The 64,618-nt window shown below is 47.2% G+C and overlaps 3 protein-coding genes across 3 annotated transcripts; 2 read left to right on the forward strand and 1 right to left on the reverse strand.

The window, feature by feature from the left end:
- The first annotated feature begins 13,994 nt into the window (after positions 1–13,994).
- Positions 13,995–16,392, forward strand: LOC123097222 (uncharacterized). Its single transcript, XM_044518933.1, has 3 exons — positions 13,995–14,075; positions 14,196–14,277; positions 14,910–16,392. Exons 1-3 carry the CDS (start codon positions 13,995–13,997, stop codon positions 16,013–16,015), a joined length of 1,269 nt encoding a protein of 422 aa, XP_044374868.1. The 3' UTR covers positions 16,016–16,392.
- Positions 16,393–52,600: 36,208 nt separating this feature from the next.
- LOC123100757 (uncharacterized) lies at positions 52,601–54,076 on the reverse strand. The gene is made up of 2 exons (XM_044522639.1): positions 53,227–54,076; positions 52,601–53,108 (listed from the first exon to the last, which is right to left on the reverse strand). Exons 1-2 carry the CDS (start codon positions 54,018–54,020, stop codon positions 52,781–52,783), a joined length of 1,122 nt encoding a protein of 373 aa, XP_044378574.1. The 5' UTR covers positions 54,021–54,076; the 3' UTR covers positions 52,601–52,780.
- Positions 54,077–60,111: 6,035 nt separating this feature from the next.
- Positions 60,112–63,443, forward strand: LOC123099211 (uncharacterized). Its single transcript, XM_044521385.1, has one exon. It carries the CDS (start codon positions 60,169–60,171, stop codon positions 63,265–63,267), a length of 3,099 nt encoding a protein of 1,032 aa, XP_044377320.1. The 5' UTR covers positions 60,112–60,168; the 3' UTR covers positions 63,268–63,443.
- Positions 63,444–64,618: the final 1,175 nt, after the last annotated feature.

Genomic DNA, 64,618 nt, shown 5'->3' on the forward strand with positions numbered 1-64,618 from the left:
TCCACCAGAGCATAAAATGAATCATCGCTAATCATAATTCCCATTAACATCAACCAGTATTCTTGGTGTTTATTACTGTTAGTCAACTGGCATTTCAAGTTTCATTACTGCCTGAAATGAAGGTTATCACTCTAAAATAGCATGGTCATATTAGTGACCGTGCAAACTTCAAGATTTAAAACCGATAAGCAGCCCTTCAAATTGGAAAGGGTGCGCGTGCAGCGCACGTAAGTTTAGGAATTTCTTCATCATTTTGATTATCTAAATCAATTTTTTTCATAATAGTTGTCACAATAACATGTTATGTTTAACAAGAATTGGTCTAAACTGAAATTTTATAACAATCCAAAGTCCAATTTCGGCAAACAGCCTCCTCGCTAGCAAGATGTGTCAGCACCATCCAATCGCCATCTCGCAACTGTCATCCTGGTGGTTTGGATTTCTGAATATGTTTGTCTCTTTCCTGCCGCACGCAACACTTTATCTCCATGTCACGCCGAATCTTCTTTTTGGGCTATCATCAGGGGATTTTGTCTACCTAAATATAATTACACACCATGAAGACAAGCTCGAATTGCTGGTGGCTTGGATCGTCTCAACAACACCCAACCAAGAACCAACCGACCAGGCTCGATCCTCTGCAAGGAGGGCATACCAAATCATCTCCTTTTTTATCAACACAGATAGAATGTTCAAAACAATGCCATCGTAATCAACATGGGCAAAACATAGCAAAAAATAAGGACATGCTATTGTTCTACGCGAGACAATAAGCAACTTCAGCATCCAGTGTCCCATCATCTACCATGAAGATTGGGAACTCCGTCGTTCCAAGATATGCTTCAATATTTCAATATTTCAAGATTGGGAACTCATTGCATATAACCTTTTTCTTGCTTGTTAGCATAAACCCAGACATTGTCACCCCACAACAGAAAACATTAAGGTTTCAAAACAAAAGAAAACATTTGAACAAAAGAAAGTTAACGTATAGCAGATCTCAACCCATCTTACATCGCAAACTGTTAACCCCAATATTTCATGATCTGAATGAGGGAATTAAGGTTGGATTTTGTCTCTGACGAATCAGATTTCTGGACATTGTCAACATCAAGATTCCATCGCATGGTTTCATAACAATCAACCTGTACATGGATCTCTGATTAAATTCTAGCCACTACCATGAAGCTCCCGGTCAGCAAGAGTTGTATTTTTTCTGTTTAAGCGGGCACCTAGTTTTTCTAATACATGGATGTAATTCTCCCCATGTGGCTCAAAAGAAGCATGATGCCCCTGGGTTCCTGAACCTTGACCCAATGCCACCCATTTATTTGTGACAATTTATGCCCAAATTTATCTCAAACAAAAGGTATGCCCAGATCTGTAACACAAGCAGCTGAACAATTAAAAAATATAAATATCCTAGCCTTCTTTTTCATACGACTCATGAGATTCTACAGCAACAAAAATGATTTTACATTGTTTTTCACACACGCATGAACCAAAGCTGCTAGGCAGCAATATTCCACCATTTGACAATAACTATAACGATAAAGAATGACTACCAGACCATATCCTTTACTACATAATGGAATACTAATGTGCAAACAAATGCCACCATTGCTCCTGAAGTATTCATATCATCGAGTAAGAATGGTTGCATGTTTATCACCTTTTCCAATCCAATGAAACTGATGTTATAACGCATTACACATGCTATGAAAGAAATTGATGAGAACAATATTACATTTGCTCTTACTGCAAATCAACACCAACAAATCTATAATAGGTTCATGCATAAAGCAAGTGAATTTGAAAAAGAAACCAGAACCTTATTAAGTGATCCTAATTCCATGCGAAGTTGCCTAGGAAAAATAGAAGTGGAGGATCAAGGTGGATTCCAAATAATAGTAATATAATACTCCTTCAAGGTAAAAAAATGAAATCTAGTGGGTACAAGCATTTTGAATAATAAACAAAATTAAGATCTAACTATATACGTGCATCATCTACTAACCCTTCAAAATGATGATTTTCATTTGGACCAAGTACATCTCAAGCTGCAAGCACAATGGGCTTGGAGCCCACCATCTCTCCACGTTCCTGCATGTGAAGAATTAACCAGTGCCCCAAGTCAGAACTACTGCTAACCTTATTCATGTAGACCTTACTAAAAATTCAGAAAATATGCAGAGTATCCATTTTTGTTAACCTAGCTATCTGCAGTCCAAGACAGAGCGTGACCATAATCCACACTACAACACATGAATATAGCTACCTTATGGGGCATATATGCCTAATCCTCATATCTTCTTGTTTGGAAAAGAGTTGACCATTTGCACATAGTATAGAATGGCGAAGATTGAACATGCTCTCGTACAATTGGGGAATGGTGTGGAGCTCCATAAGCGACGGCGGCGATGCCGGCTATAGTTGTTCTGACAGGAACTAATTTGCTTACTCTTCGTTTTCAGTTAACCACATAGTACTACACTGCCATATACAAAATCAGGAGAGGAAGGTACCTTCTGTACGCCCACTGCACGGGAGAGTTTTGTGGCGGACTGTATACCTGGACACGATAATCTTGTTTCGAAGGAGCGCCCAACTGCGGCATGGAGGTCAGAGAGGGGTGAGAGCCGGACCGGCGTGATTCACACAGTGCAAACCTGATAAACAAAACGCAAAAGTCCAGCACCTGGTTTACTGCAAGGAGCTCGCTGGTGTCCAGATTCAACCCGAGGTAGACTTGCCCATTATCTCGCCCTTCCGCCATCGGATCGGCGGGATGTCCCCTGCTCAGCCGCTCCCGTCGACAGGTACGGCCGTCCGCGACTGCAGACGTTGTGGCGGCGAGGGACTCTTGGAGATGCGATCGAGCAGCCTACCCCTTGACTTGCAGAGGCAGGAGCTGATACGGACGCCGATCCCACTGAGGGGCCCGGTGGAGTGCTGGTGCGGACTTGATGATTCGACACATGAAGTCGAATAGATCATGGAACCCGGCACCGCCGCCGGCATCAGCGGGGTCCCGTCGCATGGGTCGTGGTCTAGGCTCGGGGGTCGTGTCGACGGCGGCATGGAGGTAAGAGAGGTGAGAGCTTGCTGGCCGTGCCCTTCCTCCCCTCCCTTCCTTCTGTTCTCCCTGGAACCGCAGTAGGCCATGGAGGAGCTCAGCCGCCGCCATCGTCCCTCCGACTCTCGCCGGAGCCGTCCGTCGTCGACCCGATCCTGCTGCCATCCGCCAGATCCACAGCAGCCCCGCCGGAGCCCACAACTTGGCCATCACCGTTCCCTCGAGATGCCGCCGCCTCCCCGTGTTGACCGCGTCGCTCACCTGCATTCAGGGATCTTTCGATATCGGATTGTGTTTTCCTTTCCTTGGATTAGGAAACGATGTACCGGGGTCGACGCGGGGCGCGTGGAACGTTTGGTACGGCAGAGTTTTCGTCCGCCCAGGTAAATTGCTAAGCGCGTTTTTGGCTCTGGATTAGATTAAATTAAGTGATTCTGATCGTGTGGTTATAATTGAGCTGGGTACACTTAGCGATGTACATGTTTTCTTGTTTAATAAGTAGTAGAGATGGTTTACCTATGAATTTCTTTAAATCCATTATTTGTTTCCTCAAAATCTATTATTTATTTCCTAAAGCAAATTGCATTAATGAGAGAAATTCACTGATTTGGTTAAGGTAGGAAAGAATCTATTATTTGTTTCCTAAAGCAAATTGCATTAATGGAAGAGATCCGTTGATTTGGCTAAGGTAGGAAAGAATCTATCATTTGTTTCCTAAAGCAAATAGCATTTATGAAAGAGATTCGTTGATTTGGCTAAGCTAGGAAAGTTAGATCCATGATCTTTTGTCATTACGAAAGTGTTGAAAATAAACCGTATTAAATCCATTATTTGTTTCCTGAAAATCTATTATTTATTTCCTAAAGCAAATTGCATTAATGAGAGAAATTTATTGATTTGGTTAAGGTAGGAAAGAATCTATTATTTGTTTTCTAAAGCAAATTGCATTAATGGAAGAGATCCGTTGATTTGGTTAAGGTAGGAAAGAATATATTATTTGTTTCCTAAAGCAAATTGCATTAATGGAAGAGATCCGTTGATTTGGCTAAGGTAGGAAAGAATCTATCATTTGTTTCCTAAAGCAAATTGCATTTATGAAAGAGATTCGTTGATTTGGCAAAGCTAGGAAAGTTAGATCCGTGATCTTTTGTCATTAGGAAAGTGTTGAAAATAAACCGTATTAAACCCATTATTTGTTTCCTGAAAATCTATTATTTATTTCCTAAAGCAAATTGCATTAATGGAAGAGATCCGTTGATTTGGCTAAGGTAGGAAAGAATCTATTATTTGTTTCCTAAAGCAAATTGCATTTATGAAAGAGATTCGTTGATTTGGCTAAGCTAGGAAAGAATCTATTATTTGTTTCCTAAAGCAAATTGCATTTATGAAAGAGATTCGTTGATTTGGCTAAGCTAGGAAAGTTAGATCCGTGATCTTTTGTCATTAGGAAAGTGTTGAAAATAAACCGTACCGGACTACCAACTCCTCCATTAGGTTTTTTTTTTGCTGGTTAATCTTGGTAGGTCTTTTTTCGTTGGTTAACCTTCGTAGGTCTATTTTTGGTACGTGGATGGGTGCGGGTTGGGGCCTCAGGAGGAGGTTTTTTCGGTTTCTGGTGGATAAGTCAGAGGTGGGAGGAGGTGCCAAAAAAAACCATGAAAGGTGGGACTAAAAAAAACCTGGAAGCGAGACTACCAACTGCTCCATTAGGAGTAGAGATACAGAACACATAAAAAACACCATCTAATGAAATTGCTCTGTAAAAAAATCATGGTGTTTTTGTAAGGGTCTGTGATACTCCCTCCGTTCCTAAATATAGGTCTTTCTAAAGATTTCAACAAATGACTACATACGGAACAAAATGAGTGAATCTACACTCTAAAATATGTCTATATACATCCGTATGTGATAGTCCATTTGAAATCTCTACAAAGACTTATATTTTGGAACGGAGGGAGTACTTAATATAGTCTTTGGCCTTTTCCCCAAAAGCAGGAAGGAAAGAAAAACAACTGCAGCATGTTTCAGGTTACCTATCTAGATTTCAGGCTAAATATAAAGGCATCGCCGCTGGATGAGCTCATTTGTATTTGAAACTTTACGTCAACAAAGTCGACAACCGATCGAACACGTGACGTGCACTAGGTCCAGGTCAAAGTTTCAGCTTGGCATGCATGCATGCATGGCCAGGACGACGGGAAACAAGCAAGCTTTCCAAGGACGCACGTTATGGTTTGACACAACGATCTTTACTTAACTTAACCGGTGGGTCAGTTTGCCACCAATCCCGCAGCAACCCTCGATGATTAGGCACCCATCTCTATCCCGTACGTAGAAAGGCAAAAACTTGGACAGCAAAGATAAGCAGCTTCCTGGGAGCAGTAAACGTCACTGTTGTCTTAATGATACCACGGTACGTACTAATCAGGCTCGTCTTGTACGAGAAATAGTGCAAATTAATGTCCTCTTTTTTTGCACCGTACTTGGATTAGGATCGCCCTAACCAACTTTAGGACCTAGCACAAGTTCCTGTCCCCGAAAGTGATGGGCATCTACTGTCATGAAATGAATTGATTTTCGTGTGACTTTGCCTTTGTGTCGGTGTCCCTTCTCAACTCGACCGGTGGCTGCTTTTCATTGAGCGTACAATCAGTGTTTTCTGCAAAAGATTAGACCGACAATCAGTGTTTTTTGACAAAAAATCATAAACCGGTGTTTTATGCAAACCTATACGTCAATGTGGTGGTTTTCTGCAATTCACTCCACCGTGCATGTATCAATCAGGTTCACCAATTAACATCCTGACGATCGAGCAGTTAACAACGGGAATAATGTCTTTTTGTTAGGAGTACAATCGAGTACACATCGATCCGTCGAGGTTTTCGGCTTTTGGTGGTGGGCCTAAAAAAGGCGTGTTTCGCTCCTGCTTTGCTGCTGCATTTCACTAACGGGAAGACCGCTCCGCAGATCATGCTACGGACGGGCATGCTTTAGAAGAAGAAGACCAGGTTGATTGCATCGATCGCTTGCGTTTCCATGCACTCCATGGACCATGATGCTGGTACTTGCCTCAGGCGGTCTGGGGGCTCTCTTTCGGCCGGTGCTTGTGCTACTTGTTGGACAAGCCTGCATTCGACAGTTTTTTCTTACAAAGAACGTTTTCCTTGAATTGATATATTTTCATCAAATTTGAATTGCTTACCACGAGTGCCACATGGTAAAATTGATAATACTGAAGTGATACAACCATACTGATAATATCTTCAACAGCATGCCTAACTTTTTCGTGGATACCATAAGCTGCCGATATGGATATTTTAAAAGTATCTACGACCGGGCACCCCAAACCTCCTCAAAGTGCCAGGGCAGACGGTCCGGTCAATGACCAGTCAGAAAAAGGCGACCAACCCGGGCACCTCAAACCGCCCTCAAACGCATGGGCTATCCGGCGCCCCTCATATCCAGCCCAAATGTACGGCAATATGGGGCGGCCCGGGCGCGCCCGGGCGCGTCAACTATGTCAGCCCGGCCCACCCCGACCCCACAAATATACCCTCCGATGAAACCTAGACCGCTCAGTCCACTTCACTTCTCCTCCACTCCTCATCCCAATCCGTCGTTTTCTCTCCGCGTCCGATCCATGGCGGGTGAAGGCAGCAGCTCTAGCTCCGGCGGCGACAAGAGCTACGTCAATGTGGTCCCTCTCCATATCGGTCTGCGCCTCTCTGTCTAGATCCAGGTGACAGTAGCTGCGGCATTTCGCGAAGCGATGTCGCCGGGCCGTCCCGCTGTCGCAGTGCGGGCGACCTTGCCAGGCCGTCCAGTCCACTGCGCAACACCGGTGGCAACGTCGCCCCCTTCGCGCCACTGCAGGTACGCAGCTCCCCATCCACCACATTCCTTCTACCTCCGAAGGGTGTGCATGGGCACCATTGGGTGCTTCTGCCCTCGCTGGCGCCGGGCCGGTCAAGGACGCACGATTCGGAGGCGCGGGCCGCACAGCTCGAGCGGCAAAGCGCGAGGGACGCTTTGGCGGCAGGCGATGCGTCGGCAAGGCGTCGGGTAATCGTGTGCGCAGTTTGATACGTGTTCCCTGACAACGGCGGAGTCGGATGCACGGCGGCGCCAGCGGAAGAATGCCAAAGCGCTCTGGCTCGGTACCGAGCTGTCGGATTGAGCGGCGGCGGCAAAGGAGAAGGCGAAGAGGCACACGACGGAGCAAGAGTGCTTCCTCTGACGCTTGTCATGGAGCACATGGAGCTGTCAGACGACAACGACCCTCCGGCGTTAGGGTTTAACGACGACGACAGAATAGGGAATTTTTTAAAAACCATGAAATAAGAAAAAACAACATGTGAAAAAACACAGGCAAACAGAAACTGAAGAAAACAAATAAATAAACAGAGAAAACCGAAAGAGAAAAATAAAGCAAAAAGAAAGGACGGGACCATTACGTCGACTGACTGAGCGGTAGCCAGCGAATGAGCGAACCCTTTAAATGAGCCAGTTCAGAAAAGGACGCGTAAGGAAAAATGCGAGCTGAACATAGTTCGCGCTTTAGGGCCTGTTCGGCAACACTCCAGCTCGTAGGTTTTTCAACTTCACACATGAAGCTCATGCGAACGCTAGCGCTCCATGAAGCTGGAATCGAGAAGCTGGCGAGGTGTCGTAGTGTAAAAAAGGTGGAGCTGAGGAAGCTTGGACTCGAACCCAATTCTTCCTATAGACCTATGCGTCGTGCTAAACACTGTGCCTAGCTAGCTCTAGTGGTAAATTAGCAGCGTGAAACTATGGAAACTAAGGGCAGCGACAAAACTAAAAATATGAGTACACAAAATTACGAAAAACTAAAGTTCCTGAGCTTTTGTGTCAAAAAATGTAGCACGCTGTATATGAACAATATGCTGCGACAATTTCTTAAAAAAAAACTTGTTTTTTTAATAGTAAATCTTTTTTGAAACGCTTCCAATTCATAATTTGTGAACCAAAATTTTAAACCTAGAAATTCTCGCAAAAACATTGGTAAAAAAAGGGTCAAATAGAAAATGGGAACATTATTTGAAATTGTGAACACTATTTTAAACAATGCGGACATTTTATATTTTGTGATTTTTTTGAAAAAAAATGGAACTTTTCGAAGTTCCAATTATTATTTGAAAAAGGAAAAAACAATTTCAAATGACAACATTTTTCGGTATTGGGATTTGTTTTTCAAAATGCAAACCTTTTTCGAGAAAAAAAACCATAACGTTTTTCTAAAATTACGGATTATTGAAAGAGGAAATATATTTTTAAATTCCCGAAATATAATTGGCAAAATTTTCAAAGAAAGAACTTTTTTTGAATTTGCGAAGAAAAATAGAAAACATGAACAGTTTATGAAAATGCAAGTATTTTTGTGAAATTGCAAAAAAAATTGAAAAAAAAATATTTTGAAAAAGGGGAACAAAATTGTAAAGACGATCACTTTTCAAATTTACAAAAAATTCTTTTGCAAGACTTACATTTTTCAAATTGATGAACAAATTTTTTCGACAGAAGATTTTTTTAAATTCGTCCATCATTTACAAATTACAAACAAATTTGGAAAACAAGAATATTTTTTGAATGTGTGAATAAATTTGAAAATAGGAACATTTTTTGTAATTCTTGAAGAATGTCTTCTGAACAAACTTGTAAAGCAAAAGATTTTGAATTTTTGAGCATTTCGTGAAAGCGCGAACAATTTTGTAAATTATAATTTTTTTGGAACAAAATTTTAGAAAAGAATGTAAAAGAATGCGAATGTTTATCTAATTTATTACATTTGTTGAATAAGAATAAGAAACTTGAAAGAATTAGCATTGTAAGAAAATAAAAAAAGGAAGGAAAAGAAAAAATAACAAGAAAAGAAAGAAAAAGAAAAAACGAAATAGGGGAAAGAAGCAGAAATGGAAAGAAAGGAAAAGGAGATAAAATAAAAAAACAAAAACGTAAAAACGAAAATGAAACTGGAAAAAAATAATAATATTGAACCTAAACCCTAAACCTTGAACCCTAAACCCCCCAAAAAAAACGTATTGAACCTCCAGTAAGGTTCCCAAAACTGGGATTGCTGAAAACGCATAACGGGCCGGCCCACGCCAAACAATCGCTCGATCGCCTATGCGTAGCCCCGTCATTTTGCGGCATTTCCTATTTGCGCCACTTGGCGCCAGTTAAAATGCTCTTTGTTAACTGGCGCCCTGTAAATGGGCCGGCCCATCTAGTCGCCGGTTGACGTTTTTTTTTTTGATAATTCTGTGAACTTTTTTAAGAATGATGAACTTTTTTTAATATTGATGAATTTTTTCGAAATTTAATGATCATTTGTCTTGAAAATGGATGAACATTTTCTGATTTATGAACTTTGTTTTCAGTTCCCTGAACTTTTTCTAAAAATACATGAACTTTTTTTCAATTTCTATGAAGTTTTTTCAAATTTAATGAACTTTCGCTAAATTGGATGAACTTTTTTTCAATTTGAATGAACTTTCTTTTTAATTGATGAACCTTTTTTTAGATATGAACGTATTTTTTCAAATGGATGAACTTTTTTTCTTTAAATCTATAAACCTTTCTTCATTTCATATTTTTATTTTCGTTAAGAAAATTTAGAAAAACTTGGGGCTGCACGCTAGTGGGCCGGCCCATGCTAGAAGCGCTGCAGGCGCCGGATCGTTAACGGGCGCCTGCAGCGCTGTATAGGAGCTCCCTCATTTTGCTGCAACTTGCGGCAAATAGGGTTTTGCCTGGCGGGCAGTGAGGGGCAGGGTGTTTTCTTTCATGGGCGGGTTGCTAGGGGCGTGTTTTGTTACATTGCCGATTCAGCCTGGCCCGGCGAGCCTGGCTCTATTGAGCCGGTTTGAGGGGATGCAGGTCAAAAAACCCAGATGCACATAGTTTGGTTGCCTGCATGCCCCTAGTTGCATGAGAAAAACATTTTTGACCCAGCGTTTGGTTGCCCGCATTGCATTAGGTGCACATATGACATGGTGTTTGGTTGCAACCTGCATAAGGTGTTGTCACCACTTCTATCTAGTGGTGACCTTACCACACACAATCTGAACACAGTGCCAGCTAGTTAAACAAATGACAGTTCATCCTAACTACAATCAAATGACAGATCAAATTATTAAGAGCCATTGGCTAAATAGGGGATAGTTTATCGGTGTTGCTGCTTCATCTTCCTCTTATGCTTCTACTGCTGCTGCTTCTTCTTCTTCCTCTTCTTCTGTGCTTCTGTTGCTGCTGTTTCTTCTTCCCCTTCTTCAAATCCTGCACTGACCTCTGTTAAGCCACATTGCCTCTGCCCACTCCAACCTTTTGTTCTTCCAAGCGTCACTGTCAAATGCCTCCACACCATGGCCAGAGCTAACAACATCGTCAGGCTCGACCTCTTTCTCCTCAGGCACGTGTTCATCAAAGCCCCACTGGAGGATCCAGTTATGCAGAATGCAACAAGCAAGAACTAGCTTAACTTGAGTGGAGTATGGGCGGAATGGCTTCTATTCCAGGATCTTAAACCTATTCTTCAGAGCTCCAGATGCCCTCTCAACAGTTACTCTAAGGCTGGAGTGTCTGAGATTAAACAAATCCTGTGCAGTCCTAGGAAAGTTCCTACCAGAGAACTCGTTGAGATGGTACCTTGTTTTCCTGAAGGGTGGAAGAATACCCGGCCGACATGCATAGCCAGCATCTCCAAGGTAGAACTTGCCGTCGGGGATGTTGATCCCATCAGGTCGACTCATGCTGTCAGTGAGAATGTTTGCATCAGGCGCTGACCCCTCCCAGCCAGCCAGCACATATGTGAACCTCAGATCAAAGTCAACAGCAGCAAGCACATTCTGGCTTGTGTAGTGCTTCCTCCCCTTGTATGCTGCAGACTGTGACCTAGGAACTCTGGCAGTGACATGAGTACCATCTATTGCCCCAATGCAGTCCTGAAAATGGCATCACTAGCCTGTGTTAGTGCTGAACTTGCACAATAAAAGCATATCAAGCCATGAAAGGTGTATATTGTCGATGCTCACCTTGAAGTATGGATACCATCTTAGGCTTCCGCGAATCTTTGGTGGAGTCTGGCCAGATGGTCTCCTGATCATCTCTCCTCTAAGCTCCCCAACAGCAAAAAGCACCTGCTTGAAGTACCTAGAGATGGTCTCCATTGACCTCCTGAACATGTTGTGAATGACCCTGAACCTCTGATTATGGCCAACAACATGGAGGAACATGGCCACTTGCTCTTCGACACTGGTGTTGATGCTATCTTGTAACAGGCCCCTGCTCCTGAAGGTCTCGACAAGCCTGGCAAATGATGCTCTTTGTTAGCTTTAATCTTGATTCCTTTTATTAGCATGTTTGAGTTTTGCATGTAGTCTAGTCTAGTGTGGTGTTCGTCCGATGAAGGATTCAGCTGTGCGCGCCAAGGAGGTGAGATGCCAGGATGCCGTGTGAGGCGGCGAGCACGGCGAGATGCCGATGGTGCTGCGTGAGAAGCGGCAAGACGTATCAGAGGCTGGAGCCGTGATGGACTGCATCAAATTGGGTCGGGTGAACCGGCCGGTCGTTCTGTTTGTTGGACTAGCTGTCCATGCGTGAGTTCGTTTAGTCCTAGCCGAGAGTATCGTTGCTAGTAGTTGATGCATGCATGTAGTGGCCTGGTCACAAGTGGCTGCCGAGTGCCGAGTCATTTGGATCATGGAGTTTAGGCCGTGGGTAGTGCATGCAGTGGTTAGTTAGTGGTGGTAGTGGGCTGCTGTGCGTGAGTGCATGACATAGTCCGTGGTCCTTTGTATATATAACCTTGCGTTGGAGTAATGAAGAATGAAGCCGTGAGGGCCGAGAAAAAGATGTAGCCACGGCTGACCAAGAGGAAGGTGTCTCTTGGCAAAGCTATTGCCTCCTTCTTCCTTGGTCCATGCGTGGGTGTGTGTGTGTTTTCTGAGAATTTCTTCCATGGTGTGTGTTTGAGAGAAAGCACAAGAGAGAAGGTTGAGCTGTGAGAGACAGCCAAGAAGAAGAAGAAGGCGCTGCGAGGAGGCGGCGCCAACACTCTTTTCATTCTAAGCATCCACAGAGCCTCGACGTCATTGCAGTTGTAGATGTAGTTCAGATTTTGGATCCTCTCCTGTTCCCGGGGAAACAATGGACCATAGCGGATCAACGGTCTCCCAGCACGACGAGCAGCTCTCTGGTGCATGAACATGACCCATGCCTAAATCACACTAATCAGTGCTGCTGCCTGGATTATCAGCCTCATCCGTGCATCCATAACCTAGTCGACATCGACGGTTCGTTCAGTGGGAAATCGATCCTACACCTAGCTTAAAGGCCTAACCACTGAGCAAACAAAGGCGGAGGGGGTGCTGCTTACCGGCATCGGAGACGAGGACAACGTAGGGGGAGCCATGGCACAGAGTAGGTCGACCAGACGGTGGCCAACAGCAAGGGGAGCACCAGATCAGCCGCAAACGTCGCCGCCTCTTCCGCCGCCGCCTATAGTGCAGATCTGAAATCGCAGCCGCCGCCGGTGGTGAGGCAGTGGAGAAGAAAGGGGGGTAGTGGCTATGGGTGAGCGAGTGAAAGGGGGGTGAGGCTAATTTGGCGCCGGGAAGGCGCGCCAGATTTCCATCTCCTGCCATCCCCCCTCGCCCGCGCCTTGCTCCCGCCCATCGACCTTGCGCCGCACTCAGCCTGGCTCGCGAGAAACTGCCGATCCGAGGGTTTCCAGCGAGCCAGGCTCTGGGTTGCTTTGAGAAGCGTGCCATGCAGGCCCAACAGGAAAACCAGGCAACCAAACAGGCCTCTCCCTTCCCGCGCGGGCCTGGTTGGGCCCGGTGCGGGCAACCAAACACGCCCTAGGTTGGTGCGGTTTTTTCTACAGTTATGCTTTCATGAACATTTCTCTCTCATTTTTTTGCTGTTTCCTTTCTAATTTTTTTATTTTCACCCAGATCTTCCTTTTTGTTTTCTATTTAACTAATGTTTCTATTTTTAGTTATTAGTATTTTTCTACTTGTATTTTCCTTTTTATTTAATATTAACTTTCCTTTTCTTTTCATGTTTTGCGCTTTTTTATTTTCCATATATTCATATTCTCATATTATATTCATAAAGTAAATTTTAAACAAATGTGATAAATACATGCTGAGTTTTAAATTATATTTATTTATAATTGAGCATTTTTAAATACACCTTGAGCATTTTTTTCACATATACGCCGAAGATTTTTTTCAAATAATGTTGTATACGTTTTAATGCATGTTGAGCATTTGTTAAAGCACAATGAGTATTTTTAAATACACGAAAAATATTATTCAAACATTTTTAATATTTATTTTTTTATAAATACATGTGCTTTTTTTTAATAATATGAGTAATTTTTAAGACAAGTGGAGTTTTTTTTTTCCAAATACAGGTAAGAATACAATATTTTATTTAAATTCATCAACACTCTTTTACTAACATGAATAATTTTAAAATCCATGTTGAACAATTTTTAAACACATGATTAGTAATTTTCTATAATACAAGATGAACAAACTTCTATATACATGTAGATGAGACCGGCCTCAGGCATGGAGCATAATGCAATGGAGTGGAGTTTCAACCAGATTGAGTATACGAAACATGAGGATTTGATCATAGCTCTCCATTACCTTATCGGTGATTTGGCATGCACGGCGAAAGCTGATTCACAAAGACACACATGAAAGCCCATTGTTGACTCAATGCTTCGTGGATCGACTCATCATCGATTTGGATCCCAATTACAGGTGAACCATGCCACGTGGAAGCAAGGCACATGTTCGTCATCCTAGATGGATTGCACAAAGACCTATAAAACTACGAATATCATGTCGACGCAGGGGTATCCAAGAATACTTCTATTGGTTCGATGGCAGTGGTTGGCAAGAGCGCCAATGGCGTCTTGTTAGGAGCATCTACACTATTCTTTGAAGCATTGGCATGTTTTGAGGTGGTGGCCTTAGCGGAAGACCTCCTGTTACATTAAATTGCGACCGCAAGCAACTGTCGGGCTATTGTGAAGAATTTTCAGGCATCATCAGTGATTCTGTATGTACACATTTTGATGCAGATACAAGAGATGGAGACACATGTGGGCATGCAACGACCGTCATTAATGGACAAGTATTCCAGTGAAATCGTGGTTATGCGACGTTGGATATGAAAGAGTAATGCTACAACAACGGACATGTTTTTACGGAAACAACAGACTGGCATTAGGTTGCGCTTTTTCATTGGAGGTCAGAAAGGAAGGAGGGGCCCACCCCTGTGAAAATCAGGAGGGGAGAGGTTATTAGTATGAAGGGGTCCGTAAAACCTCCATTACTATCCGTGCGTTTAGGATTATTGGATAGGAAATGTGTTGAAAAACATTGTTGTTTTGGAATGCTTAGAGATGGCGCCGGGTACTTTCGCCATGTTTGGGCATAATAACAATTAGTATTATTTTGAAGATCGACTGATTTCGGTGAAGTTGGTCTTAATTAATACAATACGCTAGAGCACCCAATATGCCCCCGGCGGTTTGGTAGGAGCGGACCAAAGTGATTACGGGGTCGAGCTTTGTACGAGGGATTCCTTGTGCGTGAGAAGGGAGGCGTGGAGGAGCATGCGTGCGGCGCGAGTACAGAGCAATGAATATATTATTAGCTACAATGCGTAAGCAACGTGTGCCTTTGAATGATTCGTTCCCGAAAGGAGACTCCATCCCCATGATACGATCCCGGGGACGAGCACACAGAGCACTACATATATGACCGATCGTGCAGAGTCAGTGTGCATGCAGTGTACATATTGTGTTCCCAACCGGTAATCGTGGCGATGGAGCCGACAGAGGACATCGAGTTCCTCTGGAAGTGGCGCAAGTACCTCCTGCTGCTCGCCACGCTGGTCGCCAGCGTCACCTACGGCGCCGGCCTCAACCCGCCGGGCGGCGTGTGGTCCCAGGACCAGGGGCCAGGCAGCAACAATGCTCGAGTGCACCGCGCCGGTGCCGTCCACCGCCCGACGCCGCTGGCCCCGGCGCCGGCCGGAGTCTACCCCTTCCGCGTCGGCGACCCGGTGCTGGTGTCCACCTACCCGCGCCGGTACACCGCCTTCTTCTACTGCAACGCGGCCGCCTTCGTTGCGTCCCTGGTCATCATCATGTTCCTGCTGGATCAGCGCATCAGCAACAACCCCGCCGGCCTCACCGTGCTCCGCCTCGCCATGCTGCTCGACCTGCTTGCCCTCATGGCCGCATTCGTCGCCGGGAGCTGCCACAACGTGGTCTCCTTCATCTATGTCTCTGCCGTCTGCGTCGTCGTCCTCCTCTACTTCGCCATCTACCTAGGCGTGGCCTCCATCTCCTCCCATTCCCGTCTACTACTTTTCTTTTGCGGTGAAAGCTCGTGTCTACTACTATTCATGAGGAAAGCGCCGGTTGCGGCCTCGTACGCGGTGAAGGGGCGCATCAAGGAGCGACGCAAGTTCCTCCTGCTGCTGGCCACCTTCGCGACGCCCCTGACGTACGCCGCGGGGTTGGCGCCGCCGGGAGGCTTCTGGAGCGAGACCGTGGCAGGGCACAGCGCCGGCGCCCCGCTGCTGCACGACGGGCGCTACAAGATCCGCTACCACGCCTTCTTCTACGCCAACGCCAACTCCTTCGTGGCGTCGCTCGCCATCATCATGGTGCTCACGAGCAGGACGCTGAGCGACCGCCTCATCCAATCGTACCTGCTGCTTGTGTGCGTCCTGGTGGAGCTGCTGGGCCTCATGGCCGCCTACGCCGCCGGCAGCTGCAGGTTGATCACCACCACCATATACATCGTCTCCCTCGTCGGCGCCGTGCTCCTCTACATTGTGGTGCAGATGGTCGTCGAGCTGCTCTGCAAATTGCGAGTACAACAGTAAGCGTAACTGAGCTTATTATTATATGTACTCCCTCCATTTCATTATAGTGTATATAATTTCTTTTTTGAAAAGTTAAACCTCACAAACTTTGACTAATTTACAGAGAAAAACATTTACATCTAGAATGTTAAACATATATCGTTAGATTCGTCGTAAGATGTAATTTCATGCAAGTTGACTGTTTTTTATATTTGAGTCAGTCGACTGATCTAAAAATTATGTCTGTCGATTTGTTTCATATCTTTCATTACCCAGCTGCTTACTAGCACATGTACTTGTAGCTGCTTACTTCATCACCCAGCCGTAGCTGCTTACTTCATCACTAGTCGATTTTTCTATTTGAATGTGTTCCTACGTACTCCCTCCGTTTCTTTTTACTCCGCATATAAGATTTGGTCAAAGTCAAACTACACAAAGTTTGACCAAATTTATATAAAAAAATATGAACATCTACGATACTAAAACTATATAGTATGAAAATACGTTTCATGGTGCATCTGATAATATTGATTTCATATTGTGAATGTTTATATTTTTTAATATAAAGTTAGTCAAACTCTACAAAGCTTGACTTTGACCAAACCTTATATGCGGACTAGAAAGAAACGGAGGGAGTACTAGTAGAGATGCTTTCATCACCCAGCTGCAGCAAAGTGTGCGTGCTGGACATTGATATTCTTACATAGGGCCGCTACTTCTTTCATGCATACATCAAACGAGAGCTTGGTCATTTTTATGTATACTTGAATCACACACTGAATACAATCCTATGTAGCTGGGCTGCTTCAAGCCAGACAAAACAATCGACCAAAACTAATAAACATTTCATGTGACGGAAGAATAAAAAAATGATTAACATATAAATTCCTTTTAAGTTCGTAATACAAAATTAAGCATAAATAGAGACCCGTTAACATGATAGATCTTGAGTAGAGGTAACATCAAAGCACAATACAAACCCGCTAACCTGACAACCAAAAGAAAAGAAGAAAATACAAAATACACAAAATTTGCTGGGTTTTTCTATTATGCAAGAATAAGCATATACTACCTCCGTTCCTAAATATATGACGTTTTGATAATTCCATTTGAACTGCCAAAACGTTATTTCAGAACGGAGGTAGTAATAGTGTAATTTTCTCAAAAATCAAAATCCCAACATGGAATGAATTTGTGACATTGATATTCCCCTTATAGAAGGAAGAAAATGAAATGATAACCAAATCAAAATAATAAAGTTATATAAGAAATTGTGAATTAGCGATATTGGTATTATTCTTTAAGAAAATAGATAATGAAGAAATGTAAAAAAAAAACTTATACATAACCTTGCACTAAACTTGGACCTTTTATTGTATGCAAGCAACAATCATATAATAGTGCAATTTTCGCACTATTGCATAGTACTAGAGTGCATGCATATACACTCACCCAACATTCCATAAATATCTCCAAATTGAAAAAAAATGAAAACCAACTAATACAGAAAAATAAATAATAAAATAAGAAACATATAAAAAACAAAGGGAGAGAAGGGAGGGCTGACAACACATTAGCAAATTGACTGACCCAAATATTTGGTCAATCAAAAGAACAAGACACAGACCAAACCAACTCACATGACAGCCCTGGGAAAAAAAGCACGTATCTCAAAGTGAAATCAACGGTAAAAAAACCGAATGACCCAAAAATAAATTTCAGGCGACTTAGATATAGCTAAAATGTTTATATATTTGATATTGTAGACACAACTAATTTTCTCTTTAAACACGATTAAAATATACAAAGTTTGACTTTTCAAATATTCATAAGCACTACATTATGAAAGGGAGGAAGCAAGATAGGTGTTTTTTTTTGAGAAGGTACCATCTGTCTTTAATAAAACAACCACGATACATGGTTACACCCACACACAGACAGACCCAGCCAGAATGCTCCAGAAGCACTAGCTGTCCCGACACTTTGCAGAAAGGACCCCATAAAAGGAAAAATTACAAACAAGACCTTGGAGACCCCTGCACAAAAACGCCAACTCTCGTCTTCATGAGCCGCCGCCGCCTCAGGGTGGACGCGGTCCGGTCCGGTCCGGTCCCTGACCGAGCCATGCTTTGGACCGGCCGCGGCTGGTCCGGTCCGGACCGGACCGAAGTGGCTGGCGGTCCATATTTTCAGGACCGGACCGGCTGCAGCAAAGCTCGGTCAAGACCGAGAGGACCGACTGGACCGACTGTATATGTATCCTGGGAGTGCGCTGGGAGGTTTTTGGCTCTGTTTAGCCACTGTTTAGTCGTCCTTTTATATTCTGTAAAGCAAATGGACCAAGAATACAGCATATATAAGACAAATTTTGAACATTTAGAATCTTTGTTTCGAAAGAGGATGGAATCGACAGTAAGTAAGCAAGTTTTGCAATAGGTTTACAATGACAAGCTGAAGAATGGATGAAAGATGATAAAAGAAAATTTTGGAATTCAGTACCAACTGCTAACAATGGTGTATTCAACACTCAATAGATCAGTGTGAACTGCTAAAAATTCAGTACTAATTGTTGAAAAATTTGGCACTGAATACCTCGGTCAGAGATAGGATAAAACAGAGGAGAGGACATAGGAGATCGAACAGGTGCAGGGGAGACGGCGTGCAGGTGCAGGCACATCCTCCCCCTCCTCCAGCTTCGTGGTCATCTCTGATCGACAGCAGCAAGACGGCGAGGAGGTGGTTGACGACGGACAGGTGCAGACGGCGGCGGCCGACCCTCAACTCGATGGCGGGCAGCTGCTCGCGCTGCGCTCCCTCCTCTTCTCCTCCTTCCCTCCAGTACTACGGCTTCGTGGTCTACGGCGAGGTGGTTGACGACGGCAGCACCAGGAGGTGGTCGACGGCGAGAGGTAGAGGCGCGGCGGCGCGAGGTTGTGCCGAGGAGAGGAAGGCGAGGAAGATGGCGGCGCAGGGAAGGAAAAGGGGCGGCGCATGCGAGGAAGAGGAGGCAGTGGCAGTTCGCTAGGTCACGCACGCACGATATATGTGTTTGGGCTCTTCTGATTAGCTTTAATTGGGCTGGGCCTTCGGTCCTCCGAGCCGGACCGAGCTTTAACCGGACCGGACCGACCGAATTTCGGTCTCGTTTTCACGGACCGGACCGGCCATATTATCTAGCGAGCCAGGACCGTACGGTCCGGTCCATAACGGGCCGCGGTCCGGGCCAGAAGCCCGCTCGTCCCGTCCACCCTGACCGCCGCCGAAGACGCCGTCAGAGAAGGAGACGAAACACCACAGAACCTTGACCCGGCAAGGTTCCTCGCAGATAAACTGCTTTGTGGACCTCTCATGGATCCCGCCGTCGACGGCGAGAACACTTCCTCTGGGGAACGTCGGCCTGGGAAGACCCCGAGCTTGACCGGGCGGCCGCACCGCTCAATGCAGTCGACCATGTCGAAATAGAAGAGCAGCACCGCCCACCGGCACCCTCGAACCCAGCATCGAAACCCCCAGCATCTGGAGCACACCGACGACGCTCGCCGGCCACACTCCTGTACAGTTCCTCCCGAACTCCGTGGTGGCATCGGAGCAAACGCGACCACGTCGGCGGAGTTGGAGGACAAAAACCGCGCTGAAGTCGCCGCCGCTGCTGCCGCGACCCCGCTCGGACACCTAGCTCGCAGATCTGACACCGCCCGCACCGGAAACCGACTTGACGAACGTGTGCAGATCAGGAGCACACTTATTGAACGCCACTGCCATCGCCATTAGAGACAAGCAAACGGCCAGCCCACACCTAGCTACATAGCCTATACCTAGACTACAGCTGTACAAATCCGCATGGCGAATCCGGCAGCTCAAACCCCTCCGACGAGCCAGGGGCCGCGGAGGAGAGGAGCTACCGAAGCCGCCGCCGGCAAGCGAGTCAAACTTCTCTTCGCCCTTTTCCTGTGGAGAGAGAAAGGGGAGGAGGAGAGACCAACGCTGGCGTGTGTACAGGTGTTGAGCTAAAGTTAGTTTGCAGGACGATGTGAGCTAATTACTGTTGAATGAATATATAGGAAGAAGCCAGAACGGAAGCAAAGACAAGACGAAGAGGAGTCACGGTCGCTTGTATTGCTGCTGGCCACGCTGGCGGCAACTGTGACGTACCAGGCAGGGCTGAGCCCGCCGGGCGGCGTCTGGCCGGAAGGGCAACTGAATCACACCCCGGGGAACCCAATCCTCCATGACATGCACCTCAAGAGGTACAAGGCGTTCTACCACTGCAACACGGCGGCGTTCGTGGCGTCGGTGGTAGTCATCATCATCGTCCAGAACAAGCATCTAAACACCCTCGGGCATGCTGCGCTCAAGATGGCCATGATACTGGACTTGTTCGGCCTCATGGGCGCCTATGTCGCCGGGAGCTGCCGGGACAACGCCACCAACATCTACGTCTCCGCTTTGGCCGTCGTCTTCTTCGCCTAAATCATCGCCAAGGTCGTGGCCTACGCATCTCAGGGCAGGGAGAGCTGCCCGACACGGTGGGTGCAACGCATGCGCGATAAGCTTATAGAACATCTCACCCCCAACGAGCCGCCCCGGCAAGGGGAAGGAGAACCACCTCTCGATGAAGAAATGGGCGAACAAAAGAAGCTTGAGAGGAAGCGCAAGTTCTTGCTGCAGCTTGCCATCCTCGCCGCCACCGTCATGTACCAGACCGGGCTAAACCCGCCCGGCGGGTTCTGGTCAGAGACAGAGAGCAAGGGCGAAAGGCCACTCACTGCCGGCGACCCGGTTCTCCTCGACCACTACGGGAGTAGGTACGAGGTGTTCTTCTACTGCAATGCCACAGGGTTCATGGCGTCCGTTGCGGTCATCCTGCTCCTGGTGAACCAGAGGCTGTACAAGCAGGGCATCCGGAGCAAGGCACTCAAGGTATGCGTCATGGTCGGGCTGCTGGGCCTCATGGGCGCCTACGCGGCCGGCAGCTGTAGGCTGCTGCGCACCTCCATCTATGTCTTTGCGCTAGTGGCCGCGGTGGTCGCCTTCCTCGTCCTGCAGATCTTGTTCTTCCGCTGTGGTCGCCGCAAGTTGCCAGAGCAGCCGCACGGCGAGAACGAAGGCGATGAGGTTCCGGGGCAGTCATGGGTTCCAGAGTGCCTCCAGCGGTGGCTGAAGCCGCTGTCGTCAGCGCCGGACGGCAAGAACGAAGGAGATGAGGTCTCCTCTCAACCGAAACGACGCCGCCAGGATTACGAGAAAAGCAAGTCTCTGATGCTGCTCGGCATCCTTGCGGCGAGCGTGACGTACCAGGCAGGTCTCGCGCCTCCAGGCGGCACCTGGGGTGACGACGATGATGTGGTGGTATCGCCGTCGGCTGCATACATCTCCCATGCCGGCAACCCGATCCTGCTCGACACCAACACGAAACGGTACCAGGCCTTCTTCTACTGCAACGCGACGTCATTTGTGGCCTCCATCGTTGTCATCTTGCTGCTGCTGCAGCGCAACGTGAGCAAGCGAGGCGCGTCGCTGCAGGCAATGCATACCGCAGTGGTGCTGGACCTGCTCGGCCTGCTAGGTGCCTATGCCGCCGGCAGTTGCAGATACTTGGAGACGTCCGCGTACGTCATCGCCCTCGTTGCCATGGTGGTTGTCTTCATTACCATCCACGTCCTTCTGTCGATTGGACGACGTGCCTGGGAAGGCCAAGAAGGTCACGGTGTGGAGGACAATGATGATGATCGGTCAGACCAAACTGTATCAGCCACCAGGTTGTAACTAATTAATTCTGTCTGTTTAAATTCCTTTGAATTGCAGTTTTTCCTAATAATTCCCTTGATTTGCAAAGCTGCTCATCGGGAACCTTGTGCCAGATATTTTTTTTTTCCGAAACGAAGGAAAAAACTTTGCCTCATCTATTAAATAGAAAAGAATAGAGTGTGCTACAAGTACACCGAACACACGGCATGAATGATTACTCTTGGAAAATTATTGATCCTAGTTTTTTAGCTCCAGCGATGACCCAAAGGTTGGCCTCGGTCGAGATGGTGGTAAGCAATATGTTGCTGGAGCGTTTTTCTGCCTGAAAACTCTTGCGTTTCGTTCTTTTCAAATTATCCACGAGACGAGCATGGTAAGGGAGGCCTTGGCACGTCTGTGTGTGCCAGATTTTGGTTGTACACTGTGTGTCTGTCTGTGTGCTCCCTATGTTGTCTACACATTATGTTTGATTTGGTTTGGCTTGTATATGAACTAATTATAAATTTGATTAATTCATTTCAATTGTTCAATTTTTTAGCTCGAGGGAGTTCACTCTCGATGTTTTTGCCTTTTTTTTCTGTTTCGTACACGACCGAGAAAAAAGTCTTTTGGAGTCATCTAGACCGAGTTGTTTCCCGATCAGAGTCATTGTATTTTGGATTGCTAGGAATAGAGGATCGGTTTGAAAAATGTCAGACCTAGGGGGAAAACCGCATCGTCCCAAATAGGGCGGCCCTACGTCATCCCCTTCGGGGTGACTCTGGGGCTATATGGTTTTTGCCGCGACTACCTTCCTACCCTATCAGCAGTTCAGCACCCTCCCACTTACCGCCATCGGTGGCGATGGGCCTCTCCTGCAGCCTTCTCCTCCTCCTCACATCAGCCCGGATCTGCTCCATAGTGGCCACGTTGGAGGCCAGGCAGGTTTGTGGAGGTGCTGCTCCATCCGGTGCGGCACGTGATGGGTCGCACATAGGTTTTTGCCCCCATCTGCCATCCCTGCTTAGGGTCGGAAGAGTCCTATACAAATATGGGAGCTTGCAACATTTCCCTTTGGCTCCGACTTGGCAGGTTGGTCCGAGGCCATGCTCGGTGTACTGCTAGTTTTCCCTCCCGCATTGGCTCCTCGCCGACCAACAAGAATCTGGGCAGCGCCCCCTTTCATCATAGTGCTTGTGGTTACCAGAGGGAGGATGAGGAGCTGGTGGTATGGAGCATTGGTGTGGAACAGGGGTGGCCATTGCGCTCCTGCGGCCTGTCTCCAAGCAGGTAAGGTGGTTCCATTGGTCTGGAGCAGTGGCTCCATGTGGTGGGTGCACCCATACTTTCTTCGTTTTTTGATTCTCGGGAAACGACGGCATTGTGGCAGGACTCATCTGTGGGTGCTGGATTGTTGTCTCGCCCTGAGAGTGTCGAGGTGGAAGTCATGGAAGGCATTCATAGTTCCTATTGGGGGTCCTACAACATATATTTTTATTGCATGTACGAACCTACCCAGGAACACTATGAAGATATGCAAGTATAGTGATCAACAAACTTCCTGCGAGGGAGAGTTGGTGAAGCATGATTCCCGCAACTAGATGATACGCCAATCTAGCATCAAAAGTATGATGCCTCTGAAGCTACCCACGCGTACCGAATTAGCGGTTTAACATCACTTTGGGGACCAGCCCGAAGAGCTGATGAACGAAGAGACGTAGTCTAGCGGGAGAGAGATGGAGGTGGCAGCAAGGGGGTATGCTCCGAAGGACTTGTCTGTCCAAGGGGTGCCCTCATTGATGAGTGTTATTTTTACACTCCTCTAACACAAGTTTAAATCGAGATATTTCATAAAAACCGAGATATTCGCTTAATGACTAATGAATGCAAAGGATTCGAGATGTCCGATCTGTATTTTGTTTCCACGTGAAATGGGTTACTTATGAACAAAATCAAGCCAATACATGGAAAGGAGTAAAGTGGAGATAGAGGAGATCAAGTGGGAAGCTCAGCAGAGGAACCAGAGCAAAAGTCGGTGTTCCATACGACCATCTCCACTCGTACTGCTTGCCAACGGAGCCACCTGATCCATCTGAACAACCTTTATAAGGCCCGACGCCAAATGAGAAATAGGACAAGTCACCACATCGTCATCGTCGCATCAAGCCATTGTTGGGGAACGTAGCATGCAATTTCAAAAAAATTCCTACGATCACGCAAGATCTATCTAGGAGATGCATAGCAACGAGAGAGGGAGAGTGTGTCCACGTACCCTCGTAGACCGAAAGCGGAAGCGTTTGTTAACGCGGTTGATGTAGTCGAACTTCTTCTCGTTCCGACCGATCAAGCACCGAATGTACGGCACCTCCGAGTTCTGCACACGTTCAGCTCGATGACGTCCCTCGAACTCTTGATCCAGCAAAGTGTCGAGGGAGAGTTCCGTCAGGACAACGGCGTGGTGACGGTGATGGTGAAGTGATCCGCGCAGGGCTTCGCCTAAGCACTACGTGAATATGACCGGAGGCGTAAACTGTGGAGGGGGGGGGGGGGTGCACACGGCTAACAATGTTTGTTGTGTGTTCTAGGCGCCCCCTCCCAATGTATATATAGGTGTGAGAGGGAGCGGAGCAGCCTTGGGGCACCCCAAGTAGGAGGAATCCTACTTGGGGGCCTCCTCCAATTCGGCCTCCCCCTTTAGTTATCTCCGGAGGGGGGAAGGAAAGAGGGGAGAGGGGAAAGGAAGGGGGAATCATATTCCCTCTATTTCCTTTCCTCCTCCCCTTTTCCTTTCTCCACGTGATCGGCCCATATGGGGGCGCACCAGCCCACAAGGGGCTGGTCTGTCCCGCCCTAGGCCCAATAAGGCCCATATCTTTGCCGGGGGGTGCCCGGAACCCCTCGGGTGACCCGATACGTACCCGGTACCCCCGGAACACTTTCGGTGTCCGAATACTATTGCCTCTCCAGATATAAACAAGACAGCGGTAGCGACATTTTCTCTCTGCTCACCGCTAGTCACAGATCCGGCCGGATCCCTTCGGCCGGTGTGTGTAGAGGACTAAAAGGTGCATGGTTCACGCGGTCATCGCCGCCGAGGGAGGAAACCCACCGATGCCAGAGGGGCCCGATCCTCTGCCCGTGCCGTTCTCTCCGACACATCGCCGGCTCGGGAGGTCCTCCGACCCTTCTTCCTCCCTGCCGTATTGTCCGCAGATCCGACCTGCCGCCCTCGACATCCCGGCGACCCTCAGGTATAAGTTCTTCGAAAGCGGCCTTGCTCTACTGCCCCAGCTCCCCACGTGTCTGAAGGTGCATCTTTTTCTACTTCCATCAGCTCTTCCAAAGCCACCTAAATTTTTAGTATTATTAGAGGTAAAGCTACTTCATGCATTTGAATCTAGGGCTTTGTTCAAACAACGAAGAAAGGGGGGAAAGTTGTAGCATGAATCTAGGACTTGATTCAAAGAGGAAATAATATGGTGAAAGTAGTAGAGACCGGATACCCAACCGGTCTCTTGGTTGAAAAGGGAAATAATGGGAAAACGCAGTACAAACTGGATAAGGAACAGATCTATTATTGGTTGAAAAAAGGATAGAAAGTGGCGGCTGGTGGACAAGTCAACAGAGTATGTCCAGGATTAGATTTGCTGCCATCACATAGTAAAAGGTCTCCAGGATTAGATTTGCTGCCCTCACATAGTAAAAGGTCTCAGGATTAGATTTGCTGCCCTCACATAGTAAAAGGTCTCAGGATTAGATTTGCTGCCCTCACATAGTAAAAGGTCTCAGGATTAGATTTGCTGCCCTCACATAGTAAAAGGTCTCCAGGATTAGATTTGCTGCCCTCACATAGTAAAAGGTCTCCAGGATTAGATTTGCTGCCCTCACATAGTAAAAGGTCTCCAGGATTAGATTTGCTGCCCTCACATAGTACAAGGTCTCCAAGATTAGGTTTGCTGCCCTCACATAGCATGAACAAACTCGGCATCACCACTTTATGCCTCCTTGTAGGTACATTATGCTGATGCGTCCACTGTCGCATGTCCTTATACCAACCTTTTGCTGTTGTTAATGTAAGGGCGCATGTAAAATGAAGCGATCACACTGCTACCTTAGGGACATGTCTAACCAGTGTTATTGTTAATCTAATGCCTCCAGTGATAAGATGCAATTAAACTGTGTTACAAATGGCACTCCTGCTGTTTTCCCCAGTATGATAAGTAAGTTGCTCCTTTACGCTGCTGAGTGTCCTGGTGTCCCCACGGTCCCATGCCCTTAAACCAACTCTTTAGCTTCTGTTGATTTACTGTGTCTGGTAAACAAGCAATGCCACCATTAAAGTAATCCCATATTTGAGGAATCTCATTGTTGATCGTAATGCTTCTGGTAACATGAAGCATTGCTGACGTTTTAAAATTTCTACTTTCCTTGCGTGATTGCCATGAACATAATTAAGATGCTTCTTTTCATTTTGTATATGTTTCGTATATTCTTATTGACCAGCAACTGTTTACTTTCTATCTTTTTGTGCAGATAGGGATATCCATTTCACCTTGTTGCTATTGTGACCTTTTGGTGAACTGCACAAAACACTTTTTTTGGAATGAGTGTCTTGTGCAGTTCAACTAAAATGTCACGTGGGCAACATCTTTCAATTTTGGTGGAACTGCACAAAATGGTGATTGGAGTTTCCAAAATCTCCGTCAAGTTCTGCTGGTAATCTCGTGCGACATTTTATTAGCCTTTGCAAGATGGAGCCGTCACTGTCACCACAATGGCACTTTATTTTAGTGGAACTGCACAAAAGGATAAGAAAATTATAGTTGCACCTTACATGAGCCGGACAGCCAACTTTAATGTTCCTCAAGTTTAGTGCAACTACTAAAGAAGAACCTGCCAGCTCACAAGAGCAAGTACTTCTTGCTAGCTGAATGATGCAATCTTTGCTTCATTTCAGGTGAACTGCAGAAAAAGGTGCATGAATTGAATCATGGAACTCCAGGCAGACCTCATCCAAGTAGAGCTGGAGGTTGAGTTTAAGGAGGCCGCTATTAGAGCGAAATCATGCTCTCCTGTCTCCTTGTTTGTGCTGTGCAAACATGCTGTGCAAACAGGAATACTCAACTACAGATGTTGTGACGGTCAAGAGCATTCGCCAAGTTCTTCGATTGTATGACATGGCTAGCCAAAATGGATTTAATCCCGATATTCACTTTATCAAAAGGCTCTAATGGGTTGGTTCTGAATCTTGCAAGCTGGGAATCAGTGAGATGTGTAGGCATCTTTGTTGTACTTATTATTTGAATCTTATTTGTTGGTTCTGAATCTTGCAAGCTGGGAATCAATGAGATGTGTAGGAATCTTTGTTGTACTTATTATTTGGATCTTATTTTTGGTTCTGAATCTTGCAAGCTGGGAATCAGTGGGATGTGTAGGCATCTTTGTTGTACTTATTATTTGGATCTTATTTGTTGCTTCTGAATCTTGCAAGCTGGGAAACACGGCATGATGATGCAGAGGACAACAACCATAACAAACAGTTCAAACTTGGTAGTATTATCTTTGTGAAAGTGCGACAAATGTGCTGATCGTCTGCGTCCTGAGAATAATAATTCTAATTGTTGTGCATGTTGATCCTGTGGCACTGATAGAACGAGCGAATGCATTGCTTGTTTTAAGTATAAATTTCTATTAAAGCTAATTAAATTTAAGTAAAGTGACCACTAACTCCTGTTATTACAGTAGCAATACAGACCCACTCGTGAACCGACGTGTGGCCGAGGGTGCATCTTCTGCCGGGCGTGCAGCGGACGAGGGAGGGGTAGTAACTGTTGTCGCCTGTACACACTCAGCTTACAGTTGAATCCAGTTCCCCAAGAGCTGAAAAACGAACTGCTGCCGCCGCCTACACACTCGTTCACTCGAAGAGACTCCAATGGAGATCCGAGGGGTGAGCCTGCTGGATATGGACTTCAGCAAGGAGTTCCCCTTTGAGTTCGCCGTTCAGTCCTATGGCTGCACCAAGTTGAATGTGATGTACACCAACGATACGGACTCGGTGAAGCTCTGCCTCGCCTCAGTCCTATGGCTGCACCAGGTTCTGGAGCATTCGCCCGTTTCATCGGCAGCGCCGACTGCACCTTCGCTACGGTGGAGAGAAGGAAGAATGTGACGATTCGGCCATCTGGCACAACAAGCTTGTCGACATCCAGAAGCAATACAAGATCATCAGCAACGGGCAGGAGAAGGACTCCGTGGTTGACCTCGCTGAGACCATCATCGACCCCTAATACGCCAACATGAAAGAAGACGACCTGAACACGTGGGAGGTACGCTGAATCTAGCCTACATAACCTACGCGGCCAAGGACGCATACGCATGCTACGACATGTACAGGCAGATCTTGGACATGAGGGCATGTCTGCTTCCCGTAACCGGCGAGTACACGGACAGCCGCAGCGTCATGATTAAGCGTGCCAGGAAGGTCTAGATGTTGTACTTTATCTGTTTATAAGCACCTTTATCATCTGAGTGTTTCATGTATTAGCCTATGTGTCGTAATTATCTGTTTTGTCCAAAATATTTCTGTAAGAACCCATTAATCTGATTGCTTTTTTTAGTGGCTATTTGCTTATGTATGTAAACTAGTTCACTTGTCCGTAAAAAAAGTAGTTCACTCGGCTGCCGTGCTTTGAATCTCCTTCCTCCCAACATATTCCCCTCCTCAGGTGGACTCAGCAGGTCTCTGAATTTTCTCCCACATTCTTTTTCGATGTAAACTGAGTTTTCTCCCAGTACTTTCCCCTAGAACCAACTCAACTGTCCCACGTCTAGCCTAGAAAATAATAATACCCCACGTACTATTAACTAATCAAATTAAAATGATATTTTATTTCGTAAGTTAAAAGTTCTTACAAAATAATAATAATAATTGTTTATATATAACTTGGCAAGTTAACTCCTAGTGATTGCGTAGCTTGCAAAGATTTTACTGACGTGCAATCATGTGTTTATGTTTTTATAACATTTCTCCGTCTAGCCCAACATGATATTTTCACCCAGCCCAGCAAGTCCGCGGATTTCGAGAAAAATGCAAATGGGATTTAAACGGGCTGCATAGATGCTACATCATTGTTTCACCCAGCCCACCAAATGGACTAAAAAAACAAATGGACTGGCTGACATGTGGGCCAGTAGGTCGAAGCCTAAGAAGGCGTTGGATTTACATCCAACGGCCGGCATTCTTCTTCAATCTCTCGTCTTCTTCCCCCAGCGCTGCCGGAACCGCCTGCTCCAGCCTTCGGCGTCCAGCGGCGTTGTTTTGCGCTCCTCAGCGAAACGCTACCCCGCCGACGGCCAGGCCATCCCTCCACTCCGCACCTCCTGTTATTCTCTGCCGAGTGTAGGCCCACCCCGCACCCGAACCAGTCAAGTTTCCCACTCCTCTCCGTCTGCGACTCCACTGCCGCGTCTTCCCCATCTCCAGGTCGTTCCAGTCTGGGGCCTCGCCGTCGTCCACCGCCTCGGTGCGCTCGGCGCGGCGTGGTCAACATACGAGAGTCATCGGAAGAGGACTGTACGTGGAGAGCCTGACGGCTGGGACCCACGAGGTCCATGGTCGCACGCAAGGAAAGTTCCTCCTTATTACGCACTGTACGTGCACTGTACGTGGGAAGGGCTTCTGTATTTCGCGAAAAAAACGTTCCCCCCGCTGACAGGTCGGACCCACCAGCTATATCTTCGCACGCAAGGAAGTGCCTCCTTATTACGCACCAAAAAATGAATACCCCCTGCTAGCTGGGACCCACCATAGTGGGTGGCTGACTTGTGGGCCTACTAAGTTGACGAGGACGGAGGGCTTTGTCAACTTAGTCAATATGAACGATTCTAGCTCCAGTGACCGTACGATGTCCATCCAACGGCCATAGTGCTTCTTCAACCTCTGGTCTTCTTGCTCCAGCCGCCCAAAGCAGCGCCGGTCGTGCCGCGTGCTCCTGCCTCTCGTGGCCGGCTGTGATGCCGCGGAGGCCTCACCGCCCCCTACTACTCCCACCGCTGGCCCAGGGTATCCCTCTACTCACCCACACCCCCTGTTATTCTGCGGCGACGGCAGCCTCACGCCGCAGCCGAACCAGTGAACCCTCGTACTCCTCTCCGCGTGGGCATCCACTGCCGCGTCTTCCCCGGCTCCGCGTCGTCCCCTTCCTAGGCCTCGCCGTCGTCCACCGCCTTGGTGCTCTCGGCGCGGCGTGGTCAATGTGGTCAACGACCGACTTCCATCGGAAGAGTACTGTACGTGGAGAGGCTGACAGCTGGGTCCACGGCCACAGCCCAGTTTTTTTGTGATTTGCCAAGTAAGTCGCTTTGTCAGGCCTGTTGGGCTGCAAATCTTTCAAGACGAGGAGAGCTTCATTCGGCTGGCCGAGAAAATGGCCTATCAGTAATGAGAAATGGGCTGTACATTTTTAAAACACATCAAACCGACAATTAGTTTCAAATATCTTTTTTTCATTTCGAGATTTTAAATTACATTAATTTTTATGCGTGGAGAATTTGTTGGATTTTATATTGATATACATTTATTTTTAAAATCAGTTTGAATGTGAGTCGAAATTTCGGGATTAAAAACAGTTCGGACCGCACCGAAATATGCAAAATTTCGTATAATTTTTTAACCGTGGCCACAATATGGGCTGTAATGCTAACAAAAAGAATATGGGCTCCAAAAAAACCTTAAGAATTAGCAAATGGGCTGTAAATTATTAGAAATAATGGTAGATGGGCTGTATGCTGTTTTCCACAGATTTGAGGCTTTCCTAAAAAAAGGTTGACGCACAAGCAGTGACTGTTGGATGTCCATCGAACGGCCGTCGTGCTTCTTCAATCTCTGCTCTTCCTGCTCCAGCCGCTCAAACAAGCGCCGGCGGGACTGCCTGCTGCCTCCTCCCCGCGGCCGGCTGTGCTGCCGCACAGGCCTCACCGCCCCACCGTACTCCCATCGCTGGCCTAGCCATCCCTCTACTCACCCACACCTGCTGTTATTCTCCGGCGACGGCAGACGAACCAGTAAACCCTCGTACAGTCGTACTCCCCTCCGCGTGGGAAACAACTGCCGAGTCTTCCCTGCCTCCGTGTCGTTCCCTTCCTAGGCCTCGCCGTCGTCCACCGCCCTGGTGCTCTCGGCGCGTCCTGGTCAACGTGGTCAACGACCGACATGCATCTGAAGTGGACTGTACGTGGAGAGGCCGACAGCTGGGTCCACGGCCGCACGCAAGGAAATGCCTCCTTATTACGCGCAAAATAATGATTCCTCCACCTGACATCAGGGACCCACCGAAAGGGCCTCTGTATTTCGCGAAAAAAACGTTACCGCCGCTGACAGCTCGGACCCACCAGCTATATCTTTGCACGCAAGGAAGTGCCTCCTTATTACGCACAAAAAAAATGAATACTCCCCTGTTAGCTGGGACCCAGTATAGTGGCAGGCTGACTTGTGGGCCTACTAAGTTGACGGGGACGGAGGGCTTTGTCAACTTAGTCAATATGCACGATTCTAGCTCCAGTGACCGTACGATGTCCATCCAACGGCCGTAGTGCTTCTTCAACCTCTAGTCTTCTTGCTCCAGCCGCCCAAACCAGCTCCGGTCGTGCCTCGTGCTCCTGCCTCCCGTGGCCGGCTGCGATGCGGCGGAGGCCTCACCGCCCCCTACTACTCCCAGTGCTGGCCAGGCCATCCCTCTACTCACCCACACCCCCTGTTATTCTGCGGCGACGGCAGCCTCACACCGCAGCGAACCAGTGAATGCTCGTACTCCTCTACGCGTGGGCATCCACTGCCGCGTCTTCCCCGGCTCCGCGTCGTCCCCTTCCTAGGCCTCGCCGTCGTCCACCGCCCTGGTGCTCTCGGCGCGGCATGGTCAACGTGGTCAAGGAACGGCTTCCATCGGACGTGGACTGTACGTGGAGAGGCTGACAGCTGGGTCCACGGCCGCTGCAAGGAAGTGCCTCCTTATTACGTGCAAAATAATTATTCCTCCACCTGACAACAGGGAACCACTGGACGGGCCACCGTATTTCGCGAAAAAAACGTTTGCCCCTGACCGCTAGGACCCACCAGCTACATCTTCGCACGCAAGGAAGTGCGTCCGGGCAAAAAAAACGATTCGCCCCCCTGACTGCTGGGACCCACCAGCTACATCTTCGCAGGCAAGGAAGTGCTTGATAGTCGGGACCCACCTGGTCGAAGCGTACGTAGCGTTGTCATTCTGGTCGCGAACGTGTACGTACATATATACTGGTGGATGTAGAGGCGCGCACATGTCGTAGTAGAGGCGCGTACGTGTCGTAGTAGAGGCGCGCACGTAGCATGTACACGTACGTACAGCGGCCAGGGTGCAAGAAAGAAAATGCGGCCACGTATGTGTACATACGGGCGGGGTCTCGAACGCCTACTCGTGCATACGTACGACCAGGGCTCGTGTACATGGCTGGGTCAGAACGGAGAAACAACGTTGTTGTCGTGTTCATGGGGAGGCAACGGAATGCGTCGTGTTCATGGGGAGGCAACAGAATGCGTCGTGTTCATGGGAGGGGTGTGGCGTACCGCAAAACGGAGGAAACGGACCTCCTACGGTCGAAACGGGGGTCCTGTTGATCGGGAGGAGTGTGGCATACCGCAAGACGGACGAAACGGACCTCCTACGGTCGAAACGGGGGTCCTGTTGATCGGGTGTGGCGTACCGCAAAACGGACAAAACGGACCTCCTACGGTCGAAACGGGGGTCCTATTCATCAGGAGGGGTGTGGCGTACCGCAAAACGGGACTCCACGGGATACTGTTCATCTCCACCGTCGACCTCCTCCAGCCTCCACGGGCTACCGTCGACCTCCTCCAGCCTCCACGGGCTCCTGTTCATCCAGCCTCCACCGCGCGCTACTCCACCGGCTACTGTTCAACCACCCCTCCACGGGCACCCCTCCACTGTCTACTGTTCATCCAGCCCTCCACACCACGGGGTCCTGTTCAACCACCCCTCCACGGGCACCCCTCCACCGTCTACTGTTCATCCAGCCCTCCACCACACCACGGGGTCCTGTTCATCCAGAGGCAACGCCACCGCTCACTGTTCATCCAAACCCCCCCGCAACGCTCACTGTTCATCCCAGAGGCAGCATCGATCGGCTTCAGTTAGCAGCAGTAGCGAAGGAATCGCTCGATCGGGTTCAGTTAACAGCCATCGATCGATCGCTCGGGTTCAGTAACGCGTAGCCTGCAGTGCAACCGCTCGGGTTCAGTTAGAGCCCAACGCCTCGCTCGGGTTCAGTTAGAGTCAACGCCTCGCACACACGCGCGTACGTGTACGAGAGAAACGTGCATCGCTCGGCCCCCGACCTCCCACCGTAACCGGGAACTCGCCGAAATTTTCCTCGCCCTCGGTTCTACCCCGGTTTTTTCCGTAGTGGACGGCCCAAAGAATGTCATGCAGCTGCGTCTCCGGCCCGCCCAGGACGAAAAGCCCATTTTCTGTCATGATTTTTTGTCATAGAAGTAGGAGCCCACCACATCTATGATGATATCGGGTTTTGTCACAATTATAGTCATAGAAGTGTCATATGTATGACAGAAAAAATTTCGTTCGGCCCAAAATGTCACGGATGTGTCTTTTTTTTGTAGTGGGCCAGGCACGCTCGGGGGCGGCGGACGGCGACGGCGTGGGCGGCGGACGGCGTCGGCGTGGGCTCGGGGGCGGCGGACGTCGTTGGCGTGGGCTCGGGGGCACGGGCGACGGCGGCGGGGAGCCTGGCGGCGTCGAGGAGGTCGGCGTCGTCGGGGGCAACTGGCAATGAAATTCTGAATTTTTGCCAAGTGTTTCTTATATAGCAAAGGCTTTGGTCCCGGTTCGTCGCACCAACCGGGACCAACGCCCCCTTTAGTCCCGGTTGGTCACCAACCGGGACCAAAGATCTCTTTTCAGCAGCCCAAAGGGCGGGAAGCAAAGGCCTTTGGTCCCGGTTGGTGGCACCAACCGGGAATAAAGGGGGGAATTGGTTCCGGTTGGTGCGTCGAATCGGGACCAAAGGTGTGCATTGGTCCCGGTTCATCGCACCAACCGGGACCAATGTCCTGCGCCTACCAAAGCCGCGGTGCGGTGGGATGTTTAGTCCCACCTCGCTAGCCGAGGAGCGGTCGGACCTGTTTATAAGCCCTGCCCCGCCATCTCCATTGAACTCCTCTGAACTGCAGGCCTCTGGGCCTAAACTCGCACTGCTATGCCTGTGGGCCTGCTGGGCCTTCTGCGGGCCTGAATCCTGGCCCATGGATGGGTTTCTAGTCGTATTCAGGCCGTGGTGGCCCAGTAGATGGTATTTTTTTATTTTTTCTCAGTTTTTTCTTTTCTTTTTTGCTTTATTTATTTTATTTTGTTTCTACTTACAACAAAATACTTACTGTTGCTATTTTATTTATTTCAGGAAAATTCTTTTTGCTTATAATGTTTTGAACAGAAAATACTTTCATAATTTTAGGTCCATAAATTTTTTTAATGTTATTAAAGTTTATTTTATTTTGTTTCTACTTATATATCTTATTAAAGTTTATTTTATTTTATTTGGTTTCTACTTACATCATCAATTTTCATCCCTTTGTGACTTCATTTTTTATTCTTCATGCATTTACTGATTATTTTGAGCTATAAGACCCTGAAATTGAAAAGCATTTCAAATGAACTCTGAAAAGGTTGAAAGTTGGCATGGTATCATCATTTCATCCACATAGCATGTGCAAGAAAGTTGAGAGGGTTACGGCAAAAACTGGATGCACTTCGTGTACAAAACGGACAATCTCTTTCGAAGTATCAGGATTTCATACGGAAACTCGTCTGTTACAAAGGGATTTCATTTTTAAAACTTATTTGAACTCCTATATTCACCATTCAAAGCCACATCATCAATTTTCAACCCTTTCTGACTTCATTTGTTATTTTTAATGCATTTACTGATTATTTTGAGCTATAAGACCCTGAAATTGAAAAGCATTTCAAATGAACTCTGAAAAGGTTGAAAGCTCGCATGGTATCGTTATTTCATCCACATAGGCATGTGCAAGAAAGTTAAGAGGGTTATGGCAAAAACTGGATGCACTTCGTGTACAAAACGGACAATCTCTTTCGAAGTATTAGGATTTCATACGGAAACTCGTCTGTTACAAAGGGATTTCATTTTTTTAAACTTATTTGAACTCCTTAATTTTTGTGTGTTCAAAATGCACCATTCAAAGCCACATCATCAATTTTCAACCATTTCAGACTTCATTTGTTATTTTTCATTCATTTACTGATTATTTTGAGCTATAAGACCCTGAAATTGAAAAGCATTTCAAATGAACTCTGAAAAGGTTGAAAGTTGGCATGGTATCATCATTTCACCCACATAGAATGTGCAAAAAAGTTGAGAGGGTTGCGGCAAAAACTGGATGCACTTCGTGTACAAAACGGACAATCTGTTTCGAGATATCAGGGTTTCATATGGAAACTCGTCTGTTACAACAGGCATTTCAAATGAACTACGAAAAGGTTGAAAGTTGGCATGGTATCATCATAATAGTTGTGGAGAGAAAGTCTTCACTTTTTCTTCGCTTGTGTCCTTTGTTTATTGCGCTGTAACCATGGATAATCTTCATCGTTTATCAGGATGCTTGGGTCAGCCTTGACTTTGAAGGGAGGAATTTCGTGAAACTTTTCATAATATTCAGACATTTCTGTCTTGCCCTCCACTCCCACGATGTCCCTTTTTCCTGAAAGAACTATGTGGCGCTTTGGCTCATCGTATGATGTATTCGCTTCCTTATCTTTTCTCGGTTTGGTAGACATGTCCTTCACATAGATAACCTGTGCCACATCATTGGCTAGGACGAACGGTTAGTCAGTGTACCCAAGATTGTTCAGATCCACTGTTGTCATTCCGTACTGTGGGTCTACCTGTACCCCGCCTCCTGACAGATTGACCCATTTGCACTTAAACAAAGGGACCTTAAAATCATGTCCGTAGTCAAGTTCCCATATGTCCACTATGTAACCATAATATGTGTCCTTTCCCCTCTTGGTTGCTGCATCAAAGCGGACACCGCTGTTTTGGTTGGTGCTCTTTTGATCTTGGGCGATCGTGTAAAATGTATTCTCATTTATCTAGTATCCTTTGTAAGTCAATACAGTCAAAGATGGTCCCCTGGACAACGAGTACAGCTCATCACAAACAGTGTTATCACCTCTGAGACGTGTTTCCAACCAACTGCTGAAAGTCCTGACGTGTTCACATGTAATCCAGTCGTCACACTTCTCCGGGTGTTTGGAGCGCAGACTGTTCTTGTGTTCATTGACATACGGGGTCACCAAGGTAGAGTTCTGTAGAACTGTGTAGTGTGCTTGAGACCAAGAATGCCCGTCCCTGCATATTATTGAGTCCCCTCCAAGCGTGCCTTTTCCAGTCAGTCTCCCCTCATACCGAGATTTAGGGAGACCTATCTTCTTAAGGCCAGGAATGAAGTCAACACAAAACCCAATGACATCCTCTGTTTGATGGCCCATGGAGATGCTTCCTTCTGGCCTAGCACGGTTACGGACATATTTATTTAGGACTCCCATGAACCTCTCAAAGGGGTACATATTGTGTAGAAATATGGGGCCCAGAATGACAATCTTGTCGACTAGATGAACTAGGACGTGCGTCATGATATTGAAGAAGGATGGTGGGAACACCACCTCAAAACTAACAAGACATTGCGCCACATCACTCTTTAGCCTTGGTATGATTTCTGGATCGATCACCTTCTGAGAGATTGCATTGAGGAATGCACATAGCTTCACAATGGCTAATCGGACGTTTACCGGTAGAAGCCCCCTCAATGCAACCGGAAGAAGTTGCGTCATAATCACGTGGCAGTCATGAGAGTTTAGGTTCTGGAACTTTTTCTCAGGCATATTTATTATTCCCTTTATATTCGACGAGAAGCCAGTCGGGACCTTCATACTGAGCAGGCATTCAAAGAAGATTTCCTTCTCTTCTTTGGTAAGAGCATAGCTGGCAGGACCTTCATACTGCTTTGGAGGCATGCCATCTTTTTCGTGCAAACGTTGCAGGTCCTCCCGTGCCTCAGTTGTATCTTTTGTCTTCCCATACACGCCCAAGAAGCCTAGTAGGTTCACACAAAGGTTCTTCGTCACATGCATCACGTCGATTGAAGAGCGAACCTCTAGGTCTTTCCAGTAGGGTAGGTCCCAAAATATAGATTTCTTCTTCCACATGGGTGCGCATCCCTCAGTGTCATTCGGAACAGCTAGTCCGCCGGGACCCTTTCCAAAGATTACGTGTAAATCATTGACCATAGCAAGTACGTGATCACCGGTACGCATGGCGGGCTTCTTCCGGTGGTCTGCCTCGCCTTTGAAACACTTGCCTTTCTTTCGACATTGATGGTTGGTCGAAAGAAATCGACGATGGCCCAGGTACACATTCTTCCTGCATTTGTCCAGGTATATACTTTTGGTGTCAGCAAAACAGTGTGTGCATGCGTGGTATCCCTTGTTTGTCTGTCCTGAAAGGTTACTGAGAGCGGGCCAATCGTTGATGGTTACAAACAGCAACGCGTGCAGGTTAAATTCCTCTTGTTTGTGCTCATCCCACACACGTACACCATTTCCATTCCACAACTGTAGAAGTTCTTCAACTAATGTCCTTAGGTACACATCGATGTCGTTGTCGGGTTGCTTAGGGACTTGGATGAGAATTGGCATCATAATGAACTTCCGCTTCATGCACATCCAAGGAGGAAGGTTATACATACATAGAGTCACGGGCCAGGTGCTGTGATTGCTGCTCTGCTCCCCATAAAGGATTAATGCCTTCCGCACTTAAACCAAACCATACGTTCCTTGGGTCACCTGCAAACTTAGCCTAGTACTGTCTCTCGATTTTTCTCCACTGCGACCCGTCAATGGGTGCTGTCAACTTCCCGTCTTTCTTATGGTCCTCACTGTGCCATCGCATCAACTTGGCATGCTCTTTGTTTCTGAACAGTCGTTTCAACCGTGGTATTATAGGAGCATACCACATCACCTTCGCAGGAACCCTCTTCCCGCGGGGCTCGCCGTCAACATCACCAGGGTCATCTCGTCTGATCTTATACCGCAATGCACCGCATACCGGGCATGCGTTCAAATCCTCGTCGCACCGCGGTAGAGGATGCAGTTATTAGGGCATGCATGTATCTTCTGCACCTCCAATCCTAGAGGGCATACGACCTTCTTTGCTACGTACGTACTGTAGGGCAATTCGTTATCCTTTGGAAGCTTCTTCTTTAATATTTTCAGTAGCTTCTCAAATCCTTTGTCAGGCACAACATTCTCTGCCTTCCACTGCAGCAATTCCAGTATGGTACCGAGCTTTGGGTTGCCATCTTCGCAACTGGGGTACAACCCTTTTCGTGATCCTCTAACATGCGATCGAACTTCAGCTTCTCCTTTTGACTTTCGCATTGCGTCCTCGCATCGACAATGACCCGACGGAGATCATCATCATCGGGCACATCGTTTGGTTCCTCTTGATCTTCAGCAACTTCCCCCGTTGCAGCATCACCGTATTCAGGGGGCACATAGTTGTCATCGTCCTCTTCTTCTTCGCTGTCTTCCATCATAACCCCTATTTCTCCGTGCCTCGTCCAAACATTATAGTGTGGCATGGAACCCTTGTAAAGCACGTGGGTGTGAAGGATTTTCTGGTCTGAGTAAGACTTCGTATTCCCACATTTAGGGCATGGACAACACATAAAACCATTCTGCTTGTTTGCCTCAGCCACTTCGAGAAAATTATGCACACCCTTAATGTACTCGGAGGTGTGTCTGTCACCGTACATCCATTGCCGGTTCATCTGCGTGCATTATATATAATTATGTGTGTCAAAAGTAAGAAAATTAGACAAGTATCTGTAACACCCCGGATGTAACTTTCCATATTTGTAAATCCAACTCTTGCCATTTCCGGCTATGTGTTATGATATTCCCTCTGTGGTCGGGTTTTTGTTTTCCGTTTTGCATTTTGTTCATGTCATGCATCGCATATCATGTCATCATGTGCATTGCATTTGCATACGTGTTCGTCTCATGCATCCGAGCATTTTCCCCGTTGTCCGTTTTGCAATCCGGCACTCCCACCTCCTCCGGCGCACCCCTCTTGTTTCTTTTCGTGAGCGGGTGTTGAACGTTCTCGGAATGGACCGAGGCTTGTCAAGTGGCCTTGGTATACCACCGGTAGACCACCGGTCAAGTTTCGTTCCATTTGGAGGTTGTTTGGTACTCCAACGGTTAACCGGGCAACCACAAAGTCCGTTTGTGTGTGCAGCAAAAACCCCTCTCTAAACAGCCCCAAACCCAGCAAACATACCTCCACGCTCTCGGTCGTTCGATCACGATCGTGTGGGCGAAAACCGCACCTCATTTGGAGCCTCCTAGCTCCCTCTACCTATATATATGCATCCCTCCCGAAATACATTCGCAGTCCAAACCCTAGAAAAACACCCTGCCGCCACCGGACGCGTCCACTCCCGCCGGACGAAATCCCGCCGCCGCCTCCAGCCACCCACGCCGTGCCACGTGGCAACCCGCCGCCGCACCCGCCGCGGCCCGGCGAGCCCGCAGCCGGCCCCCGGGCCCGAGCCGCCGGCGCCCGCCTCCTCGCCCGCGCCTCCCGAGCGCCCCCGCGCACCCGAGCCCTCCGCGGCCGCCGCTCCCGCCGCGCCGCCTCACCGTCGCCAGCCACGCCGCCGCCTCGCCATCGCCGGACCCCGCCGCCGCCAGCGCCGCGCTCCGCCGCCTTCCCCTGCTCCGGTCGCCGCCCCGCCGTTCCCCTCCTCTCCTCCGGCCGCCACTGCTTCGGCGAGCCTCCGTCGCTCGAGCTCGGCCGGCCAGATCCCGATCCAGATCGGGTCAACGCCGACGGTTGACCTCTCTCCCTCCTCAAATTCTTCTAAGTCCCCGAGATATTTACATTACATGTCCTGTTCATCGCATCATAACTCTCTGCATATAGCTCCGTTTCGTGCGTGTAATATATCAAAATGTTCGTCTCGTGATGCTCTACATTTTGTTCCGTTGCACCATGTTCATTTGAGTCCATCTTGATGCCCAAATCTCTGGTGCAAGAGTGCTAGTTGCTGTTATCTGCTGTTACTTATCAGAACTTGAGGATTTGTTATTTTTGTTGCATTTAATCTGTGCATCTTATGAGTAGGAGCTCTACATGTGTTTTGTTGTATGCCATGCCATCTTTACAGGGGTGTATGCCATGTATTTTTGTGATCTCTGTGGTGACTAGCACAAGCATGCAAACTAGGCCCCATAATGTTTCTGATTTCAGGGACTTAGTAACACGCCCACGATGCGGCTATATCTCCCACGTGTCGAGGCACGACTTAGAGGCATAACCGTATTGTGGTTTTGTCGCAAGAAGGGTCATCTTCACACAATCCCATGTAATGAACAAGAATGGGATAACGAGAGTTGGCTTACAATCGCCACTTCACACAATACATAAATATAATTCATCCAAAATCCACACATAGACCGACTACGGTCAAATCCAAATAAAATAAGATAACCCCAAATGCTAGATCCCCGATCGTCCCAACTGGGCTCCACTACTGATCATCAGGAAAAGACACATAGTAACGACCACGTTCCTCGTCGAACTCCACTTGAGCTCGGTTTCGTCACCTGCACTGGCATCGTCGGCACCTGCAACTATTTTGGTAGAATCTGTGAGTCACGAGGACTCAGCAATCTCACACCCACGAGATCAAGACTATTTAAGCTTATAGGAAAGGATGGTAAAATGAGGTGGAGCTGCAGCAGGCACTAAGCATATATGGTGGCTAACATACGCAAATGAGAGCGAGAAGAGAAGCAACGGAACGGTCGTCAACTAGCAATGATCAAGAAGTGATCCTGAAACTACTTACGTTCATGCATAACTCAAACCGTGTTCACTTCCTGGTCTCCGCCGAGAAGAGACCATCACGGCTACACACACAGTTGATGTGTTTTAAATTGGGTCAAGTGACAAGTTCTTTACAACCGGACATTAACAAATTCCCATCTGCCTCATAACCGCGGGCACGGCTTTCGAAAGATAATACCCTGCAGGGGTGTCCCAACTTAGCCCATCATAAGCTCTCACGGTCAACGAAGGATAAACCTTCTACCAGGAAGACCCGATCAGTCTCGGAATCCCGGTTTACAAGACATTTCGACAATGGTAAAACAAGACCAGCAAAGCCGCCCGAATGTGCCGACAAATCCCGATAGGAGCTGCACATATCTCGTTCTCAGGGCACACCGGATGAGCAGTTATGTAAAGTAAGAATTTTTTTGTTTCAGAAAGAAGATAAGAACAAGAGGCTCACCACGGTGGTGCCGACAACGAGATCAGCGCGGGCGATTGACGGCGGTGAAGACGGGGACGGGGCGTGACGGACCGCTAATATAAACCTAGACAAATCTCGGGAAAAATGGAGCTCGGAGGTCGAGCTTCGAGAGGAGAAAGCTTAACTAGTGTGGCTCGGGCATTTCATCGAACACCTCATGTGCATAGCAGGTGAGCTAGAGCACCCAAATGCCCTCCCCTCGCTGGGCATAAAAAACAGAGCACTGTGGAGTGCTCTACCGCGGCGATGGGGTATATATAGGCAACTTATTTGTCCCGGTTCGTGGCTGGAACCGGGACTAAATCTCCCCCTTCGTCCCGGTTCTAGTCACGAACCGGGACCAATGGCTATGGGCCAGGAGCATGGTCCATTGGTCCCGGTTCGTGCCAAGAACCAGGACAAATGGGTCCAGACGAACCGGGACCAATGCCCACGAGGCCCCGGCCGGCCCCCAGGGCTCATGAACCGGGACGAATGCCACCCATGGGTCCCGGTTCGTGCAGAACCGGGACTAATGGGCTAGCCAGGCCCGAACCAAAGCCCTGTTTTGTACTAGTGATATAACATCGACGCATAGACCTGGCTCGGATGCCACTGTTCGGGAACGTAGTATTTCAAAAAATTCGCCTACGATCACACAAGATCTATCTAGGAGAAGCATAGCAATGAGCGGGGAGAGTGTGTCCACGTACCGTCATAGACCAAAAGCGGAAGCGTTTAGTTACGCGGTTGAAGTAGTCGAACGTCCTCGCGATCCAACCGATCAAGTACCGCACGCACGACACCTCCGCGATCTGCACGCGTTCAGCTCGGTGATCGATACGTCTCCAACGTATCTATAATTTTTGATTGTTCCATGCCATATTATATTCTGTTTTGGACATTATTGGGCTTTATTATACACTTTTATATTATTTTTGGGACTAACCTATTAACCGGAAGCCCAGCCCAGAATTGCTGTTTTTTGCCTATTTCAGAGTTTCGCAGAAAAAGAATATCAAACGGAGTCCAAATGGAATGAAACCTTCGGGAACGTGATTTTCGGAACAAACGTGATCCAGAGGACTTGGACCCTACGTCAAGACATCAACCAGGAGGGCACAAGGAAGGGGGGCTCGCCTACCCCCCCCCCCCAGGCGCGCCCTCCACCCTCATGGTGGCCTTTAGTACGGGTTGGTGGTTCCAACCGGTACTAAAGACCCCCCTTTAGTACCGGTTGGAGCCACCAACCGGTACTAAAGGTGGTGCGCTGCCACCCACAGTGCACAATGTTTAGTCCCACCTCGCTAGTTGAGAGGAGCTCGCACCGGTTTATAAGCCCCGCCGCGGCTACCGTGTCGAGCTCCTCTCTAAGCAGGCCTTTGTGGGCCTATTGCAAGTCTTCTGCCCTGTGGGGCCTACTGGGCCGTACGGGCCTGCATCCTGGCCCAACTAGAGATTGGGTTTCTAGTCGTATGCAGGCCGTGCCGGCCCAGTAGGCTGGCTGTTTTTGCTTTATTTCAAAAATAAAAATAAAAAAAATCCTTCCCAACCGGGACTAAAGGTCCCCCAGACCACGGCGCGCCTCGTGCCACGTGGTGGGCCTTTGGTCCCGGTTCGTGTTAAACCGGGACTAAAGGGGGGGACCTTTAGTCCCCACTCTTTAGTACCAGTTCCAGAACCGGTACTAAAGGTCCTTACGAACCGGTACTAAAAGTCGTTTTTCTACTAGTGTTGCTTTCAATGCCTAGCTAGGGGCGTTAAACGATAGCGCTTGTTGGGAGGCAACCCAATTTTATTTTCATTTTTTTGCCTTTTGCTTCTGCTTAGGAATAAATATTTGATCTAGCCTCTGGTTAGATTTATTTTTATGTTTTAGTTAGTGTTTGTGCCAAGTTAAACCTATAGGATCTTCTTGGATGATAGTTATTTGATCTTGCTGAAAATTGCAGAAACTTTTCTGTTCACGAAAATAATTGTTAAAAATCACCAGAACGTGATAAAATATTGATTCCAATTGCTGCTGATCAATAAACAAATGTTCTAGGTCGTCCTATTTTGGCTGAATTTTTGGAGTTCCAGAAGTTTGCGTTAGTTACAGATTACTACAGACTGTTCTGTTTTTGACAGATTCTGTTTTTCGTGTGTTGTTTGCTTATTTTGAGGAGTCTATGGCTAATAAAATAGTTTATAAACCATAGAGATGTTGGAATACAGTAGGTTTAACGCCAATATAAATAAATAATGAGTTCATTACAGTACCTTGAAGTGGTGTTTTGTTTTCTTTCGCTAACGGAGCTCACGAGATTTTCTGTTAAGTTTTGTGTTGTGAAGTTTTCAAGTTTTGGGTGAAAGATTTGATGGATTATGGAACAAGGAGTGGCAAGAGCCTAAGCTTGGGGATGCCCATGGAACCCCAAGATAATCTAAGGACACCTAAAAGCCAAAGCTTGGGGATGCCCCGGAAGGCATCCCCTCTTTCGTCTACTTCCATCGGTAACTTTACTTGGAGCTATATTTTTATTCACCACATGATATGTGTTTTGCTTGGAGCGTCTTGTATGATTTGAGTCTTTGCTTTTTAGTTTACCACAATCATCCTTGCTGTACACACCTTTTGAGAGACACACGCATGATTCAGAAATTATTAGAATAATCTATGTGCTTCACTTATATCTTTTGAGTTATATAGTTTTTGCTCTCGTACTTCACTTATATCTTTTAGAGCACGGTGGTGGTTTTGTTTTATAGAAACTATTATTCTCTCATGCTTCACTTAGATTATTTTGAGAGTCTTAAACAGCATGGTAATTTGCTTAAATAATCCTAATATGCTAGGTATTCAAGATTAGTAAAAACTTTCTTGTAAGTGTGTTGAATACTAAGAGAAGTTTGATGCTCGATGATTGTTTTGAGATATGGAGGTAGTGATATTAAAGTTGTGCTAGTTGAGTAATTGTGAATTTGAGAAATACTTGTGTTTAAGTTTGCAAGTCTCGTAGCATGCACGTATGGTAAACGTTATGTAACAAATTTGAAACATGAGGTGTTCTTTGTTTGTCCTCCTTATGAGTGGCGGTCGGGGACGAGCGATGGTCTTTTCCTACCAATCTATCCCCCTAGGAGCATGCGCGTAGTGCTTGGTTTTTGATGACTTGTAGATTTTTGCAATAAGTATGTGAGTTCTTTATGACTAATGTTGAGTCCATGGATTATACGCACTCTCACCTTTCCATCATTGCTAGCCTCTTCGGTACCGTGCATGGCCCTTTCTCACATTGAGAGTTGGTGCAAACTTCGCCGGTGCATCCAAACCCCGTGATATGATATGCTCTTTCACACATAAACCTCCCTATATCTTCCTCAAAACAGCCACCATACCTACCTATTATGGCATTTCCATAGCCATTCCGAGATATATTGCCATGCAACTTTCCACTGTTCCGTTTATCATGACACGTTCATCATTGTCATATTGCTTTGCATGATCATGTAGTTGACATCGTATTTGTGGCAAAGCCACCATGCATAATTCTTTCATACATGTCACTCTTGGTTCATTGCATATCCCGGTACACCGCCGGAGGCATTCATATAGAGTCATACTTTGTTCTAGTATCGAGTTGTAATCATTGAGTTGTAAATAAATAGAAGTGTGATGATCATCAATTTCTAGAGCATTGTCCTTAGTGAGAAAAAAAAGAGAAAGGCCATAAAAAAAAGAGAAGAAGGCCCAAAAAAATGAGAGAAAAAGAGAGAAGGGATAATGTTACTATCCTTTTTACCACACTTGTGCTTCAAAGTAGCACCATAATCTTCATGATAGAGAGTCTCTTGTTTTGCCACTTTCATATACTAGTGGGAATTTTTCATTATAGAACTTGGCTTGTATATTCCAACAATGGGCTTCCTCAAATGCCCTAGGTCTTTGTGAGCAAGCAAGTTGGATGCACACCCACTTAGTTTCTTTTGTTGAGCTTTCATATATTTATAGCTCTAGTGCATCCGTTGCATGGCAATCCCTACTCCTTGCATTAACATCAATCGATGGGCATCTCCATAGCTCATTGATTAGCCTCGTTGATGTGAGACTTTCTCCTTTTTTGTCTTCTCCACATAACCCCCATCATTATATTCTATTCCACCCACAGTGCTATATCCATGGCTCACGCTCATGTATTGCATGAAGGTTGAAAAAGTTTGAGATTAATAAAGTATGAAACAATTGCTTGGCTTGTCATTGGGGTTGTGCATGATGAGAGCATTCTTGTGTGACGAAAATGGAGCATGATTAAACTATATGATTTTGTAGGGATGAACTTTCTTTGGCCATGTTATTTTGAGAGGACATAATTGCTTAGTTAGTATGCTTGAAGTATTATTATTTTTATGTCAATATTGAACTTTCCTATTGAATCTTTCGGATTTGAATATTCATACCACAATTAAGAAGAATTACATTGAAATTATGCCAAGTAGCATTCCACATCAAAAATTCTGTTTTTATCATTTACCTACTCGAGGACGAGCATGAATTAAGCTTGGGGATGCTTGATACGTCTCCAACGTATCTATAATTTTTTATTGTTCCATGCTATATTATATTATATTTTGGACATTATTGGGCTTTATTATACACTTTTATATTATTTTTGGGACTAACCTATTGACCGGAAGCCCAGCCCAGAATTGCTGTTTTTTTTGCCTATTTCAGAGTTTCGCAGAAAAAGGATATCAAACGGAGTCCAAACGGAATTAAACCTTCGGGAACGTGATTTTCGGAACGAACGTGATCCAGAGGACTTGGACCCTACGTCAACACATCAACCAGGAGGGCACGAGGTAGGGGGCGCGCCTACCCCCCCCCCCCAGGCGCGCCCTCCACCCTCGTGGGCCCCACGTTGCTCCACTGACGTACTTTTTCCTCCTATATATACCTACGTACCCCAAACTACCAGATACGGAGCCAAAAACCTAATTCCACCGCCGCAACCTTCTGTACCCATGAGGTCCCATCTTGGGGCCTTTTCCGGAGCTCCGCCGGAGGGGGCATCGATCACGGAGGGCTTCAACATCAACACCATAGCCTCTCCGATGATGTGTGAGTAGTTTACCTCAGACCTTCGGGTCCATAGTTATTAGCTAGATGGCTTCTTCTTTCTTTTTGGATCTCAATACAATGTTCTCCCCCTCTCTTGTGGAGATCTATTCGATGTAATCTTCTTTTGCGGTGTGTTTGTTGAGACCGATGAATTGTGGGTTATGATCAAGTTTATCTATGAACAATATTTGAATCTTCTCTGAATTCTTTTATGTATGATTAGTTATCTTTGCAAGTCTCTTCGAATTATCAGTTTGGTTTGGTCTACTAGATTGATCTTTCTTGCAATGGGAGAAGTGCTTAGCTTTGGGTTCAATCTTGTGGTGTCCTTTCCCAGTGACAGTAGGGGCAGCAAGGCACGTATTGTAATGTTGCCTTCGAGGATAACAAGATGGGGTTTATATTATATTGCATGAGTTTGTCCCTCTACATCATGTCATCTTGCTTAAAGCGTTACTCTGTTCTTATGAACTTAATACTCTAGATGCATGCTGGATAGCGGTCGATGTGTGGAGTAATAGTAGTAGATGCAGGCAGGAGTCGGTCTACTTGTCTCGGACGTGATGCCTATATACATGATCATACCTAGATATTCTCATAACTATGCTCAATTCTGTCAATTGCTCAACAGTAATTTGTTCACCCACCGTAATACTTATGCTCTTGAGAGAAGCCTCTAGTGAAACCTATGGCCCCCGGGTCTATTTTCTATCATATTAATCTTGCAACACTTAGCTATTTTTATTGCCTTTTATTTTACTTTCCATCTTTATCATAAAAATACCAAAAATATTATCTTATCATATCTATCAGATCTCACTCTCGTAAGTGACCGTGAAGGGATTGACAACCCCTTTATTGCGTTGGTTGCGAGGATTTATTTGTTTGTGTAGGTGCGAGGGACTCGTGTGTGGCCTCCTACTGGATTGATACCTTGGTTCTCAAAAACTGAGGGAAATACTTACGCTACTTTGCTGCATCACCCTTTCCTCTTCAAGGGAAAACCAACGCAGTGCTCAAGAGGTAGCAGTGATGTCCCTCGAACTCTTGATACAGTTGAGGCCGAGGGAGAGTTTCGTCAGCACGACGGCGTGGTGACGGTGATGATGAGGTCACCGGCGCAGGGCTTCGCCTAAGCACTACGACGATATGACCGAGGTGTAAAACTGTGGAGGAGGGCACCACACACGGCTAAGAGATTGTCTGTTGTGCCTTTGGGGTGCCCCCTGCCCCCGTATATGAAGGAGGGGAGGAGGAGGCCGGCCAACAAGGGGCGCGCCAGGGAGAGGGGAGTCCTACTAGGACTCCAGTCCTAGTAGGATTCGGCCCCACCTTTTTTTCCTTCTACTGATGGGGGAAAAGGGGGAAGGAGAGGGAGTAGGAGAAGGAAAGGGGGGTGGCGCCCCCTTCCCAGTTCCAATTCAGCCTCCTCCCTTGTGGGGGGCGCACCAGCCCCATGTGGGCTGGTTAGCCTCCCTCCTATGGCCCATAAGGCCCATATCTTTCCCCGGGGGGTTCCGGTAACCTCCTGGTATGCCGAAAAAATGCCCGAATCACTCGGAACCATTCCGATGTCCGAATGCAACCTTCCAATATATGAATCTTTACCTCTTGACCATTTCGTTACTCCTCGTCATGTCCGTGATCTCATCCGGGACTCCGAACAAACTTCAGTACATCAAATCACATAACTCATAATACAAATCGTCATGGAACGTTAAGCGTGCGGACCCTACGGGTTCGAGAACTATGTAGACATGACCGAGACACATCTCCCGTCAATAACCAATAGCGGAACCTGGATGCTCATATTGGCTCCTAAATATTCTACGAAGATCTTTATAGGTCAAACCACATAACAACATACGTTGTTCCCTTTGTCATCGGTATGTTACTTGCCCGAGATTCGATCGTCGGTATCATCATACCTAGTTCAATCTCGTTACTGGCAAGTCTCTTTACTCGTTCCGTAATACTTTATCCCGCAACTAACTCATTAGTCACATTGCTTGCAAGGCTTATAGTGATGAGCATTACCGAGAGGGCCCAGAGATACCTCTCCAATACACGGAGTGACAAATCCTAATCTCGATCTATGCCAACCCAACAAACACATTCGGAGACACCTGTAGAGCATCTTTATAATCACCCAGTTACGTTGTGACATTTGATAGCACACAAGGTGTTCCTCCGGTATTCAGGAGTTGCATAATCTCATAGTCAGAGGAACATGTGTAAGTCATGAAGGAAGCAATAGCAATAAAACTCAACGATCATAATGCTAAGCTAACGGATGGGTCTTGTATCCCGTTCATCAAATGACAACACTTGTCTATGGTCAGGAAACATAACCATCTTTGATTAACAAGCTAGTCAAGTAGAGGCATACTAGGGACACTTTGTTTTGTCTATGTATTCACACATGTACTAAGTTTCTGGTTAATACAATTCTACCATGAATAATAAACATTTACCATGATATAAGGAAATATAAATAACAACTTTATTATTGCATCTAGGGCATATTTCCTTCATGTTTCAGTCTAGAATACATGATATGTATGGATATTGCACAATATAATTTTGTAGTAGATGAGATCTATTGTTGAAAATCATTTGTATGGGTAGTAGATGAATTTTTTTACCTAATGTTCTTGTCGCTTCCCTTGAATTTGTGTAGTTCTGATGTTGATGGCATTGTGGAATTTTGGTACAAAGATCTGTCTATCCACGATCCTTCTATGATGCTCCTGAGTATGCTGGTTGACAAATCAACGACGTGCTTCAGATCTTTGGTTTCCGCCATAGTGAAGAAAGATGGATGTTTCATAGACTAAAGTGCAATGCATATATGATCTGCACGGTGTTTTTGCGTATGAGGAAGTGAAGAGTTGATGCAACATCAAGATTTCCCGCATCCCGATTAAACCTCCCAATCGCGAGAAAGTTCTCCGAGATGAGAAGGCCACTTCGAGGTATCCACGCATTCCGTTGTAGTAGTCCGACAGAGTTTCGACATCCAGGAAGAAGAACTGGGAGAAAACTAAAGAGAGAGGGAGAGAAAGCCGAGCGGCACTTCTTGTCTAATTAAGAGTCTAATTCTCTTAGATAAATTAGTCTGAGATTAGAGCCCATCTAATTAGAAGCCCAAACACTTAGGCCAATTAAACCGGAGAGCGTGAAGCTATGAGGGAGAGATGCCCTTGAATTTGATGTGTTTCTAGAGGAAGGCCTCCCGACATATATAGGTGGGATAAGTAGAGGCCACGGAGGGGGAATCCTTATCCTCTTTCACTTGGTGGAAGAAGGGAAGGATTCCCTTCCTTTATAAAGTTTGTTCAAGTAGATCAGGGAACGCCTCTGGAACTCCGTATGACTGCACAAGCGCGTGCGGTAATATGAAACACCGTCTTTTTCTTTGTCTTCTCTGGTGTGCCTCCCACTTCATCTCCTCTTTATCACTTTTCATGTATTGACTTGCTTTCATCCATAAAATCCCATTTCATGTGGAAACAAAATAAAGATGGGATATTTGGAATCCTTTATATTCATTAGTCATTAGTAACAATATCAGAGAGAATATCTTGGTTTTTATGAAATATCTCGGTTTAAACTCAGGTTTGAAGAGCGTAAAAATATCATTCATCATGCAGCGTGTGTTGCAGTGCCGGGCAGACCAGGGTGGAAGCAATACTTGGAATCCCCGTGTGTGGATTGGAGCTGGGAAAGCTTGTTGCGCAGCGTGGTCATCTCATTCTTGACCGCATCTGCCAAGAACACCTGCAGCTTCTCGACGCCAGCGGCAGACCTGTCATCTTGCTGCCTCTTGGCCTAGGCCGCTGCGGTAGCGGCGCTGACAAAGGTGTTGGCCATTAGATCGTTCACCTTAGTTGAATCTACTACCAGGACTTCTCTGCCGTCGTCCCATGGACCCACCCACTAACCGTCCCTACCCGATAGCCCTCGATCACAGTAGGGCGTCGTGTCGTTCAAGTGCGACGATGGTGTGTCTAGCGGGCGCATGCATGGCCGTCGGTGCCCATCACCAAACCGGGGGAAGATGAAGGTCTTCTCGTGGTAGGGGGCAGGAGTTAAAGGAAGGGACCCAGTCGCTTTTTTTCCCTTTGAGTCATTCTGCAAAACCAAATTAGATTTGTATGTAATTGATATTTTCTTTGCCACTCCAGCATCTGCAAGCGTGCCTAGTCATTCAGTTTGGGGATTAACAGAACCAAAACAAGCGATATGTGCAATCTCCAAAAAATTAGGTACCGCGCACGATGATTTCTGCAAAATCCCTATACGTCTTACAAACTAATGATGACGCAAATGTGATGGTTTTATGCTTTTTACTCATGCTTTGTGAGTGCCACGACTCGATTCCAGTAGTGATGGCACTTCGAAACAATCAACGGCAATGAATCAACTTCCAGGGTATAATTAACAGTCATTTTTCGACAAAAGAAACAATAACATTGCCAAGGTTGTATCAGTACACCCAAGAGTGAGCTTTTTGCCTCTTGTGGTCTAAATTTGGTGAAAGATTAATACTAATGCTAATAATAGTAATAATAATAAATGCACTTTAAAAGTTTAAAAAAAAATCTGAAAGATAACAATGTATGTAAAAAAATCATGTACTCCCTTTGATCCATATTAATTGTCGCTGATTTAGTACAAAGTTTAGGTTTAGTACAAAGTTTTACTAAACCAGTGATAATTAATATGGATCAAAGGGATTACTTTTATAATGAATATTGCATGTGCTAAAAATCCATGTTGTGCAACTCAGGTGAAATATGTATCTCATCGGAAAACTCGGCAACCCTATAGTTCACATACATATTTTGCAGAATATTTTCATGCTTTAAATCAAATTTTGATCTTTTTCAAAATTTGGGTTCCATGGACCTGGAGAGCCAAAATTAATTACCATACGCATAGCATCTTTTTTTTGCGGGTGCATATGCATATCATCTATAATAATATGCCTACAGACTACCAAGACATCATAAATGCACAACAAATTGTGAAAAGAAAAGAAAATTCAAAACATAGAAATGTCGTGCCATAGCGATCAGCAGTCGTTGCAACAACGATCATTGGCACCAACCGTCGCTTGACAACACAAAAACTGCAAGAAAAAATCTTCAAAAGCAAGGTCTCTCGAGAAAGAATGACGTGCCAAAACCACCATCGCTGCGTCCAACAACCAAAGGTCAAAACATGGATATTTTCATTGCAAAATTGATATTTCATTGCCACATCAGCATCTGCAAGCGGACCTGGTCTTTCAAGTTCGGGGATTAACAGAGCCGAAACGAGCAGTCAGTACAATCTGGAAAAAAAATTTAGGACCTACATGTGGTGCTTTCTACAAAATCCGTATAAAAAAGCCTTCCCTACTGGTGGTGGCACAAATCTGGTGGTTTTATGCTTTTACTTGCGATTTGCGAGTGCCACGAGCGGCAATAGATTGACTTCGAAGTCATCATTAACGTTCATTTTTCGAGAAAAGAGAACAATATATTTCCAGGGTTATATCAGTACACGCTGGACTGATTTTTTTTTTGTGCCTCCTGAGCTCGAAGTTTTGTACAAGGATAATAATAATAAATTTACTTTATAAGTTAAAAAATCTGAAAGCTCACAACATATAATAAAAGTTCATATACTTTTATAGTGAATAGTGCATGTGCTAAAAATGCATGTTTTGTAACTCAATATGTCTTTCATCATGAAACTTGGCAATCATGTAGTGCACATTAATATTTTTTGCAGAATGTTTTCAAGATTTATAATTGATTTTTAATCAATTTCAAAATTTGAGTTCCGTTGAGCCGGAGAGCCAAAAATTAATTTCCATACGTCCAACATTTATAATAATATAATAATGCCAAAAGGTTGCAAAGACATCATAAATGCACACAAAAATTAAAAGGAAAAGGAAATTCATAACATAGAAATGTCATGCCATAGCGATCAACAGTGGTTGTAACAACAATTATTGGCACCAACTGTCCCTTGGCAACACAAATACTGCTAGAAAGATTCTCCAAACAGTTTGACTAATTCACATCTAGATGTTTTTTAAGGATGTCACATGTAAGCTTCCACAAATATATAATGCAACAACAAGAAACAAAAAAAATTAGGACAAAAAAATAGACCACAAACAGAGTGAACATCAGCTTAGATGTGACATATGTCACATCTAGATGTGTCCTAGACAGACCCTTCTCCAAAACCAAGGTCTCTCAATCGGGTAAAATGACCCTAGGTATTGCAAGTTAGAGCTAGAAAGAAAGTAAGCAAACCCATCAAAATCTTGCCCGAAGAAAGCAATCTCTTTATAAGGATGGAATCCCAACAAGTCAAATTCCATGCTCATTTTGAAATATATGCGAGCCTTCTCGGCCTCTGGTATAGACGCCCCTTCTTCTCCTCTATCGTGAATGTCACTATCGTTATCAGAGTCCCAGTCATGGTCTTTTATGCGTGTTTGCGCCTAAATATGACCAGCACGGTCTAAGTTCCATGACTCGGCAATCTCTTCTTGTCTATAAACTCGGGAGTAGTGTCGCGCAATTGAGGGTTTGAGGACAGCCTCATGCTTTAGTGTCCACTCCGGGGTTCGACATGACTCTGATGCTTCATGAAGTACCCACACCCGAATTTGGTGTCTATAGAGAGCAGTGTAATAGACACCTTGCTTTGATTTCCCAAGGTAGACCGATGGTATAATATCCTCAGTATTTAGTGACCACGGACCCATGACAAAAGTATCTGATTTGGGGGTTTTGATAACTAGATACTTCTGTTCTTGCAATGACAACCTATGCAACACCGAAGATCGTTTAGTAACAAGCATGTTATGATAAAGCCATGCACGAGGTCAATAAAATAATAAAATACTTTAAGCATTGCAATGCATAGAACCGGCCGGGTACATACCTCATGACGAAGCCACCGCGGCAATGAAGGTAGAATTTCTCTCGCCAATACACGCCGTGGCACCGTGGAGAGCTATATGAATACGTTAGCCTTCCGCTTGTTGGGTGCCATGGATCTGACCAAACGTCTGACAGGGTAACAGTGGTGTCGCCTTCCCGGACGAAACGCCGCTCCTCCCACCGGCCGGTTCTGGACGAGAACGCTTGCGCCGTGTAAGAGGACGGTGGCCATTCCACGGAGCCCAGATCATTAATCTCATCCGTGTTATGATTTGCTCCTGAAGACGGCCACGAGGCATGATCGGGCTCCTCGGGGAAGCATAGCACGTCGTAGTGCAGCGACGCGGTTGGGTCGAAGACGAGGTACGGCAACACATTGCGACCAGTGGGCCGCGGGGGCAGCGTTGTCCACCGTCGCGTTGCAGGGTTGCACACACGCATTGTCGTAGTTGCGGATGAGGGCGTTCTGGCAGTGCCGCTGCCATACAGGATGAGGCCGTTGCGGTGATCCAGGACGGTTTTCCAACCCCCACGTTGGGGCGGCATGGATTTGAGGGCGGCGTCGATGCCGGGGCTCGTCGGCTCGCGGGAGAAGAAGTAGGGGCGGTTCTGCCCGACGTAGTTGATGTAGATGCCCCGCAGGCGGCGTGGCACGAGGTGCGCGACCGCCAGCAGCATCCCGCCGGCGTCGGCCACCACGCGCCAGCCCTTGCAGACGCTCCGGCAGACGGCGACGCTCCGCGGCTGGAGGTGGCGGAGGACGTCGGCGAGCAGCTCTTCGGGAAGTCCATCCATGGTCGACGGCGCGTGCGCCTTGGGGTGGGCGGTGTCTTAGGGTTAGGGTGTGTGGATTGCGGCGGGCGTGCGTTCGTGGTCACACAAAGGCGGAGGTGGCGGCGTGTGGTATAGAGTTTGACTCGGATTCTGTTTGATAGAAAAAAGTTTGTTTTTTGTTTATGGAAAACTTGGCACTCATCGATCTTGACGACACTACTCCGGAGCTTAAGACCATGTGCTACGGAGCTTATACAAAAACCAAACTTTTCTATTACACCGCTGCCAAGATCTTAAGACCATGTGCTACGGAGTTTATAAAAAAAAAAAAACTTTTCACTCCGGAGTTTAAGACCATGTGCTCGAGAAGCACCACCATCGAAGTCAATCATGTGTCATCGTCACCGCTTTTCCGCCACCCCAACAGCTACACGCGATGTACCGCCGCTGCGGCACAACCACCCCTCTACGTCAATTCATTGTCTATAGCTTGCATCTCCTCGCCAAACTCAATCACCGAATCTGAAGATCGGTGGCCACCGTAATCCGCAGCAAGGTTGCCGTAGCAGGTCGGAGTAATAACGACCAACCCAACAGCGAAGCACACCACCGCAGACTACCACTTTGCAAAGAGAGCTCTCTGCATAAGTCCATCGGCCTAAGGCTGACATTGCCGGAGCTAGAGCACAAAAGGCAGATCATCATCGCCGATGCGTGGTTGCGGAGCCCAGCCGTTGCTAGATCAGGAGCACCTATCCACCTGCAAGCGAACAAGGTTGTCTCAGCATGTGAATCCCTTGGATTTGGAAGCTGAGCAACTGATCCAGCCGCCGGTGCTCCTTGGGCCGTCACGCCCACACAGTCGATCCGCTATGCAGGCCGAACCAGCCAACCACCTCGTCCGTCACCAAAGGAAACGGATGCCACCCCGCTTCCAGGTCACCGCAGGAGACGTCGCCGTGCCATGTCAGACACCTAGCAACGCCTGCAGATGCAAACGGCCGCCACTCCGCATGGCCCGGCGCTACTCCAGGATCTGCGGCCCACAGATGGGAGGCGCCGTGAGGAAGCGCCCCGCCGCCGCCGTCGGCCGCGCGGGCTTTGCCCGGTGGCGTCCTCCGGCAGCAGCGCGGCAGGGAGTATCTATCTTGGGATTCAGGGTGGGGGCGGTGGTTGCCGGCGGTGGTGGGGGCGTTGGTGGGGCGGTGGCCGGAGAAAAAGCTCGGTGTGGGGGGGGGGGGGGGGGGGGGGGGGGGGCTAGAGGTATGGTCGGGGTGGCGGAAGACCGGCGGTGGGGGTTGGTTTAGGGGAGGGCGGGGCGACGAGGCGGTCGCGGGAGGCGGCTTGGCCGGTGGCAGCAGGTGGTGTGCGGGAGGAAGAAAAAACTGTTGGGAGTTTCGTTTTCTATCCAACGCTTTAAATTCGTCCAGGCCAAATCGACTGATTCAAAACGCGATTCAGTCGACTGGCTCCTAGCCATTCCCATCACGTGGACATCATGACCACAGTTTGCAAGGGCCAGAAGAGTAGCACAGGTGAGACACCATGTTCAAATAGAGGACATGGATCTATGAAGTCTAAATGCACGTGTTTTTTTTCTCCCGGTGCAACGCACGATCATTTTTGCTAGTATATATTATATATAAAGATCAAACTCATCGACGAGCAAAGTAGCGGAAGAAGCGAGGAGTCAATGCTGTAGGCTTTAAATCCTGTCTACAGTGGACGTGCATGTGCATGTCGGATGCATGCAGCAGCAGCGGCAGTAGCTGGCTTGGCTGATAGTTACCTAGTAGTTTCCTGCTAATTTCCTTAGCCGGTGCAAGAGACTTGACCGGAAGTCCTCGTGTGGTACTTACGTAGTAGTTTATAGGAAATGGTTTTGCATGGCCATGGTAGTAGCTCGGTAATTTCTAGCGTGTGTGTGTGAGCTGTGCACATCACGGCCTATAAAAGGACCCCCGTCCTTCAGTTGTAATCAGGCCGATCCAAAGCAAGTAGCAATCGAAGTGTAGTAGCATTGCCACTAAAACCAGCCTTCTCCATAGTAGCACTCCAGTTCAAGTGTAGGTGTGTGCGTTTGTAGAATATTTGTGCAGCAACACCTAGCTGATCGTGCATCTTTGGTTGATCCTCGGAGAACTAGCTAGTCCGTAGTTTTGGGCTAACAGATGCAACATGAAGATTCCCCACAGCCCGATTAAACCTCCCAGCCGCGAGTTTCTTCGAGATGAGAAGGCCCCTCCGAGGTATCCACACATTCCGTTGTAATAGTCCGACAGAGTTTCAGCGTCCAGAAAGAAGAACTGCGAGAAAACTAAAGAAAGAGGGAGAGAAAGCCTAGCGGTACTTCTTGTCTAATTAAGAGTCTAATTCTCTTAGATCAATTAGTCCGAGATTAGAGCCCGTCTAATTAGAAGCCCAAACACTTAGGCCAATTAAACCGGGAGAGCGTGGAGCTATGAGGGAGAGATGCCCTTGAATTTGATGTGCTTCTAGAGGAAGGCATCCCAACATATATACATATATATATATATATAACTTCTTCCACCTATATATATATATATATATATATATATATATATATATATATATATATATATATATATATATATATATATATATATATATATATATAGGTGGAAGAAGTAGAGGCCAAGGAGGGGGAATCATTCTCCTCTTTCACTTGGTGGAAGAAGGGAAGGATTCCCTCCTTTATCAAGTTAGTTCAACTAGATCAGGAGACGCCACTGGAACTCTGTATGACCGCACGAGCGCGTGCGGTCGTATGAAACACCGTCTTTTGCTCTGTCTTCTCTGGTGTGGCTCCCACTTGATCTCCTCTTTATTCCTTTTCATATATTGACTTGCTTTCGTCCATAAAAATCCCATTTCATATGGAAACAAAATAAAGATAGGATATTTACCTTCATTAGTCATTAGTAACAATATCAGAACGAATATCTTGGTTTTTATGAAATATCTCGGTTTAAACTCAGGTTTGATGAGCGTAAAAATATCATTCATCATGCGGCGTGTGTGGCAGTGTCCGGCATGCCAGGTTGGAGGCAATACTTGGAATCCCCGTGTGTGGATTGGAGCTGGGAAAGCTTGTTGCACAGCGCGGTCATCTCATTCTTGGCCGCCTCTGCCAAGAAAACCTGCAGCTTCTAGACGCCAGCGGCAGACCCGTCGTCTTGCTGCCTCTTGGCCTAGGCCGCTGCTGTAGTCGCGCCGACAAAGGAGTTGGCCACTAGATCGTTCACCTTAGTTGAATCTACTGCCAGGACATCTCCGCCGTCGTCCCGTGGACCCACCCACTCGTCGTCCCTACCCGATAGCCCTCGGTCGCACTAGGGCGTCATGTCGTTCAAGTGTGACGATGGCGTGTCTAGAGGGCGCATGCATGGCCGTCGGTGTCCACCACCAAACCGGGGGAAGATGAAGGTCTTCTCGTGGTAGGGGGCAGGAGTTAGAGAGAGGGACCCAGTCACATTTTTTTCCTTTGATTCATTCTGCAAAACAAAATTAAATTTGTATGTAATTGATATTTTCTTTGGCACTCCAGCATCTGCAAGCGTGCCTTGTCATTCAGTTCGGGGATTAACAGAACCAAAACAAGCGATATGTGCAATCTGCAAAAAATTACTCTTTTTAGTGATCTAAACGCTCTTATATTAGTTTACAGAGGGAGTAGGTCCTACGCACCGGTGTTTCTGCAAAATCCCTATACATCTTACAAGCTAATGATGACGCAAATGTGATGGTTTTATGCTTTTTACTCGTGCTTTGTGAGTGCCACGACTCGATTCCAGTAGTGATGGCACTTCGAAACAATCAACAGCAATGAATCAACTTCCAGGGTATAATTAATGGTCATTTTTCGACAAAAGAAACAATACATTTCCAAGGTTGTATCAGTACACCCAAGAGTGAGCCTTTTGCCTCCTGTGGTCTAAATTTGGTGAAATATTAATATTAATGCTAATAATAGTAATTATAATAAATGCAGTTTATAAGTTTTAAAAACTCTGAAAGATAACAACGTATGTAAAAAAAATCATGTACTCCCTTTGATCCATATGTTGTACTAAACCAGTGATAATTAATATGGATTGAAGGGATTACTTTTATAATCAATATTGCATGTGCTAAAAATCCATGTTGTGCAACTCAGGTGAATTATGTATCTCATCAGAAAACTTGGCAACCCTATAGTTCACATCCATATTTTTTTGCAGAATATTTTCATGTATTAAATCAAATTTTAATCTTTTTCAAAATTTGGGTTCCATGGACCTGGAGAGCCAAAATTAATTACCATACGCATAGCATCTTTTTTTTTGCGGGTGCATATGCATAGCATCTATAATAATATGCCTACAGACTACCAAGACATCATAAATGCACAACAAATTGTTAAAAGAAAAGAAAATTCAAACACATAGAAATGTTGTGCCATAGCGATAAGCAGTCGTTGCAACAACGATCATTGGCACCAACCGTCGCTTGACAACACAAAAACTGCAAGAAAATTCTTCAAAAGCAAGGTCTCTCGAGAAAGAATGACGTGCAAACACCACCATTGCTGCATCCAACAACCAAAGGTTGAAACATGGATATTTTCATTGCAAAATTTATATTTCATTGCCACATCAGCATCTGCAAGCGGACCTGGTCTTTCAAGTTCGGGGATTAACAGAGCCGAAACGAACGATCAGTACAATCTGGAAAAAATTAGGACCTACATGTGGTGCTTTCTACAAAATCCCTATAAAAATGCCTTTCCTACTGGTGATGGCACAAATCTGGTGGTTTTATGCTTTTACTTGCGATTTGCGAGTGCCATGAGCGGCAATAGATTGACTTCGAAGTCATCATTAACGTTCATTTTTCGAGAAAAAAGAACAATGTATTTCCAGGGTTATATCAGTACACGCTGGACTGAATTTTTTTTTTGACTCCTGAGCTCGAAGTTTTGTACAAGAATAATAATAATAATAATAAATGTACTTTATAAGTTAAAAAATCTGAAAGCTCACAATATATAATAAAAGTTCATATACTTTTATAGTGAATAGTGCATGTGCTAAAAATGCATGTTTTGTAACTCAATATGTCTTTCATCATGAAACTTGGCAATCATGTAGTGCACATTAATATTTTTTGCAGAATGTTTTCAAGATTTATAATTGATTTTTAATCATTTACAAAATTTGAGTTCCGTTGAGCCGGAGAGCCAAAATTAATTTCCATACGCCCAACATTTATAATAATATAATAATGCCAAAAGGTTGCCAAGACATCATAAATGCACAAAAAAAATTAAAAGGAAAAGGAAATTCATAACATAGAAATGTCATGCCATAGCGATCAACAGTGGTTGCAACAACAATTATTGGCACCAACTGTCCCTTGGCAACACAAATACTGCTAGAAAGATTCTCCAAAACCAAGGTCTCAAGAAAGAATGATGTGCAAACACCACCATCGCTGCATCCAACCACCAAAAGTCTTGTTGAGGAATTTTATTCACAACTCAAATGCGAACAACTCCAAACAATGCATGGCTTCAACAAAATAACATTCGTGAAAACCCCCACAATTGCTAGGTACAACAAATTAATACTAAACTAAGGGTTTTCACCTGGAGCAAGAATTCAACTACTCCCTCCGTCTCAAAATAAGTATCTCAATTTTAGTACAACTTTATACTTGAAGGAGTATTAAAGTAGCGCCATCAAGTCAACTTGTCGTCTTCACTTGCTGACCTGGGACGACAGTACCTCCTGACCTTCACCAGGACGACACTGGGTCGCGTGCAGCCGGCTCCTCGCGCGCGCTACGGTTCGCCGTGCAAGTATATATCCAGCTCGATTGCGATGCGAGACAGCGAGAGAAATGAGAAGGAGAGAGCAAGGTTTGATACGATACGATGGGGGCCAAAGTGATGGAGCATCCCATTCTTTGGTGCGTGGGGAGAGAGTAGTATCCCATTCTTTGGTGCGTGGAGAGGGACATAGAGTAGTTAGCAATGGATATATTTAGTTAGCATGTGTAAGCAACGTGTGCCTTTGAACGATTCGTGTCCCAAAGAAGACACCTACGGGCACTCCATCGCCATGATTCCCGGAGCCGACACAGCACACGGCGGCCGGAGCACTATATAATGCATGTATGGATATACAAAATATATATCTATAGGGCAGCGGTATACATAGTGTGTTCCCCAGCCGGAATCGTGGCGATGGAGCCGACAGAGGACATTGAGTTCCTCTGGAAGTGGCGCAAGTACCTGCTGCTGCTCGCCACACTGGTCGCCAGCGTCACCTACGGCGCCGGCCTCAACCCGCCCGGCGGCGTGTGGTCCAAGGACCACGATGGAGGCAACACCCCACAGCAGCGCGCCGGCGCCGTCCAGCCACCAGCGCGACCGTCTCTTGCGGTGTCCCCGGCGCCGGCGGTCTACCCATTCCGCGTCGGCGATCCCGTGCTGGTGTCCACCTACTCGGCCCGGTACACCGCTTTCTTCTACTGCAACGCCACAGCCTTCGTGGCGTCTCTGGTCATCATCATGTTCCTACTGGACCGGCGCCTCAGCGGTAACCGCGTCGGCCTCACCGTGCTCCGCTCTGCCATGCTGCTGGACCTGCTGGCTCTCATGGCCGCCTTCGCCGCTGGGAGCTGCCGCAGCGTGCCTGGGTCCATCTATGTCTCCTCGCTCTTCGCCATCGTCTTCGTCTACGTCGCCATCCACCTCCGCGTGGCCTCGAGGAGTGAAGCGCCGGCCGCGGACGCGGAGGAGAAGAGGCGCCTCAAGGAGCAGCGCAAGTTCCTGCTGCTGCTGGCCACCTTCGCGACGCCGCTGGCGTACGGCGCGGGGCTGGCGCCGCCGGGAGGCTTCTGGAGCGAGACCCAGGATCACGATGGAGGCAACACCCCAGAGCACCACGCCGGCGCTCCGCTGCTGCACGACGGGCCCTACAAGATCCGCTACCACATATTCTTCTACGCCAATGCCAACTCCTTCGTGGCCTCCCTCGCCATCATCATGCTGCTCATGAGCAGGACGCTAAGCGACCGTCTCGTCCGGTCCAAAGCTTTGCTTGTGTGCGTCCTGGGGGAACTGCTTGGCCTCATGATCGCCTACGCCGCCGGGAGCTGCAGGTGGATCCCCACCACCGTGTACATCGTCTCCCTCGTCGGCGCCGTGCTCCTCTACATCGTGTTGGTGTCAGCGTTCGGCCTCGACGCGATCGAAGAATGGCGTAAGAACCTCGTTGCCTGTGTTGGCCTTGGGCCAAAAGATGATGGGCAAGAAGTTGTAGCGAGGACAATCAACATCGGTGCTGGGCAAGAAGTTGCAGCAAGGACAATCAACATCGAAGAAAAGCTGGAGCAGACGCGGTCGCTTGTGCTCCTGCTGGCCACGCTGGCGGCGACGGTGACGTACCAGGCAGGGCTGAGCCCGCCGGGCGGCGTCTGGCCTGAAGGGTATCAGAATCGCATCGCGGGGAACCCCGTTCTCCATGACATGCACCTCAAGAGGTACATGGCGTTCTACCACTGCAACACGGCAGCATTCGTGGCGTCGGTGGTCGTCATCATCATCGTCCAGAGTAAGGTGCTGAGCACCGTCTGGGGTGCCATGCTCCTGAAGACTGCCATGATACTTGACCTGTTCGGCCTCATGGGCGCCTATGTCGCCGGGAGCTGCCGGGATCCCACCACTACCATCTTCGTCGCCTCGCTGGCCGTCGCCGTCTTCCTCTACACCATGGCCAAGGTCGTGGGCAAGCAGAGCTGGCTGGTACGGTGGGTGCAACGCATGCATGTAGCGTTGCTCCCCCCTGAGTTGCCCCGGAAAGGAGGAGGAGACGCACCTCATGTTATCAACCTCCCCGACGAGCCGTCCCAGCAAGGAGGAGAAGCACCTCAAGAAGCTTTCCATGTCATCCACAATCCTGACGAGTCGTCCCGACAAGAAGAAGGTGCTCATGGAGCGGCGCATGTTCCTGCTGCTGCTGCTGTTGTGCACCTTGGTGGCGAGTCATTCCGGCAAAGAGGAGAAGAAGCAACTGAAGGAGCGGCACAAGTTCCTCCGTCTGGATCTGAGCGTATTCTTGAAGAAAAAAAGCTCGAGAGGAAGCGCAAGTTCTTGCTGCAACTCGCCATCCTCGCCGCCACCGTCACGTACCAGACAGGGCTGAACCCGCCGGGCGGATTCTGGACGGAGAGCAATGGGGATAAGTTAGTCACCGCCGGCGACCCAATCCTCCTCGACTATTACGGGGTCAGATACCAGGTGTTCTTCTACTGCAACGCGGCGGGGTTCATGGCGTCCGTCACCGTCATTCTCCTCCTGGTGAACCAGACGTTGTCCAAGCCGGGCATCCGGACCAAGGCGCTCTACGTGTGCGTCATGATCGGGCTACTGGGCCTCATGGGCGCCTACGCCGCAGGCAGCTGCCGGAAGCTGCGCACCTCCATCTATGTCTTTGCACTCGTGGCGGCCGTCGTGGCCTTCCTCATCCTGGAGATCCTACTTCATTGGCTCGGCCGCAAGGGTTGGTCGAAGTGCCTCCCTAAGTGCCTAAGGAGGCTGTTTGAGACATTGTCGACTGGGCCAGGCGGCGGCAGCAAGAACAAGAGCGACGAGGAGGTGATCACCACCGTGGATAAACTAGAGAGCGAGGACTATGAGAAGCGTAAGTACCTGATGGTGCTCGGCATCCTGGCGGCGAGCGTGACGTACCAGGCTGGTCTCGCGCCTCCCGGCGGCACGTGGGGCGACGACGATACCGCTTCGTCGTCGCCCTTGCCGTCCCCGTCGGCACACCCACCCACCGTCGCCGGCAACCCGATCCTGCTTGACTTCAATGCTGCACGGTACCAGGCCTTCTTCTACTGCAACGCAACGTCGTTCGTGGCCTCGGTCGTCGTCATCTTGATGCTGCTGCATCGCACCACGAAGAAGCAGAAGCCCGGCGCGCCGCTGCGGGCGTTGCAGACCGCTGTGGTCCTGGACCTGCTCGGCCTGCTGGGCGCGTACGCCGCTGGCAGCTGCAGGGACTGGGAGACGTCATCGTACGTCATCGCGCTCGTCGCCGCGGTGGTCGTCTTCACCTTGATCTATGTGTTGCTGTCATTCAACGTCGTGCGGGCCAAGGCCGAGGAGCTCACGGTGTGGAAGTACTTTTCACAAAAGGGGTTGAAAGACTCGGGAGCACGCAATGATCATAATCAGCCAGCCGGAAATGGTGTGTAATTAATTAACTCTTCTTATTCACCTAAATTTTTAATCTATTCTTCTTGTTTTGCATTCCCTTGATTGGCAGTTTTTTTAGATTATTACCTTGAATTAATAAATTTCATTTCTTTTTTCTGAGTATTCTCATGATCGGCAATGCTGCTGATCGGATAACTTGTGCCTGATTTTATATGAATTACCTGTACATTTTCATTCACGAAAAAAACAAACTACTTATGCACATTTTGATTAATTCAATTCGGTTTTAAATTGTGTAGTTGGAGAGGATTCTGTTTTGATGTGTTCGTGTATCACACAAAAAACAATTTTTGAGTTACCTTGATCGGATGGTTTTCTGGCAGAGTTTTACCGGGTATTCTGGTAGCAGAGTTATACCGGATTTTGGATTTTAGGAAACAGATGATCGATTCGATAACAATTCAATAGATGAAAATATAGACAATTATCCGCATGAAATAGGGGATTTAAACAAATGAGATCCATGAACACTAGCATCTAGAACATATTTTTATAAAAGAAGCCCACCCAGATGAGACGCCGGAGATCCTTTCTCGACAGGAATCAAACCCTGGGCTGCCAGAGCGACCCTTGCCACTAGGCTACTGTCTAGTTCTTGGAAGTAGATGATCTTTTGACAACAACAAAACTCCTATGTACGCACCACGCGCTCCAAGCCTCAAGCGCTCGCGCCAAGTCCCGGCCTCCACACTCCCCACTCGGCCATCTAGATGCTCGAGTAGAAGTGTAGAACTACTGTCAAATCGAAGTCATCTGGTGACGTCGCGCTTGCTGCTTGCTGACCTCTTAGACAAGACGTCATGGCCAGGACGACAGTGGGTCGCGTGCAACCGGCTCCACTCGATGCCGTGTGTCGTGTGCCTCCAGGTACGAGCTGGGACCTGGGACCAATCAAAGCGAGCTTTGTCTGATTCTTTGCGCATGGGGAGGGAGGTAATATACTCATGCAGCATCCGTGCAGAGAGAATACTCAGCAACGGGTATATTATTAGCTACGTGTGCCTTTGTTTGAATCATTCGTTCCGGAAAGCTCAATGTGAACTCTCGTGCAGTCGGAACATGGAGGAAACAGGAGGGGGGTCACAACCTCGACTATATAGAGGAAACAGGAGGTGGGCCCAATACACAATATACTCAACACCCCCCGCAGTCGAAGCGGCGCCAGTGACGCAGAGACTGCAATGAAACTCCTCGAAGTTGAAGTCGGCGGTCCTTCGTCATCACATCGGCGAACTCTTGTGCAGTCGGAACATGGAGGACCCGAATACGTCCAAGGGCCACCTGCTCGTGCACAAAGTGAATGTCCAGCTCAATGTGCTTAGTTCGGCGA

This window comes from Triticum aestivum, chromosome 4D, assembly GCF_018294505.1.
Source record: "Triticum aestivum cultivar Chinese Spring chromosome 4D, IWGSC CS RefSeq v2.1, whole genome shotgun sequence".
Lineage (NCBI taxonomy): Eukaryota > Viridiplantae > Streptophyta > Magnoliopsida > Poales > Poaceae > Triticum > Triticum aestivum.

Bases quoted from the DNA above. Each gene is read 5' to 3' on its own strand.
- LOC123097222 (XM_044518933.1), top strand. From the start codon at position 13,995: ATGGCAGTGGTTGGCAAGAGCGCCAATGGCGTCTTGTTAGGAGCATCT. The intron at 14,076-14,195 runs GTGGTGGCCTTA...ATTTTGATGCAG, and splicing joins AAGCATTGGCATGTTTTGAG to ATACAAGAGATGGAGACACA. The intron at 14,278-14,909 runs GTTGGATATGAA...GTGTGCATGCAG, and splicing joins TGAAATCGTGGTTATGCGAC to TGTACATATTGTGTTCCCAA.
- LOC123099211 (XM_044521385.1), top strand. From the start codon at position 60,169: ATGCATGTATGGATATACAAAATATATATCTATAGGGCAGCGGTATAC.
- LOC123100757 (XM_044522639.1), bottom strand. From the start codon at position 54,020: ATGGATGGACTTCCCGAAGAGCTGCTCGCCGACGTCCTCCGCCACCTC. The intron at 53,109-53,226 runs GTATGTACCCGG...GGTGTTGCATAG, and splicing joins CGCGGTGGCTTCGTCATGAG to GTTGTCATTGCAAGAACAGA.